The sequence below is a fragment of the Xenopus laevis genome, chromosome 9_10S (assembly GCF_017654675.1).
Source record: "Xenopus laevis strain J_2021 chromosome 9_10S, Xenopus_laevis_v10.1, whole genome shotgun sequence".
NCBI lineage: Eukaryota > Metazoa > Chordata > Amphibia > Anura > Pipidae > Xenopus > Xenopus laevis.
In genome coordinates, this window is record NC_054388.1 from 34,347,790 (window position 1) to 34,413,320 (window position 65,531).

Here is a 65,531-nt window from a genome sequence, read left to right on the forward strand (position 1 = left end):
TTGCACTGTATGATTTCCCTGTGTAAAGTCAGAGCTGTAATTCACTATCCACATTCTTTTGTGCATCTGGGGAAGGACAGTTGGGACACCTCAATTGGTAGACATGGACCATAAAGTTGTATGGAGGGCCCCAATATAGATGTACATAAAAATGTTCATCTTTTTTGGGGCCCTCCATACAACTTTATGGTCCATGTCTACCAGTTGAGGTGTCCCAACTGTCCTTTATTCATTTTTATTTTTTCATTAAGGTAACAATAATTGTAACCCAAATTAGAATTAGGCAATATACATTGTTTATCACTGCCTACATAACAATGCTATACACCCCCTTTCTAAAGATTTGCATTAAACATAGCCTGTTTGTATGAAATTTTGTATGAAATTATTGGAGCAATATCTGCTCTTTTGATAAACAAGTGAAGCCGTTCCCTTGACTAAATGAGAGATTTTTGGATGCTGAAAGTAAGCCTTATGACAATTAAATATACAATTCAACTTAGGTTAAATTAAGAGTAACAACTGTATGATACTCATTACATGAAAGCAAATGCTCTTAGTGCTGATGCCTTTCAGTTCATAATTCTCTTCGATCCATTACTGAGACAAACCCTGAGCCCATTAAAGAAGTCATTCTGGCTTGATGTGGGACTACCTTGAACCAATTAAAGACATGCCACTTTCAAAAGGTCACAGTAATCCTACAAAGAACTGACGTGCTGTCCTTTAAATATGTTCCTTTAAATGCATTCCATTGGCTCTACTACAAAAATCAATTCTCTATACATAGGCATGCTTTTGCAAAGTTCCATTCCATTTAAAATAAAAATGATAGACAAAAATATGTATCTGTAAAGCAAGAAAAATGAGATCCATATATCGCACCATATTATTTTTTTCTGTGGGACAGCGCAGAGTTATCTTTATGCAAATATTCAACATCTGAAGTGTCTTCATGTTTATGAATGCTGCTGCATCTCTATGAAAAGATATTAAAATTATAATGTGCATCTGCCTTTCTGTTTTGTAGCTCATGGGACGGACCTTTAACCCATTTATGGACCTTTCTGTTGCTGCCCCCAGTGGGGGACAAAACTATATCCACGTATATCTGTTTATTTAAAGTTTCTGAAACAATCAAGTTCATTTTCACATCTTCATTCTCAGCATCTGTTTATTCTTCTTCTTTGCAGAAGCTGGGTGTCAGATTTTGATTGACAGTTAGATCCTATATATATTTTAGGGCAAACTCCTTTTCTAGCTGATGTCAGATCATACTCAAAGAATGGACAAACAAAATTACTGATTTTGGCATGAATCCTGCATGTAGAGTGGGAGTATTTCTGGGGATTTTTAAAGAGTGAGCTCCACTATATCGACTAGGCAACAGGAGCCCCCCACCCAAAAGAGTCAGATACACAACTCCTGCAAGAAAAGAATGAAAAGGAGAGAGAAGATTAATTTGATTATTTCAGAAATGGGACAGCAGTTGTAACTGACTACATTTAGAGAATTGTTTTATTAATTATTTTAGTATGATGAAGCATATTACATTTTCATTTTCATGATTTCCTCTTGGTTGGATTCAGGCTGACGTAACGCCCTGTAACTTTGCTCTACAACATTTCCCCATCATCATTTATATGCCTGATGTCACCAGCACAAGTGTATAAATAAGGGAGGCCTCATACTGGTGTATAAATGATGAAGGCAGTCTGGCTTGGATCAGGTAATGGGTAAGTTTGGGTGGGTTATAATTGGTGTGGGTCAAACACTTGCTGACCCATTCTTCACCATTACATTGGAAATACCCTATTTATAGGAATGTCCCAAGACAAGCACAGACCTAGTGAAATGCCTGGATGCTCATAAATAAAAGTTTAAAATGATAACACGCAACTGGTCTACAGCAGACAGCAGTGTTTTATCAGTAGAAAGGAAGTGACCAAAACATTGGGCTACTAATAAAATAATATATTATAATTATTGACTGGCTGAGACTTTCTATACACATAAGGGTAGGACTTGATGAAGAGATTGGAGCTGACACGTCGCAATGCGACTAAACGCATGCGACGTGTCGGATGTTCTAATTTTTTATTGTTTTTTTCATTAGAACATCCGACACGTTGCATGTGTTTAGTCGCATTGTGACGTGTCGGCTCCAACCGATTCATCAAGTCCTACCCTAACAGAAGAACCCAGTTTTTGCACTTGGGTCTGCATGGCTTGTAAATGATCCCTTTTTGGTTACTAGACTGAATGGTTCAGTGCATATCACTTGCCAAATTTGATAGGTACATGGTTCTTATGTATCTGGGTCGGCAGCCCTTCCATTCGCTGTTAGTTGAACAATTTTTCAAAAGCACCAATATAGGTTCACAATAAAGACGATTTTCAACCAACCAACTGCAACTTTGTATGTCAAGGAGCAGACTTTATTGGATACCCATTTTACTTTGGTGAATAACCTTTCAAACCCTTAGGTCTATAACTGTTCTTAAACTACTTCTCCCAGAATCCCCCAACAGCCACCAGCTATCAATGCATACTAAACAGCACGGGCTGAGGATCCCCGGACTAAACCTGAATAGCAGACACTCGAAGGCTGGAACTGAATAATATATATATACCCTACACATTGATATTTCTTTGAAACAAACGGGAGGGCTTCAAATTCTTGCTTCATAACTTCTACTCTTTTATCTCCCAGGTGCCACAAAACACCAATTAAAAATAAATCGCAGCTACTGAAATGTATTTGGCTTTGATGTTTCCATGTAAGAGGATTAAAGCTGCTCCCTGTGAGAGCTGATCTAACCGCCGGACCTCGTTACACTCATTTCAGATTAATGAGGCATTTCTTAAAATCTCATTGCCATTGGAGACACCTCCATAACCCATTCCTGCAAATGAATTTAGAAAAACAAATACAAGGCGTAGTTCTAAGACACTGAAAATAAATAATCTCTAGCCCTTCATGTGAGAACAATTTGGCAACTGGAAGAAAACAAAACAATCAATATCCAATAATGAACGTATTTGTGGAACCTGTTATCAGTGAAGTGTGGACTGCATGCCAGAGTCTGATTGGACTTTACAGCATACAAGGGGTTAATAATGCAAGAGGTTACCATATGGAGACAGGGGTGAGAATGAAAAACTCACAAGTAGAAAAATGTGCAAAATTACCTAGGAGAGAGAGACTTGACATCAATACAGAGCCACAATGGCAAAGCCGCAGAGTCTGAGAATTCAAGAAAGAAAGAAACGAGATGAGGAAGGGAGTCATTTGAAAAAGAAGAATGAACAAGAAATAAAAAGAAAGGAAGGAGAAGCATTAGCTTAAAGAGGATCATTTTTACGGAAAAAGAACAAGTGAAAAGAGACGGATTGGAGACAGTGACAGAGTGGGAAGAGATGAAAGTATAAAAGGCAGAATGGAGGAAGTTAAGAGAATGCAGAAAGCAGAGAAGCTGCACGAATATAGATAAACAGGGACATGCGAAGGGGGGTTAGTGGCGGAGGAGAATGGATTTGAACAAGTGACAATGACAGATAGGTACCTAGAGATGAGAAGAAGAGAGAGGAGAGTGACTGTGAGAAAGATGATGAGTAGATTGGATGCAGTGTCCTGATGGCAGGATTAAATGTGCTGATAAATGCCTGTCTGGCACAGAGATGTGACATGCATTCTGTTTATAAACTACTGCCCATAAAGTGACCTTCAAACCTCTGGCGCTGACCTCGAGATGTCTCAGTGCAATTCTGCTGCTGCCTGTGATGGGGAGGGGCCCCGCTGCGTAGCCTGCATCTGGGCCCCACACCTGGTAGTTCCGTTACTGGGTTTCTACCATATCATTCAATCTCCATGTAGCAGTCTGATAGACAAGACTGAGATTAAAGATGCCAACTATAAAGTGGTCTGGGGGCTAGGGCCTCGTCTTCCACTGAAAGGAAGGACATGGGTCAATCCCACACATTATCTGTCTAATTGGAATGTTGGCTGGACGTCATATGAAGGGCCACACATGCCACAGGCCTCCTTAAAGGGGTGGTTCCCCTTTAAGATAACTTTTATTATGCCACAGAATGGCCAATGCTGAGCAACTTTTCAATTGGTCTTCTTCTTTTGACTCTTGCCTGCGTCTTTCTATTTAGACCGTCTCCTATTCTGCTTTGAAGAAATCTCTAAAAAAGCACTTCTTTTGAGAAGCTTCCCCTCACTCTGCCTTACTACCAAACACAACACCACATACAGTACCACATTTCTCACCCACTTCATTCAATCTTGCCCACTCCCACACTTTGTGTATTACTCCCTTCCCTATAGAGTGTAAGCTCTTTCTGCATAGGGCCTTCCTCGCCTTTTGTACCGGTATTGATTGTGATGTATGGAACTCCATCTGTTCTTTGTATAGAATTCATGTGATTTAGTTGTATAATCACATTTACTTTACAGTGCTACGCAATATGTTGGCGCTATATAAAAACATGTTAATAATAATATTCATATTCCAGTCTCATATTCAAATCAACGCATGATTGCTAAGGTAATTTGGACCCTAGCAACCAGGTGGCTGAAATTGCAAACTGGAGAGCTGTTGAATAAAAAGACGAAATAACTCAAAAACAACAAATAATTAAAACCAAATGCAAAATGTCTTAGAATATCGCTCTTTAAAAGTTAATATAAAGGTGAACAACCCATTTAAAGGAGAAGGAAAGGACTAATGTTAGGCACCCCCAGCGATTATAATCAATTACCTGAGACCCTGGCTGGAGCTTTTGTTAACTGAAAACTGCACCAGCCCATCATAGTACTGTAGGAGCACCAATTTACCATTGTCTTTCTGGATTCTCTCTACAGCCTGGTTTAGATGCACATGCAAATACCCAAAAAGCAAAGATTGCAGAGTGGTGCTCCAACAGTTGTGCCCCAGCACAGTCAGTGTTCAGCGAGAACAGAAGCCACAGCCTTGTGTCTCAGGTAAGCAATTATTATCTATGATTACGTCCCCCTCAAATTTTATAGGCCACATTGGAGCTCCCCTTAGATCTGCTATGGCCCTTTTCCATGTTTAAAAGTAAGAGGGGAATAGTCAGTCACAAACCTGCAGTGGCAAAAGCAAAGACAGGCTTTAGTTCCCTATCAGGTCAGCCTAGCTGTTGATTGGTTCCTATTAAACAGTGAAGTGGGTTAAGTGCCTCCCCTACACAGTCTGGGAGAGGAGGCTGCAGGAAGTGAAACAGGGACTAGTAGAGTTTTTGCAGAAATGATCAATAAATCAGCCTGAAACACTACTTTTTTTCGGGACATTCCTTTTGTAAATAAAATGATATAATGCACTGGCACATTCTTGTTTTTTTGCACAATATTTTTGCTTTCATTGCAACGTGGGGCCTTTTTCCCAGACCACTTTACACATGTCCTTCAAGCAGGTCGCTTTCTCCTGACATCTCCCAATCAGACTTATTTGTCAGACTGCTACATGGTGATTGAATGATTGATTCTAGAGAAAGCATTGGCTTTGGAAAGGAATATATACCTGTATATTAGAAGAAGCCCTGTTAAAATCGGGTTTTCACTGGTCTGTTGTTCCTTAGAGGCTCTGCTGTGATACACTGCATGCTTTCTCATCAGAAGCTCAGAGCTGCCATTTTCATTGCTGCATTTACAGTATCATTTGCTTCTGTTTGGGAGAGGACATGTAACATTATACAGCTCTCTTCTACAATACACAAATATTCAGGGACAAAGTTTGCTCTACTCATGTTTGTAGGGTTTCCGCCAAATGATCTGGTTTCATCCCACACTTCAAAAAACACCTAACCGGTGTCTGATAAAACAGACCCTAGTGTAAGTTGTCATTTATGTTGGAACAAGGACTGCTGCAAATGACAGAAACGTTCTGTAAATAGCTGTGCAATGTTTTTATAAACTAACTATATAAATTAAAGGGATTAGGCCATGATTTGTATGGTGCAGTTTGTAATATTGGTGTTGGCAGCCAGCTCAGGTTATTTTGTCTGGTAATGTGCTTTCAGAAAGAGCCAGCACTTCAGGATGGAACTGTTTTCATACAGGCTTTTGTTTATCAGAGCACAAGTCACATAACTGGGGGCACCTGGTAAACTGACAATATGTCTATCCCCATGTCAGATTTCAAAATTAAATATTAAAAAAAATCAGATGAGAAAATCAGATTTCAGTGCAGAAGACTGCTGGATGCATTTTGAAAAAAAACATGACAGTATCACTTTAAAGAATAACAGACGACCTTACAGGACCTATACTGGCCAATTTTGCTTATTTTGCATAGTCTACTACATCAAATAAAATGAAAACAACCATTTTATTGTTGTGGTGCCATTTAGACCCTATGTGAGTAAAGTAGCCCATTATATGAGCTTAGTCCCCATGGATTGGGCTAGACAGCTTGACAAGCAGACTGTAAACTGGGAGAGCATTAGAGGGACTGGAGAGATTATGGGTGTGTATTGGGACATTGGGGCATTGCTGTTGGGAATCGGGAGGGGGAGATGTTTTATTTGGAGATCTATTTGAGGACCAAGATGCAGCGGCAATCTCTGCAACTATACCCTTGGTGAGGTGAAGGAGAACTATCATAAAAATTTAATATAAGCTTCATCGTACTGAAATAAGAAACTTTGTAAATACAATCAATTAAATGTTCTGCATTGTTTCTGAAATAATCAAGTTTATCTTCAGTATCCCTCTCTCAGCATCTGTTTCTCTATAACTGCCTTTTGCACAAATTCTGCATGTAGAGAGACAGGATTTCTGGTGATTTTAATAGAGTGAGCTCTAATACATCTTCTTGGCAAAAGGAGCCCCCGTATAAGATATACAGTGGTGTGAAAAACTATTTGCCCCCTTCCTGATTTCTTATTCTTTTGCATGTTTGTCACACTTAAATGTTTCTGCTCATCAAAAACCGTTAACTATTAGTCAAAGATAACATAATTGAACACAAAATGCAGTTTTTAAATGAAGGTTTACGTTATTAAGGGAGAAAAAAAATCCAAATCTACATGGGCCTGTGTGAAAAAGTGATTGCCCCCCTTGTTAAAAAATAACTTAACTGTGGTTTATCACACCTGAGTTCAATTTCAAAGGTTATAAAGCCATTTCTAAAGCTTTGGGACTCCAGCGAACCACAGTGAGAGCCATTATCCACAAATGGAAAAAACATGGAACAGTGGTGAACCTTCCCAGGAGTGGCCGGCCGACCAAAATTACCCCAAGAGCGCAGAGACAACTCATCCGAGATGCCACAAAAGACCCCAGGACAACATCTAAAGAACTGCAGGCCTCACTTGCCTCAATTAAGGTCAGTGTTCAAGACTCCACCATAAGAAAGAGACTGGGCAAAAACGGCCTGCATGGCAGATTTCCAAGGCGCAAACCACTTTTAAGCAAAAAGAACATTAAGGCTTGTCTCAATTTTGCTAAAAAAACATCTCAATGATTGCCAAGACTTTTGGGAAAATACCTTGTGGACCGACGAGACAAAAGTTGAACTTTTTGGAAGGTGCGCGTCCCGTTACATCTGGCGTAAAAGTAACACAACATTTCAGAAAAAGAACATCATACCAACAGTAAAATATGGTGGTGGTAGTGTGATGGTCTGGGGTTGTTTTGCTGCTTCAGGACCTGGAAGACTTGCTGTGATAGATGGAACCATGAATTCTACTGTCTACCAAAAAATCCTGAAGGAGAATGTCCGGCCATCTGTTCGTCAACTCAAGCTGAAGCGATCTTGGGTGCTGCAGCAGGACAATGACCCAAAACACACCAGCAAATCCACCTCTGAATGGCTGAAGAAAAACAAAATGAAGACTTTGGAGTGGCCTAGTCAAAGTCCTGACCTGAATCCTATTGAGATGTTGTGGCATGACCTTAAAAAGGCGGTTCATGCTAGAAAACCCTCAAATAAAGCTGAATTACAACAATTCTGCAAAGATGAGTGGGCCAAAATTCCTCCAGAGCGATGTAAAAGACTCGTTGCAAGTTATCGCAAACGCTTGATTGCAGTTATTGCTGCTAAGGGTGGCCCAACCAGTTATTAGGTTCAGGGGGCAATTACTTTTTCACACAGGTTTGGATTTCTTTTCTCCCTAAATAATAAAAACCCTCATTTAAAAACCGCATTTTGTGTTTACTTGTGTTATCTTTGACTAATAGTTAAATGTGTTTGATAACCGTGGGTTGCGTATATTCATCATACTACATATTCCACTTATGCTAGGGGCACCTCGGTCCTGGTTAGGAAAGGTTTCCCATTTGATCTTATGGAGGTGCGTTCGGACAGATCGGGCAGATATCAAATTTTGGCGTGTGCTATAGCTGGGTTTCCCATCCTCATAGCTAACATTTACATTCCTCCCCCCTTCGCAGACACAATACTTCATGACCTATATCAAACATTGATGCAATTGCCCCCTGCCCCGGTATGTATCATGGGGGACTTTAACAACTGTTGTAACCCTCTGTTGGATAGACTGTCCGCTCCTACAGTAACTACCTCTAAACTTGCTGATTGGGCCCGGGCATACAATTTGGTGGATGTATGGCGCTGGAAGTACCCCGAGCGCAGGCAATTCTCCTGTTATTCTTCTACCTATCAGTCATTCTCTCGAATAGATCTTGCACTGCTTTCTTCGGACCTCCTCCCTAAAGTTGGAGAGGTTGGATATCTGCCACGGGGAATCTCAGATCATGCCCCTTTGCTTCTTTCGTTAGACCTTCTCTCTGACCCCTCACATAGAACTTGGAGGCTAAGTCCATACTGGTTGAAGGTCCCTAGTGTGGTCGGGGAATCCGCTGATTCTGTCACACAATATTGGAGTGTGAATTATGGCTCTGCGGATCCCTCAACTACCTGGGAGGCTTTTAAGGCAGTCTCCCGAGGTTCCCTAATGGCTGCAGTGGCCAGAGCTAGGAACACTTCTAAGGAAACCCTACACCACCTTGAAATGGCAGCTACCCAATTTGAAACGGAATATATTGGCAATCCCACGCCACAGACGCATGGGGAATTCACTGCTGCTCTTAGGCGCCTCAGTTTGCATAGGTTAGAGCTGACTAAAAAGCAACTTTTACACGCCACCAGCACTACGTTTGCATATGGTGATAAAAATGGTAAGCCTTTAGCTTTCCTAGCCAATCCTCCTAATGGTACTTCTGCTGTCCCCAGGATACTCTCCTCAACGGGGGATATGCTGACCTCCCCGTCTGAGATAGCCTTAGAATTCAGTAAATTTTACTCCTCTCTTTACACTTCTACTGCGCACTACTCTAATGCTGACCTTCACGAGTATCTTAATGCGATTCCCATCCCGAATATCTCACCTCAGCAAGCAAAGTACATGGATTCCCCGATTTCCCCTCTTGAGATTGCCGAAGCCATACTTTCCTTCCCTTCCGGCAAATCCCCGGGCCCGGATGGCTTTGTTATAGAATGGTACCGTATTCACTTACGCGAGATAGTCCCCAAATTGCATGAAACCCTGATGTATGCCTTTGAAAATTTCTCTCTCCCTAAAACGTTCTCAGATGCGACGATTGTGGTCATCCCCAAACTAGGGAAGGACCTCACACTGTGCTCCTCCTATAGGCCGATTTCATTACTCAATATGGAAATTAAAATTCTTGCAAAAATTTTAGCTAAGCGTCTTGTCAAAGTTGTGTCTACAGTGGTGGAACCTGATCAGTCTGGCTTTATGCCTTCTAAATCAACCAGCTTTAATCTGAGAAGACTGTTCCTTAATTTACAACTGAAACACGAAAATATGGGTTCCAGGCTGGTGGTTTCATTGGACACGGCTAAGGCATTTGACTCGGTGGAGTGGCCTTACTTATGGGAGGTAGTAACTAGAATGGGTTTCGGCCCTTCCTTCACAAAGTGGCTTCGGCTGATGTACAGTGAACCCAAGGCATCCATCCGGGTTAATGGCATTACTTCCGTACCATTTCGCCTGTCAAGAGGTACTCGCCAAGGGTGCCCTCTCTCTCCGCTCCTATTTGCGTTGGCAATTGAACCTATGGCCATAGCAATTCGGCAATCTCGGGGGGTACGGGGATTCCTCTACAAGACAATTGAGGAGAAGGTCTCATTGTATGCAGATGATACGCTCCTATACTTAGCGGACCCACATGAATCGCTCACCTCTGTACTTGGGATTGTCAAACAATTTGGTACATTCTCCGGCCTTCAAATTAATTGGGACAAGTCCATACTATTTCCCCTTGATGGACAGCTTCCAACTGGGGTGGCCGCAAACTGTAACCTAAAGGTGGCGGACAATTTTAAGTATCTAGGGATAACGGTGCACAAAGATCCGACATTATTTTTGCAGCATAATTTGCACACCTTACTCCGTAAATTTAAAGAAACACTTGCACACTGGACCAAACTCCCTCTCACGCTAATAGGCAGAATAAATATATGCAAAATGATTTTTCTTCCTAAATTTCTTTATGTACTGAGTAATACCCCCTGCCACATACCCAAGAAAGCCTTGCAAGATTTAGACCGAACACAATCTGAATTTATTTGGGGGAACAAAACACCCACTCTGTCCAGAGCCACTCTCAATGCTCCTCACGGTCAGCTGGGACTGACCTCTCCCAATTATGAGCTCTATTATCTTGCCTCCCAGGCCTCACACGCGGCCGGTTGGAAAGTGTTTGACGCTGACAACCCGGCATCCATAATAGAGGCACTCTATCTTACTTCTGTGGAAAGCCTACACAACGCTTTATATAGAACTCGAAGGGATCTTGGCCCTTTGTTACCTGTAATGGATGCCACTAAGAGAGCCTGGGATGCAATTGTGCAAATCACTAAAGCAGATACCAGTCTTTCTCCAGATTCACCTTTATGGGGTAATAGTAATTATCCACACTTAGCCACATTCTCAGAGGTGGGAACCTGGACTAAATTTGGTCTAAAGCGGCTGTCACAAGTATACGCTGATGGAACTCTTCGCACGCTGCCTGACTTTCGCCAGACCCTCTCTCTGCCTGATCTGTCCGAATTCCGTTATAACCAGATTCGCCACCTCTGCTCCGCGCAATTCCCAACCCCTCCTCAGCACCTGCAATACACAGGGATGGAAACTTTGATTTCTCAACCCGCCAAGATCAAGCTCCTATCCACTACATATAGGCACTTAATTTCCAATAGATATGATCCTCGACCCAGGGTGAAGTATAAGTGGGAGAGTAGTGGGGTTCATGTCGACCCAGATGATTGGGAAGAAATTATAGACAACCTCTATATCCCATTAGTAAGTGTAAGAGACAAGCTCATACAGTTTAAGATAGTACATCAAACATACCTCACCCCTCAGAAACTATTTACTATGGGAAAAGTAGCCTCACCCAGCTGTCTGAGATGTGGTGCTCCTGTAGCTACTTTCATACATTTAATGTGGGATTGCCCAGTGATATTCAGATTTTGGAAGGCAATTTTGAACTTCATGGCTACCGAACTGGAACTCCCCAGATACTTAACCCTGCTACTTGTCTTCTGGGTCTCCTTGACTCCGTGATACCTAGAGTAAACACTAGATGCCTGATGAGGTTGCTCCTCTTTTACGCAAAGAAGGTCGTTGCCCTGCACTGGATGGGCCCATCGCCACCATCTCTGAGTAGATGGATTGGACTGGTTAATTCGCAACTGGAACTGTACAAGCTCACGTACTTAGCACGTGGATGCCCAAAGAAGTTTGAGAATATTTGGAACCCTTGGCTCGAGTCGCCAGCCACCTCGAACAACTATTGATAGATACCTTTTCAGCCGTATCCCCTTCTCCCCACTTTCCCCTTCTTTCTTTCCTTTCTAACTTGCTTTTCTTCCTTCTAATTTTCTGTTGTTAAAATTCAATAAAAATTAACCTTTAAAAAAAAAAATGTGTTTGATGATCAGAAACATTTTGTGTGACAAACATGCAAAAGAATAAGAAATCAGGAAGGGGGCAAATAGTTTTTCACACCACTGTATTGGATTTAACTGTCGATGAATATCTGACACCCAACTGCTGCATGAAGACAGAATGAAGAGAACCCTCTACCTGTAATCTACAGAAAAGGGATGATTATAAAATGAAATATACCCTTAACCTCTTTTGATAATAGGCAGTTAGAACGAAAGTCTAAGGCAAATTAGTAAATCGTGCCATTTTTAGGGCCCTGTCACAGGGGGAGCTTTATTACCCAGGCAATTTCTCCTCTTCCACAGATGCTGAAGCATCCGACAATACCTGCCCCTTTAAATTCGTGCAATTGATGAATATTAAACACATTACAGGTGGGCACCCTGGGCAATCGCCCAAAAAAAGCAGAGAAAGTATTTTTAAGCTATTGTCAAATGTAATGGATCAGTGCTGTAAATGGGATACAGACCCTATCAGAGCCTCTGGTCATGACCTGCAGTGAAGAGGTGACACTATTAGAGGACAGTGGTCCCAAAATGTAAAGCGACACACTCAAAAATCATTTACAACATAGTTCTGGTTTTCTGGTATCCTCTATTCCTTAAATTGCATTGGCCAGATACCCAGTTCTATCTGAGCCGGCCTTGATCATGTTTGAGCAGAATCATAAGATCTCAAAAAAAGAATATTATGCAACAATAACCTAACCCCATCTCTTTCAAGGCACCGTCTTAAGTTATTAGTGCCCTGTTAATAAAGTCACACTGCCTCCTGGTGGCACCATCAAGAATTTTCTTTATATATATCATTGTAGAGAGTTTTCTTTCTAGCAAGAAGTGGAAATAGCGCCGGCTATGTAAATCCGGCCCTGGCCCTGGGCCCCCCAGTCCGACGATGGTTATACCTTCACTAAACCCTAGTCTGCTGCTATTTGCACAGAATATTCATTCTCTGCTTATCCTCATTTATAGAAAATCAAAATTCATATGCTCATGCATTTAAGTTAAGAATCTGAATTTATTATTACATTTTTGTTATTTATTTATTTTTTTTGTAATGAAAATTTTTATTCAATTTTAATTGCCAGAAAAAAAGAATATTGTCAACACATGGAATGAAGGAATAACTTGCTAGAGAGAACATACAATACTGTAATCTAATTGTATCATTAGTCAGAAGCATAACATATTATCCAAACATTTCTATCCATGAATGCTAGAATGAGACATCTCTTGTCTTAATATTCCAGATTTAGCACACTGTGCTGCATTGTTTCTTTGGGGGGGGGGGGGAAGGTTAGGTATAGGGGAGGACAGTCGTAGAGAGAAAAAGAAAGAAAAGGGGAGAAAGATGGAAAATTATCAGATTCTAGTTATATTAAATGATGGAACATCTTGCATTCAGCAAATGGTCTGCAGGTCATCCAAGTACTGGGCCCACGGATGCCACTCCAACTCCCCTTCATAGCTTCTATCCTGAAGTCTGTTCAGTATGGATTCCATTGCTCTGATACAGTTTATCTTTGATATTAACGCTGGACGCCCTGGAATATTTGGTTGTTTCCAATTTGCTGCTAATAGAGATCTTGCTGCTGTAAGAATGTGTGTGGCTAATTTGCGAGATTGTGGAAAGTGTATAGCTTTGATCTTCATCCCTAACAAGAATGTTTGTGGTGTTGCTTGTATAGTGCAATGCAGAACCTCAGAGAGCAGAGTCGCTACCATTTTCCAGAATGCTTGAGCTATTGTACAAGTCCACCAGGTGTGCAAGAAGGATCCTTTATCCCCACACCCTCTAAAGCAGTTGGAGTGATCCGGGTTGCCACTTAATTTGCTAAACCGTGTTGGAGTATAGTACCAGTGGAATATGATTTTATAAGCTCTTTCACTAGAGACTGCACATATGGATGTTTTTTTAGCAGTATTCCAAATTGCTGTCCAAGTCTTTTCAGAGATTGTGAAATCTAAGTCCTCTTCCCACTGGCTGGTGTATGTCTATATTATCTGAGGCAAGGTGCATGTATAGTAATGAGATCAGATGGGTTGGGTATGATTTATTATGACACATTTTTCCAAAGTAGGAAAGGGCTCGGTTTGTTTGAGTTTTAAACGAGGATTCTATATAGTGTCTTATTTGTAAATACCGGAAAAATTGTGTATGTGGTATATTATATTCTTCCCTGTGTTGTTGGAATGACTTAACTGTCTGGTCAGATATAAAGTCAAGTAGGGTCAATAGATTAGCTGCTCTCCATGGTCGGAATTCTGTAGGTGTACATCCTGGGGGGAAAATTTTTGTTACAGAAGATGGTATTATATCTAGTGGTGGGTGTGGAAACTGTGGATATCTGACGGTGTGTCTCTAGACGTTTTAGGAATCCAGAAAAGGTGAGCTAATCGTAACGGAGCTGTGAAATGGTCTTCAATTTCTTTCCAGGATTCCTCTGTTGGGGCGTGTATGTGAACCATGACTTCTAGTCTGCTGGCCAGATAATATCTGTATAGATGGGGTACTCCCATTCCTCCTAATGATTTTGGTTTAGTCATAATAACCGTCTTAATTCTGGGTTTTTTCCCTCCCCATATGAAGTTTGATATATTTTTTTGGATCGAAGAGGCTATTGTCTCTGGGAAATGTATTGGCAACATTCGAAATAAATAAACAGTTGTGGTAAAATTGTCATTTTGACAGCTGCTATATTCTACCAAACCATGAAAGGTGATAAGATTGTCATTTGACTAGATCCTTTTTCAACTTGTCAATTAATGTTGGCTAATTAGCCTTGTATAAAGTGTCATATGAGGAGGTGAGGTGTTCCCAGATATGCTAGGGAATCTTTTTCCCACTTATAATCAAAATTGAGTTGCAACAGTTTTAATTCCGATGTGGTCATTTTTAATGGTAAGGCATGCGACTTTGTGGGGTTTATCTTGTATCCCGATATAAGTTGAAATCTTTCTAGGGTCTGCAAGAGGTTCGGTAATGTGGTTTGAGGGGACGTCAATGTAAGGAGAATATCATCTGCGAAAAGATTAATTTTATATTCTTTCTCCCCTACTGGAAATCCTTTAATGTTGGAGTTCTTTCTAATAGCATTAGCTAACGGTTCTAAAGATAGAGCAAAAATTAGAGGGGACATGGGGCATCCTTGTCGTGTCCCTCCTTTTATTTCAATAGTTTTAGAAAGGAAACCCATACTGAATATCTTTATTATTACATATTAAAATCCATTAGACCCCACAAAAAAGACTAACGCGTTTCATGCTTACCCAGAACTTTATCATAGGAGTCTCAGGAGCAAAAGAAAAAGTTCACATACTTATACACGCTCAATAAACCCTCCCACATTAAAAAACCAATCAGAATAACACAACTCATCTGTTACATAACTGGCTAATAAACATAACATCCTAATAGCCATTCAGTGGTGATTTTATACACTAATCACATTCTGGGGAGCATTAAATCAATCTATCTCTGTATCACGTATAATCATTCTTACACTGTTTATGAATCATATCTGTAAAGTTATCTGAAATCCATATTAAACAATCATATCAAACATGTTACATCAATAGTAAAATTCATGTAAGCCCGTGCAAATAAAAAATCCAATAGACTTCTCATCTGTGTAGAAGAATTAACATACAGTATCACCTCCCCTGATATTTGCTTTTACCTGTTCAATTTCCAATGCAGAAGAGGATTTTAAATCACTGCCATTGGTCTGAGCAAAGTGTCTGGTGACATTTGTCTTTTCCCGGTATTTGGTATTGCAAATCTGATTAATATATTCTATGTTTAGAGGTCTCATGGTACAACCTACATATTGTTTCCGACAGTTCCTGCACGTAATTAGATAAACCACTCCTAAACTATTACAATTAACAAACTGTTTTAACATTATATTTCTTGTCCGTAACTGTGGATTGAAACTCCCGTGAGACTGTTAGAAGTTTAAGTAATACACTGGCGCCTGCCACATTTAAAACACCCTTTTGGAACTCAAAAAATTAGGCTTTTTCCTCAATTAACTAACATACAAACTGACTTTACTAGCAAACCAAAATGGGAGCTTTTCTGTGGGTATTATCCATTTAGAAAACTAAAGGTGTCCATTGACGTAACAATTACGATCTTTCTTGGAAAAGATCTTTCAATACACACGTGTAGAGCTGAATCGCCGGATATACAGGTAGATATACGGGAAGAAACAATAGAATTCTACCTGTATCTGACGATTCAGCACTAACAATGGCCGATGTTTAGGTGCCTTCAAAGGCACCCAATTAAAATTTTCCGTCCAGCCTGATTGATTAGCTGACTGATATCATCATCATTTATTTATATAGCGCTGTCAAGATACGCAGATATCCAAGTCTTCTGCTGATCTCGGTCGGCTCTTTTCCCACCATACACGCACCGAATATCGTATGAAAATTGGTTTTGTACAATGTTATCTGTGCGTCTATGGCCACCTAAAGTACAAGCTAAATCCCTACTTATAAATAAATCGACCCTCTATGTAGCACAGCCAGTGGAAGCTTTTTCAGCAGTGATGTGTGAGTGCCTCTGTGTGATGAATAACTGTATTGCAGTACTATAAAGTAATTCCTGGATTATCATTGAGGAACATAAACTACCCAGTGTAATTGGTTACAGCGTTATATTAGGGGCATTTTTTAGGCTTCTCTTAAACGGGTCACCTTTCAACACATTTTTTCAGTTAGTTGGCTTCAGACAGTTCACCAGAAATAAAGACTTTTTTCAACTACTCTCTATTTGTGACTGTTTTTCTAATATTGAAGTTTAAAGTTTCATATTTTACTGTCTTATGGGGGTCGCAGACGCTGTAACTGTTCAAAATTGATACATTATTTGATACATTTCTTTGGATCTGCTGAGCAGATTCATTGAGATTCATTAAAGGCAGCTGTCAACATAGAGGCCCAAACAGCTCCCACCAGCCCACTAAATAGTGACTTTCTATGGGACCTTACAGCAGCCCCTCTGGCATTTGCCAGAACCCACAGATTGCCAGTCCGGGCCTGGGTACGATAGTTGCTGATATTCCACAAATGCTACAAAGAAATGTATCAACTGATGCAGCAAATTGTAACAGTTCAGAAAGCTCCTGGATCACTGAGCTGCCAGACTGAAACACTAGAGACACAAACATTCAACTTTAAACTTGGATTTTGGAAAAACTATCAATTTGAAAACAGTTGCACTGAAAAATGTATTTGGAAGGCGAACAAACGCTTTAAAGGCGTTGTTCACCTTTATATTAACTTATATAGTATCATGTAGAGAGTGATATTCTAAGACAATTGGCATTTGGTTTTTATTATATATTGTTTTGAGTTATTTGGCTTTTTATTCAGCATCTCTCCAGTTTGCAATTTCAGGCATCTGGTTGCTAGGGTCCAAATTACCTTAGCAATCATGAATTGATTTGAATATGAGACTGGAATATGAATGGGAGACGGTCTGAATAGATAGACGAGTAATAAAAAGAAGCAGTAACAATATACATGTAGTCTTACAGAGCGTTTGTATTAAGGAAAGAGTCAGAAATATTTCAAAATCTATATAAAATAAACAATGAAGACCAATTGAAAAGTTGTTCAGCGTTGGCCATTCTGTAGCATAATAAAAGTGAAGCTTGTGAAGGGGTCTTGGGTTGTTATCCATTTGGGTTTAGTGGAAGTTTCCAGATTTTTCAGGGTCCCTGTAGCTGCAACCCGACATGACTGTTGAGACTTATTTATGTGAAATTTACTTGTGACTGTGCAGTTGCTCCCTATTTGTGCAGTCAGATTAGAAATGTCTGCAAGAAAAAAACAGCGCTCACTCCCTTTCCTTCTAGTAGACTTCTCCTTCTATTCTGCTGTGTATCTGACCTTCTCAGCCCTACCATTATGTGGACATGAACAATAGCATGAGATTATTTTAAAGGGGAAGCTCACCTTTAAATGGACTTTCAGTATGTTACAGAAAAACCCATACTGAGTAATTTTCACTGGTATTAATTATTTCTTTAATTATTATATTTTTTTTTTTAGAAAATGTAACATTTTCATATTTCCCACATGCAACAGATAAAGCTGTCTTGTCATTGGGGTCACGGACTTGCACAAAAAAAAAAAAATTCAAAATAATCATCCCAGTTAGGGTTCATTTTTATTATCATTATTATCTTGTATTATTTCTAACAGCTCCTGGTGCTGTTAGAAAAAATACAATGGGCCAATGCAGGAAAAAATGGATGACAGTCTTCGGGACAAGACAAAAACTTACAGAAGCCTCCCCCTTCTTTTTGGAGGTTAACGGTCAAGTAAAGGTTCCACTTAATAGTTACAAATTGAATAGGGATGGAGTGCTACTTTACATTGCCGACAGCCTACTACCTGTTTAAGCTGCAGCCCTGCACCAGCACTTCCTTGTGCACAGCCCTCCTCCTGTTCTTCTACAACTTCTCAATGCAGCACCTCCATTAACTATGTCACCACTAATGATGGCTCCATCCCAGTTCTCACAAATGTTCACTCCTACATACCAACAGCTCCCAGTAACCTTGCTTAGGGAAAGCCACCCAGTGAGAAACACGGTCCAATCCAGTCATAGTCCCTCACACAAAGCAAAGAGAACTGTGGTTTTGCTTAGATACTATAGTGGAGTTTGGCAGCTTTGACATTAGAGTAGCATCTACTGAAACAGGGATAAATGAATTCAGTATTGGATTACATTTTTTTTATTTATTGGGCAATAGATAATTATAGACCTAGATTGGCAAAGATATAAACATTAATGTTGCTGGATAAATCTCCTTTCTTGGTCACCTGGGTCCCTTTGTAGGGACGGGATGTTCAACCAAAGAGGTTCTTCATGGCAGGTTAGGTAGAGGGGCAGGTATGATGGATCTCTTTGGCTTAGCATTTAATCCCAGCTACAGAGACGGGTGTGGGTATCCTTGGCAACCTTAGCAATGTAATTGTCCAAATGTGTATGTATGTATAACTTTATATGTAAAGTGCTTTTAAGGAGCCAAAGTGCCATACAATATATAAAAGTACTCAATAAATACAATAAATATACACTATACACAGAGCTTTTATAAGGACACAGAGCTTAAGTGCTATTTGTAACCAAAATAGTGGGAAGGAGGTTCCTGCCCTTTAGAACTTACAGTCTAAGTGGGTTGGAGGGGGACAAGTGCACAAAGTAAAAGCATTATCCAATAGGTACCCGGACTAGACTTAAATGATTTAGTCTTGTTTGTTATTTTTAATGATCATTGTAGATCAGGATAAATCCCCCCTAAATAACACTCAGTTAACATTTTTTATAATATACTGGATAAATAAATGATTATGATATTCCTTTTAAAAATAGTCTGGCTGGTATTTTACTGGCACAATCATTAAAAATCTTACTTATTAGCCCCTGTTAATAGGGAATGAATTTATAGAAGGCTGAACAGTGAAACAGCTGATGTCACATTGATACAATAAAGTTGCCTACAATGCCCTGCTTTCATATTTGTGTAATGGGGGAAGCAATGCGTATAGCTTATTAGTAACCAAAAACTGGAAGGGGCACAGGTTATGAGATTTCAAGGTCTGGTCACAGTGGGGATTTTCTTCCACAAATCATGGCCTCATGCTCCAGCAGCTGAGAAGGTGGTGGTGGAATATCATTCTCAGTGCAGGCACAACTAAGCCCAAAAAAAGCTTTTTGTGTGCCAGAAATAAAAGCTTTCCAGAATCAGCAATATTATCTAATTAACATAATATCTAATATAATCGAATTGAATATAATCAATAAACATTTAGGAAAAATAGTAATGCTGTGTACATTTTAAGGAATATTATGAACTATACATACAACACTGTTCTAACATCTGTACCCCGCAGGTTTCAGAACACTTCAAACATCTTCACTTTTTCACAAGTAACACACTTTCACAAGTAACACCACAGGACACATTGGATAATCCTATCACAGTAACTCCGCAGAATCTACACCTCTGTGAGTTTTAAGTGTCACCTCCCTGAAGAGTTACAATGTGCCTTTGTGATTGGATTAGTGGAAGAGTTTATATACTGAGAACTTCCCACACCAGTCATCTGAACTAAAGAAGCTGCTCGGATGAGTAGTGAAACATCTTCAATGATTACTCAGCAAGTCCAGATGTTATAGAATTACTTATAGTAGATATACCATGACCTGGATGAATGAAAATCATCATAGTCACTATGAACTATATTTGAAAGCACCCAAGCATCAGGCCTACACAAAGCAATTAAATAAGGCATTGCTTCAGTAGCTTTGGAAACCCAAATTAAGGCTTGGACTTTAATTAATGCAGGGGATGGAGTGCTGCTACCAGTGTTACCTGTTTGGTATCAGGTGCCTCCAGGTGTATGGCCCCAACATTGCCAAGGGCCCAAAAATAGTATACACGAACAAAAACACCAATGGCACATCCGATGCTGTTTAAACCAGTTGTGAGTTGTTTCATTTAGGATTTTGATCTACAATGAACACCCTGAGTATCGGTACCTATTGGGGAGTACACTGAAGCGTCTCAGATGAAGTACTGAGTGCTGTATGTTTCTATGGCACCAAGAAATGTCTCAGAATTGATAGATCAATTCTCTCTTGGCTACAACTTAAGCATTGGATAACACATACTGTATCAAAATGCTGTATTGTATCTTTTCACACTTATAAGTTTTTATGTTACAATTACAATTTTGAAAATCTAACTAGAGAGTTTTTGCCACTTGGATACATTGTCACATATTCAGATTAGTTGCCATGGACTTGTTGGCTTTTTTTGATTTTAAAACAATGAACACAATGGACTTGATTGAGGGGTGGGCACTGGGAGGGACTAAGTCTCTTTTTCACTATTTAAATGTATCGCACGTAGTGCACCATTAGGCTTGATAAAGGGTCTTGTATAGGTCAGAAACGTTGCCACTATTATGAGCTAATAAATAGTGATGGGCGAATAATTTGAATTTCTGTGTTTCGATGCGGGTCAATACATTTTTTTGACGCTCGTCTGAAACGTCGCTAGCATAAAAATGGGCATGCGTCAACACTATTGGGACGCCCATTAAATTTAACGACCGCGTCAGCTTGGATTTTCACAATTTTTTTGTGAAAATGTCCGATTTTCAATTTTTTTTTGTGAAAATGTCCGAATTTCACAATTTTTTCGTGAAACTTTCCGATTTCACGATTTTTCCGCAAGTTTTCCGCCGTTTTGTGAATTTCACAAATTTTTCGGGAAATTCACAAATTATTGAAAATGTCCGATTTTCAAATTTTTTTGTGAAAATGTCCCAATTTCACAATTTTTTCGTGAAATTTTCAGATTTCACGATTTTTCCGCAAGTTTTATGCCGTTTTGCGAATTTGACAAATTTTTCAGGAAAATTCAAAAATTATTGCCAAATCATAGAAGTGTAAGGAGCATGTTTGCACCCAAGTACCTTCTAGTAATGGGATTAATTCACAAACAGTTTTGTGTCCCCTTCCTATCTCTAGCGCATTTATGCTTTGTAAATGAACCTTAATATATTAATGGAAATCTAAAGTAAAAATGACTGAGATGTGCCAGTTTGTTAAACCAAAGCTTTCAGTATGTTGATTTATTCACATCAGTACTGGGCTGCCACCAAAAAGTCACACATTTGACATATTTATCATTGTGTTTTAAGGGCCCAAGAAAAAATGAGGCCCCTTCACTTGTGCCACATGTATCCCACTGAGGTCTTGCCCTGCATTAGTGCTATACTTCAGAGAAAGCTTTGGAGTAGGAAGCCTCAGTTGGAGAATATTTCCATTTATTTTTGTGTCTAATGTGCCATCTAGTGTCACTTAGCAGAAATACATTTTGTAACAGTTCTACCAGCTCCAGTTGTTTTTGTTTATCTCTAACTCTCACTTTGCTGGTGATGGGAGATGTAGCTCCAGAATTGCTTGGAGATTTCAGAAAATCTAGCATATTAATTACTATTTTTATATTTGTGTCCATATTCTGTATTCAAAACACTTTGGCATTGTTCAAACCAGACACATTTATTCCACATTCTTAAGGGCTGGCATCAGGAAAATGCCACAGACTGCATCAGTTTCTGTGTAGCCCTGCAGTATGCATCTGGCCAGTTTTAAAGGTACAAGATGTGAAACCCCAGGCTTTGAATAGCAGCAGAATTAAGTGCATGCGTGTGCCCTAACATATCAACTGCACAGATTGTTTCCTTCCAGTGTGGGTGACATTAAGCGTTTCTTCATACTATTGTTTCTCTATTACTACAGTTAGGTCCATAAATATTTGGACAGAGATTTTGGTTCTGTAAATCACCCCAATGAATTTTAAATGAAACAACTCAGATGCAGTTGAACTGCAGACTTTCATCTTTAATTCAGTGGGTTGTACAAAAAGATTACATAAAAATGTGAGGAACTAAAGACTTTTTTTAACGCAATCACTTCATTTCAGGGTCTCAAAAACAAATGGACAATTGAGTCAAATGCTATTTCATAGGCAAGTTTGGCAATTCCTTCATTATTTCATTATCAATGAAGCAGATAAAAGCCCTGGAGTTGATTTGAGGGGGGGGTGATTTTATGTGGAAGATTTTGCTGTGAACAGACAACATGTGGTCAAAAGAGCTCTCCATGCAGGTGAAACAAGCCATCCTTAAGCTGCAAAAACAGAAAAAAAATCAGAGAAATTGCTACAATATTAGGAGTGGCAAAATATACAGTTCGGTACATCCTGAGAAAGAAAGAAAGCACTGGTGAACTCAGCAACGCAAAAAAACCTGGACGTCCACGGAAGACAACAGTGGTGGATGATCACAGAATCATTTCCATGGGAAAGGGAAACCCCTTCACAACAGCCAAACAACTGAACAACACTCTCTAGGAGGTAGGCGTATCGATATACACGTCTACCATAAAGAGAAGACTGCATGAAAGTAAATACAGAAGGTGCACTGCAAGGTGCAAGACACTCATGAGCCTCAAGAATAGAAAGGCTAGATTGGACTTTGCTAAAATAAAAAAAAAAAAAACATCTATAAAAGAAAGCACAGTTCTGGAAAAACATTCTTTGGACAGATGAAACCAAGATAAAGTATGGAGAAGGCGTGGAACAGCTCATGATCCAAAGCATATCACATCATCTATAAAACATGGCAGAGGCAGTGTGATGGCTTGGGCGTGCATGGCTGCCAGGACAGAAGCAGCCAAATGTTCAGAGACACTGTCTGCTCAAATCCAGCTAAATGCAGTCAAATTGATTGGGAGGTGTTTAATAATACAGATGGACAATGACCCAAAACATACAGCCAAAGCAACCCAGGAGTTTATTAAAGCAAAGAAGTGAAATATTCTTCAATGGCCAAGTCAGTCACCTGATCTGAACCCAATTGAGCTGCATTTCACTTGTTGAAGACTAAACGTCGGACAGAAAGTCCCACAAACAAACAGCAACTGAAAGCCGCTGCAGTAAAGGCCTGGCGGACCATTAAAAAGGAGGTAAAGCAGAATCTGGTGATGTCCATGAGTTCAAGACTTCAGGCTGTCATTGCCAGCAAACGGACCTTCTGACATAATTTAAGCCATGTGCAGCGAGGCATACACAAAGTATCATGTACTTAGCTGCTTTTCAATTAGTCTGACCTGATCACCCGATTAACCAGAGACACTAGTGATGGGCGAATTTATTTGCCAGGCGCGAATTTGTGGTGAAAACTGAATTTTTCGCTGTTTTGCGAATTTCGCAGGAAATTCACGAATTTCTCAGCGAAGCGCCCCAAATTCGCCCATCACTTATAGACACCTACTAAGGTATTCTTTTAAGTTATTCTTTCTGATTGTCCCTTTTATTCTTTGCACATAATTTGCATTAGGTGTGTGCCCTTAGTCTACTGTGAAGCACAGAGTTTGTATTTACAGTAATTGCTTTACACTTTACTGTGACCTCTTGATGGATATTTAGGCAGGGGAAGTGGCTTTAATATCAAGTGGAATTTTACCTGTGTGACTTAGATTTGAGGCCCTTATATTGTATATGAGTTTTTTCCCGGGGGGCATACCCTGAAAGACTGTCAGGGTGAGAATTAGGGTTCCATTGGATTCACCTGTAAGCCAAGCTTGCAGATTGGTTTGGGGTGAAAATGCAATGTCCTAGATACAGTAATGTTTCTTAAATCTGTTACCATGTTATGAGCTAAGGGTGCCCTTACCAAAGTATGATCCTTCACACATGACATCAGGAGAATACCCAATAACACTGATCCCCCTCCAAAAAAAAAAAATCCAAATGCAGAATCCTCCAATAAACCCCTAAAAATGTTTAGCTAAATTGCATTCCAGAGTTATATGGATATACCTGCCCAACATTCAGGGATCAAGTTCACAGTGCAGAAACTAGGGGTGATTTTCTGAAATGGCCATTTAAAGGAGAACTAACCCTAAAATGTAAATTGTTAAAAATTCCATATTCTACATACTGAAATTATTGTACCAGCCTAAAGTTTCAGCTTGTCAATAGCAGCAATGATCCAGGACTACAAACTTGTCAAAGGGGGTCACCATCTTGGAAAGTGTCTGCGACACTCACATGCTCAGTGGGCTCTGAGCAGCTGTTGAGAAGCTAAGCTTAGGGATCGTCACAAATTATCAGGCAGAGCATGAGGTTGGTCTGTAATATAAACTGATGCTACAGGGCTGATTATTAAATTCTGATGCTAATTGCACTGGTTTCCGTGCTGCCATATAGTAATTATCTGTATTAATTACCAATCAGCCTTATATTGTGACATTTCTATTCTATGTGTACTGTATATTGTGAGTGGGTCCCTAAGCTCAGTAAGTGACGGCAGCAAAGAGCATGTGCAGTGAATCAGCAGAAAAGAAGATGGGGAGCTACTGGGGCATCTTTAGGGGCATGTATCTATCCTGCTAAAGGGCTGTGATTGCCTTCTGCTGGTACAGAAGCATAAAACATAATGCACAGCATTTCTAGTTACTTCTTTAGTTATGCTTTAGTTCTCCTTTAAAGGGGTTGTTCACCACCAAAAAACTTTTTTCAGTTCGGTTGTTTTTAGATTGTTCACCATAAACAAAATCTTTTTTCAATTGCTTTCCATTTTTTATTTTCATTCAAAACTGGAAGGCAGTGTGCAAAGTGCAAAAGGTGGCTGTAGAGATTTCTTTGTTCTCTTACCTACCGGCACATCTCCCCCCGGCTTCTGGGGCACAGGCCCGCGCTTCCAGCAACTCCACGTGTTCCGGTCGTGGGCAAGTGATGCTGGTGTCAGTTTGTTTGCATTTGGCGCGAGTGTTGTGATGCTCGCGTTTTGACGCTGAACATCATTACGACATTTTTTGTGGTGCAGGATACGAATTTTTAGCATCAATTCTCTTGTAAAAAGGCCTTCCTCCATTTTAACAGTGCCCAAGCTGGCTTCTGTTTACAGACCCTGCTGAAGCGTTATTTTGCTATTGGACTTTCCTAGTTTTTGACTTCTGCCTGTTCTTGACTTTGATTTCTGCTGCCTGCCTTGACCCTTTGCCTGTTTTGTGACTGCAATTTCCTAGATCCTTGCCGGTACCTCTTTTACAGACTTTCTACTACCAAATGCACCAAGTCCTTGTTGGTTCCGCAGCAGAAAGACTGGCGCCAAAAAGGGCGACGGTGAACACCAGAATCCGCAGCGTTCTCCTTGCACATCTGGGAGTACCAGCTGCCTTCAAGGTTCCTGATTGACGAGTACATTACAGTGGCGGATATGCACATTGCATTTCTGCTTGTAAATGACCCCTTATTTTAATGAGCTGCAAGCCTCCAGTTTGAGAACACACTGCTCTTTATTTTAGGAGGTGGGTCTGGAAGTTTTAATCTTAACAGGGTTGTTCACCTTCCAAACACTTTTTTTCAGTTGAGTTGTTTTCAGATTGTTCACCATAAACAAAGATTTTTTTCAATTACTTTCCATCTTTTATTTTTTACGGTTTTCCCAAAATTTTGGATTAAAGTTGTATGTTTCTATCTCCTGTGTCTCAGTCTGGCAGCTCAGAGATCCAGGAGCATCTGAACTGTTACAATTTGCTCAGCAGCATCTGTGGATTATTAGCAACTATTGTATCAATTCTAACAGCTGCCTTTAAATGGGTTGTTCACCTTCCAAACACTTTTTTCGATTCAGTTGTTTTTAGATTGTTCCCCAGAAATAAAGACTTTTTCCAATTACTTTCCATTATTTATTTTTTACTGTTTTTTCCAAAATCTACGTTTAAAGTTGAATGTTCCTGTCTCTGGTGTTTGAGTCTGGCACCTCAGTAATTCAGGTGCAGAGTCTGAACTGTTACAATTTTGCAGAATTTAGTTGATACATTTGTCAGCAGCATCTCTGGAGTATTAGCAACTATTGTAGCAATTCTAACAGCTGCCTTTAATAAAACCCAGAGATTCTGCTCAGCAGGGTCAAAAATAAGAAATGTATCAACTAAATGTATCCATTTAGAACAGTTTACAGGGTCGGCGACCTCCCCTCCCAGGGCTGCTTCAGAAGGTGAAAAAAGACACTTGACACTTCAATATTAGAAAAAACGGCCACACACAGAAAATAGAAAGTAATTAGAAAAAGTCATTATTTTCGGTGATCTATCTGAAAACAACTAGTTGTTTGAAGGTGAACCACCCCTTTAATGAAACACCAGGGATTCTGCTCAGCAGGGACACAGATAACAAATTCATCAACTAAATGTATCAATTTAGGACAGTTAAAGAGTCGGCGACCCCCCTCCCAGAGCTGGTTTAGAAAAATGAAACATTACACTTCAATATTATAATACAAATAGAAAATAGAAAGTAATTGAAAAAAAAGTATTTTTTTCGTGATCTATCTGAAATCAACTGAACTGAAAAAATGTGTCTGAAGGTGAACAACTTCTTGAGTGGGGGGGCTGAATGCACTCTTGAATGAATACATAGGATCAGTGTGGTTCTAGGTACAGCTTTTAGGAGAATAGTGATGTACTATGTGTCCAGAAAGGTAACATCTAGGCTGCAAATGTCCCTTTTTTGTCCTCATTCTATGGATGCACCAAATCCAGGATTCAGATTCGGCTGAATCAAAGTGCCTGGCCAAATGGAATCCGAATCCTTAAAATAATGTGACTTTTAACCACCCCATATGTGCATGGTTCTCCTTAACCCTTCCTATCCCTAATTTGCATGTGCAAATTTGGTTAGGATTTGGTTAGGAATTCAACCAAATTTTTCGGGAGTCATCTGAATCCCAAAATAGTGGATTTGGTGCATCCCTACCTCATATTAATAGTGTACTTTTCCCATTCACTTGGATAACTAATGTAAATTTGACAAAAGACTTCAGGACAGCACCAACGAATTCTTTTATATTAAAACGCCTTTATTCGTGCTTCACAGGGGCATCACGGCAACGTTTCAGGCCACATGGCCTTTTGTCCAGGGTTGGTCAACAAGCTTTTCCTGGGTTCCCAAGACTAAAGCATGTGTGAGAAGTAACATCCTAAACTTAGCATAGAGATAACATAGCATAGAGATAACTGGCTTCATACAGGTGGGAACATATACTAATATAGTGAGATTCTATATTGCAGAGCTAAGCACAGGGCTTCCCTGCTATACCAAAATGACTTTGCACTCACACTGTGTTCACAAAGGAGCCTTTATAGCAATATGGCTTTCCAGTAGTTTGACCCTATAGCACAGTGTCTCTCTACTGATCTGAGCCAATCTCTAGTTATTTGCCTCTCTAAGAGTTTTATGGACAATTTGTATTGACTGTGTCACCATATTACCACTCACAACCACTCCTGTTGCCTGTATCTCCTCTTATTGCTCTACATACACCTCGTCCATATCTCCTCATACATGAGCTTTATCACACACCCATTAAATTCATTCAAAACTGGGTGCTGCTGCAGATATGCGCATATCTATAAGATCGTGTTTATAAGCAGCACACACCAGATTTATTCACATACTTTTAAAAGTGTAAGGATGTCAATCCTTATACTTTTAAAATTATCTGAATAAAGAAGTGATCCTTTTAAATCTGGTGTGTGCTGCTTATAAACATGGTTTTATATATATTTTTTTTAATTATTTTTTCTAGGGGGGGAGGTTCCTCAATATTCTGAAATGATTTCTTCGTCCTCTTGTTGAACCATCTGGAAGAAAAGAGAACAGTATTAGGAATTTAAATAACACAACTACTATAGAACAATTAACTGTCTTTGAGGCCTCAGTTAGCCAATGTCTGTCCATCCTCATGTCCAAATCTACAGTAATCTGGCCTTGATTAATTAGTCACTGGGATTTATCCTGTATTGTCAATGTGTGTGGCCTTGACTTCTTTATGCCACAGCACACTCTGGCTCCTAATTTGATGTCACTGCTCAGTCAGGGGGGATCAGCACTCTCCAAATAAAATATAGCAATCAGGTGACTAACACAACAAGGCAATGCAGGGTTTCCATTGTGTTTTTGTTATTTTGTTGTATATTACTGCATAAACACATAGAGATCCCCTCAATGCATTGCTTTATTGTGTCACTCATCTGTTTGCCTTGTCTACTCACTCTGTGCCTCTGTCCCTGTCTTGTTAGTGTTTGTTACTGACCCTGTCTAGTGTCCCACCACATCGGCCTTCCGAATGCATCCCTTCGATAGTAAATGTACTTTATAATTACTTACCATTGTGCTGCACTCTGTTCACTGCTCCATGTGGGAATCACCTTAAAATGATGACTCTGCTATCTTTGAGGTCTGAGATGCCTTTCCATCAAGATACTGCATTGTAATGACCAGCTAATTATGCCTAAAGCTGCTCTGCACTCTTATTGTGTTACCTTTATAAACAAGCTAGGTGTATACGTACGACATGCACCCATGTTCCTGTGAGTGTTCCCAATAGGACTCATCTCAGGGGCAAATGCCTTGGTTGGATGGATCTGTTGTGCTGCAGTAGGGGGGTCAACTGTCTAACCCAAAAGGTCTGCAGAGCTCAGCTGTGCCAAGTTTCAAGGAACACTAACAGAGGTTAGATAACTAAAATATATGTTGTGTTAAGATATGTTTCCTTTTGTTATTGCACCCAACTCACCCTGATCCCTTCTGTAAGCCTAGAGGTATGTGGCATTAATAAAGTGCCCCTCATATGATCATTATTGTTTCTTGATCTGCATTGTGAAGTTATAGTCGTCTGCAAAACAATCAGTAAACAATCAGATGTACATGACAGCTAACTATATATAGTCACCCACGGATTTAATCAGTGTCGGACTGGGGGTCTACCTCTGCCAAGCCGAAACCCCCCTCTAGCCCCTATCCCAGCCACAACCCCCCTCTGGCCTCCCATCCCAGCCACAACCCCCCTCTGGCCCCCCGCTCTTACCTATTCCTTCCTGTGGCAGCGACAGGGGCCAGGGAGGGAGGAAGGTCGGGGCACCATCTGAGCCATGAAGAGAGGTAGGGAGAGCCCAGTACAGTGCTAAAAGTAGGGATCGGGTCTGGGCCGGCCCAGTCCGACCCTGGATTTAATCTTGGCATGCAATCTGCCATATGCTATGAGTGGAGGACAACTCATACAGCTTTCCAAGCTTTAGCACTTCTGTACAGTAATACTGTGTATCCACTTACACTTATTGAAGCAATACAAAACATGCTAAGTAGCTGCACAGTGCTGCATTTTTACAGATTCAGATAACAATTATGACAGATATGACTATTCTTACCAGTTAGGACAGCTATGGCTTTGTGTAGGTTAATGGAGCCAATGGTGGGAAGATATTTAATAGCCTCATTCACATGGATATGGCTGTGATAACATGTGATGCAGAAACTGAGGATGTCATATTTTCTGGGGGGGGGGCCCTAGCAGACCCCTGAGAACACACATCAGTGTACACCTGACTCCCTCTAACTATTTTAGAGCACAAACTGACCATCTCTCATGAGTGCTGTCCATCCTATTCCTTTATATATAGTGGTCTGATTATTATGAAGTGATATAAAAAAGTCTCTGGGACAGACTAGGGGCCATAAAAGACATTTGGACAAGTTGGACATCCCTGATATACACAATCTATTGCAAAACTGAAAATAAATGTGTCAACTATCAGAGTTTCAGGTTTAGCTGGGTAAGGTGAGCATTCAAGACACATAGCCATCACAAGAATCTCTCTGTTTATTGTTGTATAGTAAGGTACCACAATAAAGTTTTAGGATATACATTTGTCTGTGAGCACAGTTACATCACGCACACACACACACTCACGGGTATTACACCTTGCACTTTGGAAAAGAAAACTGCACACAATGACTTTCCAGCCCTGTGCAAATCCCTGGTGTGCGCTTGTTCCTCTTCCTATGTTCATAGGATGGTTCCATAAAAGTAACCACTGCAATTTTAGGCATCGCTCACACTGGACATTTTGGCTGAAACTTAGGCAACCACCTATGTGAACACCCCCAAATAGTTGAAGTCATGTAAACCATGTCTAAAGGTAGAGACATACTGTCTGATTTTTGTTAGGACAAAACATCTTCCCTTTCTAGAGACGGCTATTGAGAGCCACACACCAGATATAAGCATTTATCTCAGCCTCTTTCTTGACTAATCTTTTTAGAAGAGCTTGAGATAGACGAAAAAGGACACAAAAAAGCTCCCTTTAGCTTGTGGTACTTGTATATCCTTGTGGTTTGCTCGATGCGCTGGTTTAAAGAATGTCCGATGAGTTAAAAAAAAACATGCAAACCAGCTTTCCTTTGAGAGAACCTCCCAATTTCCCTTGCAATCAGTAAAGCTGTTCTCCTATATATTTTTATTTCCACTATAATTTATCCATCATTAAATAAATATAACAAAAATAAATTATCTCCCTTCAATTCATATACTGTTAGATCTTTATGTCAGCTGTCATTTCAATAAGTTAAACGAAAAATGAAGCTCATGATTCCCTACACTGCAAGACTGGCTGAAAACACATTGCAAAGATTTGTGGTATCGGCCACCCCGTCAGCTGAGGGGTTTTATTTGTGAATAAGTAAAATGAGAATGTCAGTAGAAACTGATGCATAATTGTTTGCAATGTAGAGGGCCGCCTACCCATCTAAGAATTAATCTTCTATATTATAAGCATAGGCTTCTATTAGCCCCTCTAGAGAGTGCACAAAGCCAGAAACGCTACAGATGGAACCAATGACGAAGATGGAGACATCAAAGAAGACTTGGTGCCACAGTAGCTGTCTCCACATCAACTTGAGGTGGAAGAGACTTGGAAGGAGGAAGCAAAGACCAGCTCCCGTGAGGCTGCCAGTGAGACCCATTAACAGGGCGAAATGGGGCACATAAATGGCCATAAGTAGAGTGAAAACTACTAGGGCACATCTAAGGGTAAGACCCCAAGATTTCAGTCTACCATCACCCCCATAGCAGTTTGGAAAGAAGGCCCTTGCGCCTTCTTGAAAGAGTGACTTCTCCAAGACCTCAACAGCTGCAAAGAAAGGCAGTGGATAGGACAACAGGGCTTTGGATACGAGAAATAAGTTGACCACTGCCCTGATGGTTGATGGTAAGTTGTCTGTAATGACTTCCTTGGTTTCATCTGCCCAGGTTAGGTAAGCCACAAGGGCAAAGAGTCCCTTGAGGATACAGGCTGCAATATGAGTCCAGTTCATCATACAGTGGAATTCCCTTGGGCTCTGCATGTTCCCTTCCAGAGACGGCAGGAAGATCTGAGAGGTATAGCTGAAGACAATGATGCCAATTGAGATTGGGAACTTCTTAACATCAATGTAGAACTTCACTTTGTCCCAAGCCCAGTCTCTTGCTCTGGACAGACAGTAGGCAATCACCAGGATGTTAATGACAAAATGCGCTACGGTGCAGAGCAAGCTGAACTTCGACACAGCTTTAAGGTTCTTGAGAAATGCACAAGGCAGGAGCACAGCAGTGGCCATGATGGACCAAGACTTCTGGGATATGGGCAGGTTTGGAAAGCTGTTGTACATTAAGTTGCCACTAACCACTACATAGAGAATGCAGGTCATCACCAGTTCAATAATCTGGGCCACATTAACAACTCTTCCCCCGAGCTTAGGGAACCTTGGAGCACAGCAAGCATTGGCAATGTCCACATAGGAGTCTCTCACTCTCACTGTTTCACCATCTTCGTTCTCTTCGTAGAGGCAAGCAATAAGAATCTTCCCAGTGTAGCAACAAACAACAGCTGCAAATATAATGAGAAACAGTCCCAGATATCCACCATGAAGAATTGCATATGGTAAACCCAAAACGAACATACCCTGCAAAACACAAACACATAGTAGGTGAGATCTCCTGCAACATCAGCATTGACTTGTACAATCAGTCTGGCAATGTTACTCAAAGGAAAACTATACCCCCAAAATTAATACTTACACAACAGATAGTTTATATCAAATTAAGTGGCATATTAAAGGGGTGGTTCACCTTCAAACAACTAGTTGTTATCAGATAGATCACCAGAAATAACAACTTTTTCCAATGACTTTCTATTTTCTAAGTTCTAAAATTGAAGTGTAAAGTGTCATTTTTTACCTTCTGAAACAGCCCTGGGAGGGGGTTCGCTGACCCTGTAAACGGTTCTAAATTGATACATTTAGTTGATAAATTTGTTATCTTTGTCCCTGCTGAGCAGAATCCCTGGGTTTCATTACAGGCAGCTGTTAGAATTGATACAATAGTTGCTAATACTCCAGAGATGCTGCTGAGAAATGGATCAACTCAATGTTGCAAAATTGTAACTGTTCAGAGTCTGCGCCTGAATTACTAAACTGTCAGAATGAAACACCAGAGACAGGGACATTCAAATTTAAACTTAGATTTTGGAAAAACAGTAAAAAATAAATAATGGAAAATAATTAAAAAAATTCTTTATTTCTGTGGAAAAATCTAAAAGCAATTGAATTGAAAAAAGTGTTTGGAAGATGAACAACTCCTTTAAAGAATCTTACTTTAGGGTAAAGTAATTAAGTAATATTAAGTAAATATTGCCCTTTTACCTTGAGCCCCCTTTTTATGATCACCTGACCAGCTCTAACTGTAACAGGAAGAAATGTGGAAGCACAAGACTTTGCCCATGTGACCTAACATATGGTTTGTTTGGTTTGTTGGTGCCCAACAGAAATTCTAGGATCCCTTCATTTTTAAAATGGCAGTTTTCTATTTATGATTACCCAATGGCACGTACTACAAAAAAAGCATATTATTATTTATTTAAATGAAGCAGGGTTTCACATATGAGTTGTTTTATGCAATATATTTTTTTATAGAGACCGACATTGTTCTGGGGGCATAGTTTTCCTTTATTTGTCTTATTGTTGTCATATGATTTGGCATTTACTGCACATTCTCTCAAACAATAGGTAGATATAGGGGAGGGTTCACAAAAGTCAAGAAATTATTTTTTTTTGCATAAAATTGGTGTTAAATCCAGTGTAACTACAATTTCCATATCCACAAAAAGAAGTCTGCCAAAATTCAGACACAACAGCCGCTTAATTTTTTTGGTGAAAGGCTGTTTACAGAGACTTTCGTGAATTTGCTTAAAACGAAAAAACGGAGGAGATATCTTTAAATGGTTTAAAGCTCGTTGACTCTGCATTGCTTCCGTTAATCTCCATTCCCCTCTATTTCAGTGGAAGCATTAGCATATTGATGGTAAAAGGGGATGAGAGATTTGTGCACATTACATAACAAAACTATTTTTTTTGCCCCTTTAGGGCAGAGACACACGATCAGATTGAGGGAGATTAGTCACCGACGACAAATCTCCTCTTCTTCGGGGCGATTAATCTCCCTGAACTGCCTCCTGCCGGCTTGAATGTAAATTGCCGGTGTGATAGAACTTGGAGGATTATTTCTTTCTGAGTAATTTTCAGCGTGAGTCATCGTTTAATGACTAAGTGCAAGTAAAAGCAATGTGCTCCCACGTATTTCCCTTCTAGCCCAATGGGAGCAGCTGATGCTATGAGTAACGGAACTTGTATCTTTTGCTCCCTTAAAGCAATCAAAACACCCTTAAGCTACACTAACAATAATCCGATTGTGTCTTTTTTTTAATATTGTCATAATTTATAGCAGTTTTAGTTCAGTTAAATATATTTGTGTTTTTGTATGTTCCTGGTTTTTTGGCCTCAGCATTCACAGAAGTTGGGTCTATGAATACTGTGCAATAACCACTGAAGGATTGCAGGTTGGGCAACACATACAAATAGCTACTATTGCAATGATTCACCACTTACAACTTCTCTCAAGGGGCCTCAGAGCTGTGGTTACTGTGGAACCCCCTAAAGACAACAATGAGCAATGCTGAGTAACTTAAGGCCTAAATAACCTCATCAGGTATATATTATTTTATCTTCCTTCTTTACTACATTTGAGATTGTAATGATTTTGAGCTAAGTCCCCGCAAATAAGAGTATTGATCTTTGTGCATGGTGCACATTAATGTGGGAATGCTGTGGCCTGAGCATTAACATGTAGGTTTTGGGCAGGAACCACATAGCATGCAGTTACTAATGCATCCACTGGGTGGCTACAGGCTCTACAGAAAAATTACTTTCTTAATTAGCTAGATTCAGAATCATGGCTGAAAAGAATTACCAATATTTAACATGAATTGCTTCAAAAATGTGGATATTCATCTTATAGTTAGCATTGCTGAAACCAAAATTATATCTTTTTACTGCAGCGCTGTGCCATTTTTTTTTACTGAATGTGTGCAGCGCCATCTTCTTGATGGTGCCATCTTCAAGGAGACATTGTATACATTAATACAAAATACATAATATAAAGAAGATCTTGAAAATTGCAGGAAAGAGAAGGAGAAAGGGGGTATACATGCATGTTTTATGTAAAATGGGTTAAATCTCATAAATGGTGTGTTTGCCTTTTGTACATTTTGAAATAGATTCAATGGGATATAATGAGGCTGGCATGATGCTGGTTAGGAAGAGAGAAGAGGACAGAGACAATTTAATGAGAAAGAGATGGATGCATGTCTACATCATGTTGGTCTTTGAGGGAATGGGTTGTGCAGGGATGGGTAGATGGGGTGGGTTGTGCAGGGATGGGTAGGTAGATGGGGTTGGTTGTGCATGCATGGGTAGAAGGGGTGGGTTGTGCAAGGATGGGTAGGTAAATGGGGTGGGTTGTGCAGGTATGGGTAGGTAGATGGGGTGGGTTGTGCAGGGATGGGTAGATGGGTGGGTTGTGCAGGGATGGGTAGGTAAATGGGGTGGGTTGTGCAGGGATGGGTAGATGGGGTAGGGTGAGGTGTAGATAAGGATAAAGAATTGAATAGGTACAAGCAGATGAAGTTCAATTCATGAAGGACAGACGGCGGCAAATAGATGAAGATGGAGCAAAGAATAAACAGATGAATAGAATGAAGGTAAATTTTGAGACAGATGAGTAAGTGGATGGGAGTTAAAATAAGGGGAATTTGTTGATGGAGAGATGAATGGTTAGGGGATAAGGGGATAAGGGATAGGTTCAGAGGGCTGAAAGGTGGAATGCTGTGGTATGTATAGGTGCAGATGAAGGGATTAGTAAGTGGATGAATGGAAGGTCACATGGTGTAGAAGAAGGGATTGATGAGTACGTAGGAGAATGGGGAAGTATGGACTCACTGGTGCCTGTATGAGGGGATAGGAGTATGGAGTGGTGGGTTAGTGCAGGTAGGTGGCAATATAGCTGGGTATGTGCGATTGAATGGATTATGGATGAGTGGGTAGGTGTTCATGGTTAAGAAAATATCAGTAATGTAAAGGGTATGGTATATGGGAAACTGTGGGTGGATGGGCAGGTTACAGGTAAGAGAATGGGAAATGATGAGGGTCTTAAGTAGAAACTAGAATGAACAGATAGGTTTGCGAGTGTGAATACAGACAGAGTGCGTCATTATGTGTAAGAGCTTATGAGAAAACGTTGTGTGGAGCTCTCAATAAACCAAGAATATTAAGCACATTTTGCAGTGGTGAGTGCCATTTGCTTTTCTTTATAAATTTGCGTCATTGTGTGCCTGAGAGTGCACACTGTGTGAGAGCATTCAGACATAGAAAGGCAGATTGAATGTGGGCAGCCGTGAGACAGTTGTAAATATGTGAGTGTCTATGAGAGGGAGCCATACAGATATAGACAGTCAGGAATATTCTATATTAGCGACACAGTCTGAACTGCTATATGAGCCACTGTTTGGATAACTAGGCAGAGAAATGCGCAAATAATCAGCTCTGCCAATTAGATGAATGGGATCTAGATTATATCTATACACACATAAATCCTAATCGCATTTTATATTAAACCATTCCATCACTGTGCTGCACCCTATCGAAATACACCCAGAATAGTGTCCTGCTTCATCTGACTGGGGATCTCTTCCTTATAAAGAGATATTACAGTAAAGATTTGCTGGAATTATTAAAATCACAATATGATTGAAAGCAATTATATTTGCGGGTTCGTTTCACCAATTCTTTCATTTAAAGCTGCGCCCTCAGCAATATCCCATGTAATCCAAATGACTAGTCATCAGTATATATATGGCAATAATCCCAAATAACATTCATTTAACACATCCTACATATACAAATGTTTAGGAACATGGATGTGCATGTCTTACATAGCTAAGGGACAATGATTATAATTCGGGATATATATAGATGTATATATATATATATATATATATATAAAACTTATTAACACAAGTTACACATTCTTTACGCAAAGTAATTCCAAAAGAGCATCGTGTTTATTTCGTTTGGGAACGGATTTAGGGGTTTATATGTTATACTGCTATAAGAGTAAGAGTAAGCTTGGGAATTGCGTGTTTCTACATCACATATCGCCTGGACCAGGTTTAAATAATATAAGTACGTTTGAAGGTGACATAATGCGCAACTGTCACATTGTGGAGACAAGGTGCGCGCAACCAGAATTGCAAAAAAAAAAAATAATGAATTTCCAGCGGAAGAAAATGATCCAATCTGGTTGTTAATGCACAACAAACGCTATAGGATGTTCCCCAAAATCAAATCCTTGATGACTGTGTTTCTGAGATTGTAGGAGAAGATATAAGAGGCAGAAGAAATGATTGACCTTGGAGACTTGACCTCGGCCGATCGTGTCTCAGAACTTGTGCGTTTTGAGGGGTGACAGGGATGAGGGGGAGGGGCAGGGTGAGACAGTGCAAGGATTAACAGAGAGTGCTAGTGCCACGTCTATCCTATGCCCAAAGGAGCTCGTTACCTGTAGAAGAAAGAGGACTTACCTGGATGGCGTTGGTGACATTCCAACCGGCTTCCCAGGCTGTGATTTGGGGTTTCTCAGAGGAAGAAAGCTCAGAGCACAATCCTTCATCTTTAGAGGCGGAAGGAGGGAGTCCTGTGCCATCTCTTTGGTAGTGGATGTCACCCTCGGGTGGGGCATCTCCAGTTGGGACTTCTGTCTTCAGGATGTCCATCTGAAGCCCCTGCCTGTGCTCCGTGTCCAGGTCATCACAATGAGCAAAGCCAAGCGCTTCTTCATCAGTGGCAGCCTGGAATCCCATCCTCGCAAACATCCCACTAACCTTGGCCTGGGACTTGTTAGAAACCGAGGTGGCTACATTAGATAGTTTGCTCCTAATCAGGGTAGCCATGGTGGCTTGTCTCAAGATCCTGCTTCAATACAAATACAATGCACGGAATCCGTCTTGGTATGTTGGTGAAAACTGTTACCTCCACTCGCTCAGACTGGCTCTTTTCCACCCTTGAGCCTCCCTGAGCATGACACCTTCTGCAGAGGTAATTAGGATCTACTGGCCATTTCCATGATATCCACTTCTATGTTCTTTTCTTGAATACAGAGTCGTGGGGAAATGGTATTGTCCTTGTCTCCTATTGACTATGCCCTTCCCTCAGTGGCACGACGGTCCAATGCAGAGGATCCTAGAGATGGGTGGGGGGTAAGGTAGAGGGGAGGGGGAGCAGAGAATGTTAGTCTTTTGCTGAATACCAACTAAGTCTGTCTAATACTGGAACAGTGATCAATCACGATGAAACTGGGAAGTTTTTTTTTAAAGGGGGTGGTGGGTGGGGGGTTATGAGGGTGTCTGCATGATTGCTGCATATCTGGGGGAGTGTCTAAATCCTCACCACCCCATTCTGTCACCAATTGCAGTTCCTAAACCCATCCCACCACCAACACCACCATCACCGTCCATTCCACCGCCCTCTCAAGATCCCCTGTACTAGTCAGGTCCATGCCAACAATAGATCCAACTCAATCACACCATCTCACTCCAACCAACCCATAAACACCCCAATGCACATACACACCACCACCCTAATGTACATAGGTCACCCTTCCCATTCAGTTTCCCTATCACCAAGCATATCCAAAGCCCACCTTGTTACACCTTCTCCAGACTGGCCAACCTTCAAGGGACAATCCCTCCCTTAGCAATGCTACTTCAGCTGTCTGTAGAATGCTGAGAGTTCTAATTCCGCCACATCTGGAGGACCTTACTCTCTCTTTCCCTGCCACACTGTGCCCAATCATGCCACCCCTTTGCTATTTCTGCCAACCCACATTCATCTTGTATTGGCTTTCCGCCTCTAAATTAAATAAAGACTATTTCTTATTTCCTAAAGGACCAGCGCTTTCAATTTAGAAGGAAACCCAAAGCTATTTATCTGCATTCTCTTAAGAAATCACTTGCAATTTACCCCAATGACTTAATTGCCCGGGGTCTTTAGTTAGTATTGCGTCAAGATCCTATAAATACTCGCCAATCCCTTACGATTTACACGATCTGCATTGTAAATTCGGCGATGGACATAATTATATACTGTGCGGCTGGAAACATTATTTTGCTCTTCTAATTATCATTATCAAAAGAGCATGCCTGCTCAGGAATGAGGGGGATAATTCGAATACGTTTATTAGAAAGAATATTAAATATAAGAATATTGAATATTAAATATAAGAATATTAAATATAAGAATATTGAATATTAAATATAAGAATATTACATATAATATATATACGAATATATATAATATATATATGTTTAATCCACGATAAATGTGACCCAGGAGCAGTTTTCGAAACCTCATAAAACAAAAGAACAAAGCAAATCACAAAGCGTTTTTAAACGGAGATCGAAAAGTCGGAATTCTTTTTTTGATGTGAACCTATGAATAGAAGCAATTTATTGCAACGACTATCCCATAGATGATATTTAGCATCACGTGCTCCCTACCAGACTATAGACTAGAATAAAATGTGTGTTTGAAATACAGATATTGTGTTCAGATGCTATTCGTGTTGAATAATATTTCGTTATCTATTTTATATATATATAAATATATATACATTTTTAATATATTTTATTTTTCATTTATTTTTTGTTTTTATTTCTTAAATTTCGTTCAGAGTGTGATGCTTTATGGTGGAATTGGATGTATTATTCGTTGGAAGGAGCAGGGTTTAACATGATATGACAAGCTGGGTTCCTCTTTTAGAAAACAGATCTTTACAAGCCATTGCACAAATAGGTCAAACATTTGGCTGAAATGTTCAGAATTTTTTTTTTGCAGTTGCTGAATGATCACAGACTATTGGAACGCTTTTTATTCAAAGGAATAAGCCATGTCGCATGATAAAAAAAACAGATAATAGAAACGAATATGCGCGGATAATGGAGAAGTGTATTATTCCAGTAAGGCAAGAGAAGGGGGGTTCTTATTATTCAAAGACTTAAATCAATAGGTTCATTTTGATATTTTGTCCTCCTGACCTGGATCTCAAATCTATTACAGGGAACAATCCTCGGAGGAGGGAAGCGATATCATGGTACAGATACATTCAATCACAACCCCAGGGTAGAGATACGAATAATCGCAGGGCCAGAGTGTAGATACATTATAGCAGAACCCCAGAGGATAGTTACATTTGTATCAGAGCCTCAGAACACTCAATGACGAAGATTGGGCACATTTGCCCTGATGCAGAAATTAGCAATCATTCTAATGGAATACTGCCATTTTTTATTGGTTGCTATGGGGGTTAATCACTGCATTTGGGCAAATATGCCCATGTCAGAATCTGCGCTTTTTTTTAGACCCCTTGAAAATAATGCTTTAAAGGGAGGTTATAAAATAGCCAATTCTATGCAACTTTTCAATTAGTCTTCATTGTTTATTTTTTTTTTATCATTTTTGAATTATTTGCTGCCTTCTTCTGGCTTTTTCTAACCCCATCTTAAAAACAAATGCTCTGTAAGGCTACTTATGTATTGATGTTGCTTCTTTTTATTATTATTATTTATTATCTGTCTGTTCTGGCCTCTCCGATTCATATTCCAGTCTCTTATTCCGATCCATGCATGGTTGCTAGGGTAATTTGTAGGGATGCACCGAATCCGCTATTTTGGATTCAGCCGAACCCTCGAATCCTTTGCGAATTATCGAACCGAATCTGAATCATAATTTGCATATGCAAATTTGGATTCGGTTCGGCCGGGCAGAAGAATTTGGCCGAATCCTGCTGAAGAAGGCCGAATCCTGAACCGAATCCTGGATTCAGTGCATCCCTAGTAATTTGAGCCCTACCAACCAGACTGCTGAAAATGCAAACTGCACAGCTGCAGGATAAAAAGTTAAACAACTCAAAAACCACAAAAATACTTGCTTATTGTCTCAGAATATCCCTCTCTGCATCCTACTAAAAGTTAATTTAAAGGTGGACATCCCCTTTATTTCAGAAGCCTGGAGCACAAGGATATTGTTTTAAAACCCTAGAGAATAAAAACATTGCATCAATGATCCAGAGCACAAATTTATTACAAAGAACAACTCCCTAGGGAGGGAAGATTGTTGGAGCGAAAGGGGTAAAGGTACATTGGACCACAGTACAGATACAGTGTATCAGAACCCCTGCGCATACATAACCCTATATTAGAATCCCAGAGCACAAACACATTGCATTACAATCCAAAAGCAAACTACATTGCATTTGATCCCCAGAATTAGAAGCTCAGAGAACAGAATCAATGACTCTGAGCCCCATTATATACATTGTTTCAGAACCCCAGTGAATTGACAAACATGGGCTCAGTTACCAACACAGAGCAACCAAACAATAATCAGCTTTTCTCAGCACAGACAGAAGACTGAAAGCCAAAAAAATAAGTAAAAAGGATTTGTTGCCACAGGTTATTAACCAGGTGCAATTGTTACTGGTGTAAAGGAGTCTGACTGTATCGGAACCCCAGAATATAAATTACATTGTATCAGAAGCTATTATGAAATGTGATTTATTCAATTTATTCATTTAGATGCCTGCGGTACATAGGAATGTGGTAGGTTAACACAAATCCAGTCAAGTATTTGATAGAAATAAACACATGTAATATACAATTTGGCTTGAGATAGTGGGGTCCTAATACCCTGTCCTATAAGGGGGTTCAGGTGACCCATTTGCTTTAGGAAACAGAAGGGCCATGGACCCCCAATAAATATAATAACGGTTATTTTTTTTCTTGAGATCACTAGATGGGAGGCAATGTAAAATATAGTGGCACTTTATTGAGACTGTTGTGGGCCGTGAAGCATTGTATTATGGCAGTGTGGGAAGTGTATTAGCAAGCTTGAGAGGCAATTTAGGCATGTGGGATAAGGGTAGGGTATATAGGAACATTATCATCTCATGTGAAAATTGAGCAGTGGGGTACTTTATTTTAGGAAATTATGAAATTCCAATTGGATTGTGAAGCTCCAGTTCCATTAGTGATTCAGTCATCATGGGGACCGACCCATATTTTTAATTAAAACAGGATTTATATCTGTCTATCTATCTATCTATCATCTATCTATCTCTTTCTATATTCTCTCTCTCTCTCTCTCTCTCCCTCTCTCTCTCTCTCTCTCTCTCTCTCTCTCTCTCTCTCTCTCTCTTTCTCTCTATATATATATATCTGTGTAAGAAAGGATTTGACTCACATTCCTCCAGGCTGTTATTGAAGGCTTGATAGTGCACAGTGGTATTAAGAGCAAGATTAGTGCAAGCTTTGTATCTCCCCTGGGGCAGCTGGGCCATTAGTAACCACTACTCTTACACAAACATACACACACTGTCATAGTAAGGCATACACACATGCACATACTGTAACAGACACACAATCTGTTTCAAATATTATGCTGTATTGTATTGTATGATGTATATTATGTACACTCATTTCTAATTACAAGTCACACCCAAGAATGATAACACACACACACACTGTAAAATGAATTGCTTAGTATCACTTATGCACATGCTAAAGCACTCCTGGCCACACAGGCACACACATACTAAGTAATACACATTTACCCAAGAAATGTTGTTCAAACACAGCCATACATACACAAGTATTGTCACACACACTCATATAAACACAGTTATAGACACACACAGACACTCTCTCTCTCTCTCTCTCTCTCTCTCTCTCTCTCTCTCTCTCTCTCTCAAACACTTTACTGGCCATTGCACAGTCTCTCTCACACAATTTTTAAAGCTAACACAAGCTGACACAAGCATAATCATATATATATATATATATATATATATAGAGAGAGAGAGAGAGAGAGAGAGAGAGAGAGAGAGAGAATATAGAAAGAGATAGATAGATAGATAGATAGATAGATAGAGAGTCCCCATGCCCAGCCGTTAACATTATGATTTACCAATCCCTACAGGCACAGCTGATTTACACATTCAGATCTACATGTAGCTTTAAAATGTGGTGATGGTTGGAATTGAAAAATTCTGCAACGTTTTGACTGCATCTGTATTCAGCTCTAGCCTATTAGCCCATTACTGGGACAGCCATAAATTAGCTCAGGTGCACACAGCCAGACATGTATTGCAACGGAATGGTCTATCTGTGAGTAACAGTGATTCCTGTGATTTCAGGATAAATAACCATGATTCTGTACAGTATCTCAATGAATTGCAGGCAAGTATTTGAGAATTATGACCAGGGAGCTTCCAGAATTAATAAGGAATAGATTGGCTGACTGGCACAGATCAGGGGAAGGTTATAAGAATAGTTCAGAGGCAATGGATACCCCTTGATACCCTTTTGGGTACTGGGAAGTCAGTCATTAAGAAATGGAAGTTGAATCCAACCATGCAGACCCAATTAATTACATTATACCCAATGAGTCACCGACTCTGAAAGGCACATGGACAATTTCCCTGTTATTTTACAAAGCTGGTCTGTATAGGACAATTGCCAGATTGAAGCTTTTATAAGGGGAAAAGTCTCCGATCACACTGACAGTATGTGGATTCTTCATAAAATAAAATTACATTTATGTTAGAAATCTTAAAGTTACATGTGGCCAGTCAGCATCAATACTACAGTCAAGTGTGGTGGGGGGCCTCAATAAATAAGGGAACAGCATCTCATAATACAGGAGTTAGTCAAGGATGAGGATATCTGGTAACCCCTGCCAAAGTACCTCCTACTAAGTCAGGGGTCTATAATATCTAGGAATCAAAACTTCTTGAAGTTGGATTAACCATTGAAGGTTTGCTATTTTACTGTATTTTAGTAGTGCGTATAAAACTATAAAAATAATTTTAAAATATGTGTGGAATTCATTTGTAATATTTTTGGTAGCAGAGGCAAACACCATATAATTCCCTCCACAAATCAATCTTCTTTCTTTCTTTCTTTCTTTCTTTCTTTCTTTCTTTCTTTCTTTCTTTCTTTCTTTCTTTCTTTCTTTCTTTCTTTCTTTCTTTCTTTCTTTCTTTCTTTCTTTCTTTCTTTCTTTCTTTCTTTCTTTCTTTCTTCTCTCACAATTATTATTTCCTGTTTCAATGTTCTCTTTCTTTGACAGTTTCTGTATCTGTTTATTGTATATCTCTTTCGTCCAGCAATCTTTTTCATTTATCCATTTGTCTATCTCTGCTATTCTTTCTCTTTTAGAACCTTTCAGTAGATGCAATGGTACCGTACATACCAATAAATGGAGAAGTTTTTGTGAGAACAAATATTAATAAAGGGTAGGGAGAATGGAAGAAGGGGAACTTTGTAGACAAAGATAAGATGAAAGAATGACATAAGCAGAAGAAGAAATGATTAGGGTAGGAAGGGAGAATATATATGAAACACAAATTAGTTGTTGAGTGAAGAAAGGAAGCAGCAGAGAAGGAAAGAAAAGAAGGAGGTTGGAAAGAGTACAAGGTGAAAGAAAAAAGGAGAATGAAAGGACAATCAAAGGAAAGGTAGAGCAAGTAAGGGAAGTAGAAAACAATAAATCTGCTGAGTGAGGAAAGAAACGGCATATCATAATTATGGCATAAAAAGCCTGTCACAGAGAACATATCACATTCACAAGAGAGTCAAATATGAGAGAGTAAGAAAACTGAACAATAGATAGTCAATAAGGGGTTCAGAGTTAGAGAGGTTAAAAGTGAGTGAGAGAGCATGTATTTTAGAAACCAGGAGTGGGGAAGAGAGTGTCAGTAATGGGGTCAGAGAGTGTAAAACATTAAGCAATAGAGTTTGAGACATACAGTATAAGGAGATGGATAGACTGAACAAATAGAGTGGCACAAAAGAAATTAGAGAGAGGGTAGTGAGTCTAAAAAGACAATGGGAAAGTCAGACAGACAGAGGGACAGTGCATTACCTAGCTGCTCTCCTTCCCATTTTTTGCATACAGCAGCCTGCTCCTTTCCACACTGTAGACCCACAGTCTGCTCACACCGCTTCCCTTACTGGGGAAAGACTCCATTCTCACTTTGTACAAACATTTCCCTGTTCCTGTGTGCCAGGCTGCTCTCCCTTCTGTATATATACACCCAGGGCAGGTGCAGTGTGAGCACAGAAGCAGCACCACCCCTCCCTCAGCCCTTCTCCAACCAAAGCATCCACGTCCAAATATGGAATGACAGGGGGAGATCCTAGATGGGATCTGTGCCATTGATACAAACATCACCTTCAAAATAATACAAATAACACCTCTATCAGCTAGTGCCTGAATATTAACCCTTCACGGGAAAACCCACTGTTACCACTGCTTTCAGATATTCCTGATAATGGAAAGTAACCAACCAACCAAGCCTGTTTTCTCTATTATCCACTATCACTATCTGAGTCAAATTCATATTTACAGAGCCTCATCATGAATATTGCAGACCTACAACTTTAAATAAGACAATGGGTGCTGAGAGTGGTAGTTTTGCAGCCAAGACATGCTGAGATCCAGTTTAGTGTTTTCTATCTCAGAGCAAAGCTGTCCCTGCAGAGCATGGAGTCCTGTGCAAACACTTATATCCGTATATAAATATACGAATCCAGACAGGCAGCTTAGACTGGCACGGAGTTTACTTGGGTTCGGCCAGAGCTTTATTGTCCTGGCTGAAATGTGACACTGTGCAGCTGCCTGGGTATGAATACAGCATATAATGAGGTTGGCTAAGCGAGCTTTAGATAACCTACTATTGGATCTCATGAAGGAGTATTATATTAACCAGAGAAGAAGAGGAAAATGTAAGATGTATCCCTCTATACCTTCTTTCTCTGTCTCACCTCTGGTCTCTCACTTTATCTTGCACATTGCAGGCTGTCCTCTCTTTAACATTATATTTCCCTTTCCATCTCTCCTTTTCTATCTCTCCCTTTTCATTCTCTCTTTTCTTTTTCTCTCCATCTCTCTCTCTACTTTCGCGACCTGAACATCATTTCCATCTATTTTTCCCTCTTCCAACCCCTTTCAATTCTCCCCACCCCCCACCCGCTGTGTCACCCTCCATCTCTTTGCCGTCTCACGGGAGAGATATGACAGGGTAATAAAGAGTTGCACAATACACTATTAAAAGGCAATTAGTTGAATTGCTGGAATGGGACCAGGCTCTGAGTGATGGGGGTTAATGGCTGGGAATGGTCCCTGGGAAAGAAGCTGAAGCTCAGCAAGTCCACAGGCATTTGTGAGATAAATGCTGGTGATCTGTCCAGGGCCTTGAAAAAAATGCCCATTTGTAACTATGACCCTTGCTGGTTCTAAACAATTATCAGCGCTCCAAAATATGCTGGCACTATATAAATACATGTTAATAATAATAATAATAATAATTATTATTATTAATCCTACCCCCACCATGATCAGCATGTAATATGCACCATGTAAAGCAAGGATCTGTCCTTGGTCCTGATCGCTAAGGAAATGCTGTATAAACGAAAGTCCTGCTCTGTGAATAAACACTTACCCAATAATACAGGATCTGTCCAAGGTGCTGATTCATGTAAAGGCAACTAAGCAGGGATCTGTCCACTAAAGTCCTGACCTGTATTGAAATACCAGCTGCACAAATTTATGATCTACCCCCAGTCCTGATCTGTACATATAAATATGTGATCTTATGCATCTCTACCAAAGGGTAAAAAGCACAAGTATCTAGGAATCTACCCATGGTCCTAATGTATTTTCTTTACATGAAGGATTCAGTGCTAGTTTTGCACACTAATAGTGCAGAAGTAATAGTGCATTAGTATCTTCCTGCAGTGACATTTCCAATGTCAATGGATCAAAGGAAATGTTACCAGTGCAGTTTAAATGCTCTAGACATTCCTTTGTTGGCAAGAGATGATCTAGTTATTCAAATGCATATTACTTCATAAAAATATATTTTTTGCTAGCTACTGATCTTACCAAGAGTTCCTCTAGGGATGATCCAGAAGTCCAGTATCCTGACTGAGCTTTCACATCCAGGAACATTGGCTGAGCCAACGTCTGTCTTGATTGATCCATAAATTCTTATGACTAAACCCAATTGTGATTCTCCAGGGCTCATTTCCCCTATGCCAAATCAGACATACTTCTCCAATCAGATGTGCTAGTCAGTTCACCTAGAAGTTACTGTAGAACAAATCTAGCTTAAAATCTATTGAGTCTGTTGCTAATAATAGAGCCCAAAGGTCTCTTTCTGAAACTGAAGAATATATATGTTCCAAGGATCTACCTACCTCCCTTTAGCTGGGCTTCTTAGTCCTAAATGCCAGTTAGGGGTCTTGCATGATTCCCATTGATCTGAGCCAGTTTTCCATGCCATCGAAGAGCCCCGTTGCATGCCCTGCTGTGTCCTCCCTGATCTGATCCATTCTGCCTGAACAATAGTAAAAACCAGCTTTCCTTAACTGAGGACTTTGCATATTGCTGTAATGGACCAAAACTTCATTCTTTCATGTTCTCGGAATCTCAGCACACACAGAAATGAGCTTAAAAAGTGCCTTTGCAAACAGCAAAAGAAGCTTAATATACACACAAATATTTATACAGATGCTGACCTTCTGATAGTAAATATCAAAGCTGTGCTCTATCTCTAAGGGGCAAGATCATGTGACTGAACTAGCAGGGTAAATAGTAAAAGGAATGAGTGTGAATCGAAAGACAGGCAATGCAGTGAGCCAGAGAAAAACATAGGGCACAGAGGGGAGATAGTGTAAGGAGTCTGAATTATAACCCCCATGGTAATTTCACACAGTGATACAGTAATATAAGTAGCAGAAAGGTAAATGTTTTTAATGACAGCGGTGTAAGTATTGAGGGGGTAGGGGGTAAGACTGCACCAAGGCCTGCCAGGATGACATCGGCTCAGGCGCAAGGATGCATGCAGCTTTTAAGGAGAAGGGAGGGTGCAGTGCAACTTGGGTGGGACGTGACCAAGGACCATGAGCACAAATTAGTTCCTTTAAGGGGAATTATATTTTTTATATAACTCTAAAACAATAAAAACATTTAGGATATCCCTATTACTAAGAGCAACACAAGCATGAATCAGTTCCTGGGGGTGCCAAATAAGGGCTACAATTGACTTTTTGGTAGCACCAGTGTGGGCTGGTAGCCTACAGGAGCCATAAACCAGATTTTTATGAAACCAAAACTTGCCTCTAAGCCAGGAGATAAAAAATAAGCACCTAATTTGAGACCACTCAGAACATCCACGGGGTTGGTGAGCAACATGTTGCTCATGAGCCACTAGTTGGGGACCACTGTATTAGAGTATATATTCTGTGCAATATATTGTAAAATTGTATTTAATAACATGAAAAATTGCTTACATACTGGTTGTTTAGTTGGGTGCACAGTCATAAGTGTCATTTACAAGGTGGAAGGCAGTGAGTCAAAGTGCAATAAACAGGCACAAAATGCAATATTTTTGCACTCACCCTGCCTTCAATGCTAAATGTATCTGTCTCAGTGTTAGATTTTGGAGCACACCCTCTACCCCCCCCCATGAATAAAGTGCTGACTGCATTTGGGAAGGCGACACATAGGTGTCCCCCCTTCCTGACACCTACAAGTCCCCTAATTTGAATGTCAGGGCCTGTGCCCACTGACTTTGCACTCTGTGGCTGGTGCTGAGTGCAGCTAGACCCATACAGAAGTGCTCACTGAGTGCTAGGGGACCTGCTTTTGTGCCCCTTATTTCTCTTGCTTGCTCTACTGCAACAGTGCCTCCAGTAAGCCAACTAAGTAAATATAGTAAAGGGCTTGTTTTAGAGCTTCAATAATGTATATAATGCAGCATTAAATGTCATATGCTGTATTCCAAATATGTTTTGATCATGTTTAAAAATGAAACTTTTCTTAGGTATTGGTGAAAATATACTAAAGGCATTGTAGATCTAGCAGTGGCTAGAGAATGACTTTAGGTGAGAGAATCCCAAACCACAATATGTATTCACAGGGCAGCCATCAGGGGGGGACGGGGGGAGAGTTCTAGGGGGCCCGGAGGGAAAGGGGGGCCTCGGCCACGCCACACTTACACGATTATCCGGGCCCCCCATCTTTCTGAGAGCTGCTGACTTCGGGAAGGCATGGACGTTTAAGGGGCCCTGGCCACCAATTTTCTTATAATGTGGAGGGGGGGCCCTGGCCACCAATTTTCTTTTCTCATGTGGGGTCCTAGCCACCAATATTTTTGGGGGGGCCCTGGCCACAAATGTTTTTTTATGGGCGGCCCTGACCACCAATATCTCCTAGCCACCAATATTTTTTTAGTTTTTTTAGTGTGTGGTGGGGGGCGGACCTGTGAGGTGGGGAGGGCGGACCTGTAGGTGGGGCTTATGGTGGGTGCAGCCCAGGGGGCCCAGGAAATTTTGTCGTATGGGGCCCTGCGATTTCTGATGGCGGTCCTGTGTATTCACAGAGGGACTTTAGGAACCTAATTGTGGGCATGGTGGTTTAACCTGTGATTTGGATTCCACATTGATATATTGTCCTGGATATCCCTAAGTTACTATATGACAATGTTATATATTTCTGAGCTTTTTGGGGGTTTAGAAAAAGAAGTCCTAACCATAAATGCACATCTAAGTAGAATATGAACCACAAAAAATCTGAAATCACATGGGATTCAGCCAAATCTTTCAGAAAGGATTTGGCAGAATTATAACCATAATTAGCAAATGCAAATTAAGGAACAGACTGTAGAGAGAAAGTCTGCATATGTCATCACATGGAAAATATTTTAGATCTTTTTTGCTCTGTTATTCAGCCAAATCCAAAGCCTGGTGAAAAAGGTTCTGAATTGCAGGAACCATGAACCACCCACCCTAGTGAAATAACAAAGATGCTGAAGATCCATTACTGAATAACCCAGTTTTTGTTGAGAATGAGGGGTTTGTGGTATTTACACCTCTCCGTTTGCTATTTTTGTCAGTGTTTGTGTGCAGAGACCTTTGGTTGCAGACCGTCCTCTTGTTGATATGATGAGAGCAGGCAGGATCATAATGAAGCCATTTCACAGTTAATCTGCTGGACTCACATGGGTATCAAACAACAGTGGTGTCACCGCAGCAGAAACTCCTTTTATGATGTTGTGGATTTCCCAGCCTGGTCATGCGTGTAATGGGAAATCAGAGAGAGGCAGACGTGTTCTAGGATGAAAGAAACAAAGGGGATGAATTTGGCAGAGGCATAAAAACCTGAAGCTTTCTAACAAATGTGCAGATTAGCCATTTTACTTCCAGGGCAGGAGAATTGTAGTCATTGCTGTAGTAAGAATTGTGGTTTCATGACTTGAGAATTGAGAGACTTAACATTCCTTCTCTTTATTAATCATTTGTCTCAGTTCTCATACTGTGGCTTCCAATTTCCTCAGAACAAACCCCAGACATATACTGTAAGGGGCACATTTACTTAGGGTCCAATATTGAGGGTTAATTAACCCTCGATATTCGACGATCGAAGTTAAATTTAAAGTTAGATTTAGCGCTATTCATTGGATCGAACGTTCGAAGGAATAATCAATCGTTCGATCGAACGAACGATTAAATCCTTCGAATCGAACGTTTCGAAGGATTTTAATCCATCGATCGAACGATTTTCCTTCGACCTTCCCCATAGGCTAACATTGATGTTCGGTAGGTTTTAGGTGGTGAAGTAGGGGGTCGAAGTTTTTTTTAAAGAGACAGTACTTCGACTATCGAATGGACGAATAGTCGAACGATTTTTAGTTCGAATCGAAGTCGTAGACGAAGGTCAAAGTAGCCAAAAAAATACTTCGAAATTCGAAGTATTTTTTATTCTATTCCTTCACTCGAGCTAAGTAAATGTGCCCCTAAGTATAGGTGAGGCAAAGGCAGTTTCTGTGGTTTAATTATCAAATTATTTTGCCCAGACATCCACTGAATTACTCCCTAATCAATCATAAACGCTAAAAACTCATCACTGGCAATAAGGTGGCCCATTACCACAGGGGCAGAACGTCTATTATTGGGCACAAGGGTTGAAATTGGATTTGGCTCTGGGGCATCTATAGCTAGGGCAAAGATCTCATTGGGGCACCACTATGTCCATGTTATGGCAGGATTTCCCTTAAGTGGCTTAAAATGTGGGGTCTACCATTTGTGGAGGATGCTTCATTTAAAAGTTACAGCAGATGAAATAACTAATGGTGGGCCCCAAATGCTCCCTTTACCCATTTATTCAAATGTTCTATTGACCACTGCACTAATGTGGCATAAAAAGGCCATTCCCGTTCTGCAGTCACTCCGCATGAATGAATGAAAATCCCAAGAGATCAAGTGAACAAGTTTGTGGGCATCACAAATAATTATAGCCACTTAGATTTTAGTAGCACAAGGACTCGTCAGATTAAAAAATGTATATATAGTGATGACCAGGATACCCCCTACCCCCACCATCAACAAGGTCTTAATGGTATCAATAATTCAGTGTGGGAAATCGAACTATTTTTAATTATACAGTTGGGGAACTCATCTAATGCTGAAGAAAATGATTGCTTGAGTAGGAAATTCCTGTGAGATTCCCACCTAAGGGTAAGGGCACACAGGCAGATTTGGTGAGATTAGTCGCCCAAACTGCCTTCCCCTACCTTCCCGCTGCCTATAATGAAAAATCGCGAGCGGGATGGCACTCGCGGCGCTTCGTTTTCCGAAGTCGTCTGAAGTTTCCTCGTGAGGCATTTTTTCATTATAGCCAGCGGGAAGTTAGGGGAAGGCAGTTCCGGGAGATTGTCGTCCCGAAGAAGAGGCGGTTTGTCACAGAGGCGACTAATCTCCCCGAATCTGCCCGTGTATCCTTACCCTAAATATCTACATTCAAAACCATGTGCACAATGAGCAATAGTACCACTCAAGAAACTATCTGCTTCCCCTTATACATGATGAATACAAGGAATATCGAGTTACAACTAGGTGTGTAACAGTAGGGGAGGCAAACACCGTAATTGTGGATGTCCTAGTGGAGCCCTGACTAATGTGCAGTTTTAATGGTTGGTAGAATTAGTCATCTTAAAGGGATACTGTCATGGGAAAAAAAAAATTCTTCAAAATGCAACAGTTAATAATGCTGCTCCAGCAGAATTCTGCACTGAAATCCATTTCTCAAAAGAGCAAACAGATTTTTTTATATTCAATTTTGAAATCTGACATGGGGCTAGACATATTGTCAATTTCCCAGCTGCCCCAAGTCATGTGACTTGTGCTCGGATAAACTTCCATCACTCTTTACTGCTGTACTGCAAGTTGGAGTGATATCACCCCCTCCCTTTACCCCCCCCCAGCAGCCAAACAAAAGAACAATGGGAAGGTAACCAGATAGCAGCTCCCTAACACAAGATAACAGCTGCCTGGTAGATCTAAGAACAACACTCAATAGTAAAAACCCATGTCCCACTGAGACACATTCAGTTACATTGAGAAGGAAAAACAGCAGCCTGCCAGAAAGCATTTCTCTCCTAAAATGCAGGCACAAGTCGCATGACCAGGGGCAGCTGGGAAATTGACAAAATGTCTAGCCCCATGTCAGAATTCAAAACTGAATATAAAAAAATCTGTTTGCTCTTTTGAGAAATGGATTTCAGTGCAGAATTCTGCTGTAGTAGCACTATTAACTGATGTATTTTGAAAAAAACATTTTTTCCGATGACAGGATCCCTTTAACAAAGATTTTGGTTCCCTAAAAAAATTTGGCTATGGGGTTTAGCAACTCCTAGTTACACCACTCATTGTAGCTGAGGAGGATAAGATATGGAACAAATGTATGGGCCACCTATACCTGTCCACCTAATCATCCATTATTCTATTTGACTACTATTATATTTATTCATATTATTAACATGTATTTATAAAACAACAACATATTCTGCAGCACTGTACAATTGGGAAAACTTCCGGTGGGCCCAGGTGTCAGTGGGTCCTCATGCTGCTAAACATTTGGTCTATTTCATGGCCATTCCCTATTTCTATGAGAACAAAGAGGCTAAATAGATGGAATAATAGTTTAAAGTATGTAAAGAAAAGAGACTAGGAGAATACAGGTTGAGTGAGGAGAGGGAGAATAATAGTACTGAGGGGTTTATTGTGAAAACCAAATAAAATATTTCAAACATCAAAAGAAAAAAAAAAAATAGTACCGAGAGTGGGCCCCTGGCCTAATGTTTTTGGGTGGGCCCTTGGTGTCCCAGTCCAACACTGGATGCATATACTGAACATACATATTACATACAGAATACTTGTACAGCTGATAGAAGAGGCAAGGAGGGCCCTGCTCAGTAGAGCTTACAATCTATTCTGCTGAATCAATACATGCAAGCCATAAGACATACAAGGATGACTTCTTATTCTTATAAAGTACTTGTTACAGGCTCCACCCACTTACCCAGCATTCTACTTGAATGTGTCACATGGTATTAGTAAAGGCAAAATATAGTGTTTGTAATTCGGGACTGGAATGAACTTGCAGAGGAATCTGGATCTAAAACATAAAGCATATAGTGAATTTAGTGACTAGTGATGCTCCTTCCAGAAACCTATTACAGACACTGTGCATAGATCCCTTTTCCCCAAAGGGAAGGAATGTAATTACCTTGGTGAGTCAGATTCGGTATTTATTTATTGTCCTGTAGAAGGACCCTGTTATCTGCTTGAGCAACCGCGCGTTAAATGCGGCCAGTGATCTTGGAGCTCGGGAGAAATGAACAGCCGCCTTATTCACTTTCCTTTTGTATGACCTGTTTTAATTAACTTCTTGCCTGCGCTCAGGGCAAGTCAATGTATCCACTGCACCTACCGGGGGAACACAATAGGACTTACTGTGCCCAGCACTGAGGTAAAGCAGTAATTGTATATGTTTCAGATACCATCAAGGCAGTTTGCTTATCAAAAGTCAAAATAATTCCACTGTTAGTTGGGCAGAATATGGGAACCAATCTGCAATTAACTAGCATCAATCTAGTTAAGTTAGACTGTTAAAAGCAAATATCTGATTGGCTGCTGTGGGTTTGTGAACCAGTGTAAATGTCTGCCTTTGTCACTGCATAACCACAGACATGTTAGAGTATTCTCTCTGTAATGGGTGCTACGCTGTGTAAGAGTGCCACGGCAAATAGGAGATATACTGTAACTTTATAACTTTATTCTGTAACATATAATAAATCCTAGTCCTCTGCATGCACCCAAGCTAAAGATTGGTGGCTCTGGTTTATAATGCCACGTCTGAGAACACCACCCCCAGGCCCCTAAACAGATTGGCATCCCAAGCAGGAGAGAAATAGGTACAGAGACACCAGAGGGCACAGTGGCAAGAACACAGTGACAATGAGATAGGCATACCAAGAGACAGCCAGACACATATATCATAGATAGAAGATAGATAGATAAATGATAGATATAATGGATAGATAGACAGATATACAAACAGGCATACAAAGAGAAAAATGTAGAGGGATTGAGAGAGGGACACACAGAAGGCTGCAATACACAGGGCAGATAGAGAGACAGGACTAAGGGGAAGAGACACACAGCATTAATGCCCTTCCCTTCAGATAAATAAGACTACATTTGTCTGCTCTTAGAATTAGTATTTAAAAGCTTCCCCCTGCTTCCACTGTAATTGTTTATTACTCATTAAGGCTAAATGGACTTTTCATTAGCAGCCTTTGCCTGTCTATTGGAGCGTTGCTGGCTACATTAAACCCCCCCCCCCCAACCCTTGCAATATTTGAATTCTTCATCTATTTGCCTCTTCTCTCTATATGTGATGGAGGGCATCTACTAAGACACTTTAAACTCAAGTTCTCTACAGTCAATACTATCCTGCTAGAACTCTCTTACATTTGCCCCAGCACTTCCATTGTTTACACCATACCTCCTTTCCCCTATAACCTATAACTATTTTATTTCATTGGTGTCTGATTCTTTTCAAGCCCAGTGTCGGACTGGGATGCCAGGGGCCCACCAGAAAACCTTAGACTGTGGCCCCACTTTCCAAACTATTATTCCTTCTCTCCTCACTCAACTTCTTTATTCTCATAATCTTTTATCTGTACAAACAATTCTCAATTCTTTCATTATTACACCTCTTAAAGAAATAGGGAATGACCATGAAATAGGCCAAATGATTAGAAGCAAGAGGGGCCACTGACATGTAGGCCCACCGGGAGTTTTCCTGGTATCCCAGTGGGCCAGTCCGACACTGTTCAAGCCTGTCTGATGCACTGAAGTTGGCTTGGTCCTACAGCATTTTGAAACATGTTTAATAGATATCAGGTCCTTCTAAGGGACTCAGTCCAGATGGGCTGAAGTTGGCAACTTTTATTGGTCCATGTACTGCTACCTTTTTATAAGAGTTTATCTCATCAAATCTCCTTGCTTGCATTTATTATATTTTTGCAACAAGCTATGCCTTATTAATGAGGTACAGTAAAAAGCAAAAAACATTTAATATACATATACATTTCTTTCAAGGGTTTTAAGGATATTTTGGGGACCCACCTAGTACTAAGAAGGAGAATATTTTGGTGGCAGCACAATGCTCGTTATATTTCAGTTTATTTTTTTATTTCCAATTTTCTAGCATTATTCAATCTAGGCCTATAATTTGTAACACTGGGGGGGAGGGTTCGGTCATTAACAGAGGGGATAGGTCTGGTTAGAATATGTTTTTTTTTCAGTAACATGGTGGAATAGCTCCAATAAGAGGAGGATTTGTAGTAAGGGGGATCAATCAGTAACTCATGGTGTCAATAAGAAATACATGGGAATCAGTCAATAACATTGGGGGTATCAGCTAGTAACTTGGGGGATCAGTCAGTAACATTGAGGGGGATAAGTCAGTAACATTGAGGGGGATCAGTCAGTAACATTGGGGGATAAGTCTGTAACACTGAGGGGGATCAGTCAGTAAAATTGAGGGGGATCAGTCAATAATATTGAGGGGGGGTCAGTCAGTAACACAGGGGGGTCAGTCAGTAACACAGGGGGATCAGTCAGGAACATTGAGAGGGATCGGTCAGTAACATTGAGAGGGATCGGTCAGTAACATTGAGGGGGATCAGTCAGTAACACATGGGGATCAGTCAGTAACATTGAGGGGGATCAGTCAGTAACACATGGGGATCAGTCAGTAACATTGAGGGGGATCAGTCAGTAACATTGAGGGGGATCGTTCAGTAACATTAAGGGGGATCGGTAAGTAACATTGAGGGGGATCAGTCAATAACATTGAGGGGGATCAGTCAGTAACATTGAGGGGGATGGGTCAGTAACATTGAGGGGCATCAGCCAGTAACATGGGGGATCAGTCAATAACATTCGGGGGATCAATTAGAAACATGGGGGGTATCAGTCAAATGCCAATGTTATGAGTATTAATGAGGTTGAGGTACAGTAAAAAACAAAATGCATATTTACTGTGCCTGTACATTGCATTAAAGGACATTTTAGTGACCAAACCAGAAAAAGGGAGAATATTAGGCAGCTTTGTGTTTTTACATTTAAGTTAATTTCTATTCCCAATTTGGTAGCCTTAGTAAATATGGGCCCATAATGTGTGCCTCTCCCTGAACCCTTCTTTATCTATATTTCCTTTTAGCTCCAATTCTCTCCTATTTCTAGTCATGTACTATCCCTGCTTGTATGTTGGTTTAGCTTACCCTTTACCTGTTCTGTCTGGGCCCCTCAGCCCCCTCCACTCCCACACAGAGGCAGCAGTTTATCTGCTCTCGGCAAGCCCTCCCCCAGGGACACTAGAACATAATTGCCTCGTTTTCTGTGTCAGAGCTGATAAGAGAGTGATTACATCCCCTCCGCCCTCTGCAGCCGCCTGCACCTCTCCTTCCTTCTATAGCGAGATTGTCAGATAAAATGGCGGGAAATTATTGGCTTTTCTTTAAAATGCGTCACTTTATTAATGCAGAAGGCTAAGTCATTTGTTTAAAAAAAGACAGGAAATTCTACTGCCAGAAGGGCATTATATATGGAGTATGTAATGTCTACTGTTTTAAATGTACGGTCTTAAGCGAATTATATGGATGCATCCTGAGCAGCATTACTAGGAGCTTTAAATCATGTCATGTGGTATAACTAGGGTGCAGTCATCTAAAGTCAAGGGAAAAACCCGACCCTCATCACTAATATAGGGAGATTTATAAGAGCAATAGGAGGAGTTATAGGAAGGGTTATAAGAGCAATAGGAGGAGTTATAGGGAGGGTTATATGGAGCAATAGGAGGAGTTATAGGGAGGGTTATATGGAGCAATAGGAGGAGTTATAGGAAGGGTTAAATGGAGCAATAGGAGGAGTTATAGGGAGGATTATATGGAGCAATAGGAGGAGTTATAGGGAAGGTTATATGGAGCAATAGGAGGAGTTATAGGGAGGGTTAAATGGAGCAATAGAAGGAGTTATAGGGAGGATTATATGGAGCAATAGGAGGAGTTATAAGGAGGGTTATATGAAGCAATGGCAGGAGTTATAGGGAGGGTTATATGGAGCAATAGGAGGAGTTATAGGGAGGGTTATATGGAGAAATAGGAGGAGTTATAGGGAGGGTTATATGGAACAATAGGAGGAGTTATAGGGAGGGTTATATGGAGCAATAGGAGGAGTTATAGGGAGGGTTATATGGAGCAATAGGAGGAGTTATAGGGAGGGTTATATGGAGCAATAGGAGGAGTTATAGGGAGGGTTATATGGAGCGATAGGAGGAGTTATAGGGAGGGTTATATGGGGCGATAGGAGGAGTTATAGGGAGGGTTATATGGAGCAATAGGAGGAGTTATAGGGAGGGTTATATGGAGCAATAGGAGGAGTTATAGGGAGGGTTTTATGGAGCAATAGAAGGAGTTATAGGGAGGGTTATATGGAGCAATAGGATGAGTTATAGGGAGGGTTATATGGAGCAATAAGAGGATTTATAGGGAGGGTTATATGGAGCAATAGGAGGAGTTATAGGGAGGGTTATATGGGGCGATATGAGGAGTTATAGGGAGGGTTATATGGAGCAATAGGAGGAGTTATAGGGAGGGTTATATGGAGCAATAGGAGGAGTTAAAGGGAAGGACATATGTAACAAAAAGGGTGAATTATAGGGACAGTTCTATTTTGCTATTGCTACATTATTATATATGCAATATGCTATTACTCAACAACTTGAGTAATAGCATATTGTAAATGAAGGAATAATTAGTGCTCCATAAAAATATATCTGTATTATTTATTCCCCATGCATAGCCTGCGCCAGAAGGTAATGGTTTATGTATATAAAGAGTAGATATGCTCCATTTATTTGCAACATAACAGGCAGAATAAATAGCTAAAGAGCTGCCTGTATAGCAGTGCAGGTATTACTGGTCTATTCTGGGAGAGCACTCAGACCCACTCCACTAGATTATTATGGTCAGAAATGCAACATTTCCATATTCATTTCCTCCCCTGCCTAATAATCACTTGGCCGCAGATGAGCAGCGAGGCTTGAGGCAGTTTGCATTGTGCTTGGGTTACCTAATTTGTTGGTTTAGCACATAACCATTTCATACCCAGCAACTATTTCAGCAGGAAGAGAAATAATGCTTAGGGGAGACCACTCTGTCTTTCTAAGAAAATGCTAAAAACCTCTTAATATATAGCAGGGTGACATTTATACCCCAAGGTGTGTGTGTGTGTATGTATATATATATATATATATATATATATATATATATATATATATATATATATATATATATATATATATATATATATATATATATATATATATATATATATATATATATATATATATCTGTAACCTTGTCACAAGCTAAGGGGCACATCCTGAATGCCAATTAGGGTGAGATTTGAGGTGAGTACTTATTTGTGCCTGGGGTTCTCCTGGAATCATAGCAGGGTAATTGTTACCCCAATGTTTCTATAAATATCTAACCTTGTTATGAGCTAAGGGGGCTTAGCCTGAAGCATAGATAGGAAGAGATTTTGGGTGAATGCTTGTTGTACTGGATACCCAGCACTGGGCCAAGCCGACCGGGCGTCCTAAAATAGGTCAATCCATAACGTATTAAATGTTTATCCAAAGCTGAACTGAATCTTTATGGTTTTATAACCATTTGCCTTGTTTTAATATTATTTTATTTTGTAGCAAGAAACATCACATTAGTAAAGGGATCAAGAACTACTAAACATTGTATAAGGACCTATTTTTTGGGAATCCCTGAGTTAAAGGGCTCCTATTACTACAGTGGGGAGGCAAACAGTATCTACATTACAGACTGGGCAGCAGCAGTCGTTTCTGAAGAATAACTCACCATCATGTGCTGTGCCCACTACTCCTGCTGCAGGCAGATATGCTGAGGAACATTCATGCATAGTGAACAAGTGTCAAGGCTCAAAATTCATGTGTATGACATGTAAATTGTCTGATGCTTTGGTATATATTGAGCAATAGGGATGTAGCGAACGTCGGAAAAAAAGTTCGCGAACATATTCGCGAACTTGCGCAAAAATGCGAGCGGTTCGCGAACGGTTCGCGAACCCCATAGACTTCAATGGGAAGGCGAACTTTAACATCTAGAAAAGACATTTCTGGCCAGAAAAATGATTTTAAAGTTGTTTAAAGGGTGCAACGACCTGGACAGTGGCATGCCAGAGGGGGATCATGGGCAAAAATGTTTCTAAAAAATCCATTGTTGACACAGCGCTGCGTTTTGTGCTGTAAAGGGCAGAAATCACACTACATTTCTAAACCTGTGTAATAAAATGCTTTAAAACGTCCGGCGTCTACATGCCAATCAAGTCGTGTAAAAGTTACAGCCTGTTCACACGCAAAGACGAAACGCGGTGCTTACTGCAACGCAAAAAGACGCAAAGAGCTTTAATGAATGATACCGTCAAGTGAGCAAATAATAGTTTTTAATTACTAGTTGCTTGTCACCTCCAGGATGTTCGTCCTGTTGGTGGCAATATTTCTGTAGTGGTGTGTTTAGCAGTCACCGTGCTTGTGCGCACGTGCACGGTCAGGCAGAGGTAATTCAATGTACAGTGAAGTGAACCAAAAAACACAGATTCTGCAGTGTGGGCCCAGTTTTGGTCTACTTTATTGATCACCTGCGGTGACCATAAAAGATGCGATTTTGCCACTGTTGCAGAACCCTGAAAAATTAGGCATGTGTACTTTCCTGAAAAATTATGTTTTTTTTGTCGCAGCCACTGAACCAGAAGTCCAGAAACAATATGCCATATAAATGCTGAAAATATTAATTTTTTTTTGTGGCAGCCACTGCAGCACAGAGGCCAGAAAAAATATGCCATATAAATGCAAACAATATTAATTTTTTTTTGTCGCAGCCACTGCAGCACAGAGGCCAGAAAAAATATGCCATATAAATGCAAACAATATTATTTTTTTTTTGTCGCAGCCACTGCAGCACAGAGGCCAGGAAAAATATGCCATATAAATGCTAACAATATACATTTTTTTTGTCGCAGACACTGAAGCACAGAGGCCATAAAAAATATGCCATATAAATGCAGAAAATATGCATTTTTTTGGTCGCAGCCACTGAAGCACAGTTGACAGAAAAATTATGCCATATAAATGCAGAAAATATAAATTTTTTTGGTTGCAGCCACTGAAGCACAGAGGCCAGAAAAATTATGTCATATAAATGCAGAAAATATGCATTTTTTTGGTCGCAGCCACTGAAGCACAGTTGACAGAAAAATTATGCCATATAAATGCAGAAAATATAAATTTTTTTGGTTGCAGCCACTGAAGCACAGTTGCCAGAAAAAATATGCCATATAAATGCAGAAAATATAAATTTTTTTGGTTGCAGCCACTGAAGCACAGTTGACAGAAAAATTATGTCATATAAATGCAGAAAATATGCATTTTTTTGGTCGCAGCCACTGAAGCACAGTTGACAGAAAAATTATGCCATATAAATGCAGAAAATATAAATTTTTTTGGTTGCAGCCACTGAAGCACAGAGGCCAGAAAAATTATGCCATATAAATGCAGAAAATATGCATTTTTTTGGTTGCAGCCACTGAAGCACAGAGGCCAGAAAAATTATGCCATATAAATGCAGAAAATATGCATTTTTTTGGACGCAGCCACTGAAGCACAGTTGCCAGAAAAAATATGCCATATAAATGCTGAAAATAGTCATTTTTCGCCATACGTTGACCTTGTAGACATTGTTTGCCCAGTTTTTTTGGTTGCAGCCACTGAAGCACAGAGGCCAGAAAAAATTAAACCAGTAGGGTTTGCACCCTAGTTTGTAACGGTGGCGGAGGGAGGAGGACGCTAAAGGACAGCTGTGTGTGGAGTCATGAGGCTTGAAGAGAAGGACAGCTGCATAGAAGTCAGAACAAGTCTTCCGGCGTGCAGTAACCCTCCGAGATCCACCCCTCATTCATTTTAATAAAGGTCAGGTAATCGACACTTTTGTGACCTAGGCGAGTTCTCTTCTCAGTTACAATCCCTCCTGCTGCACTGAAGGTCCTTTCTGAGAGCACACTTGAGGCTGGGCAAGACAAGAGGTTCATGGCAAATTGTGACAGCTCTGGCCACAGATCAAGCCTGCGCACCCAGTAGTCCAGGGGTTCATCGCTCCTCAGAGTGTCGATATCTGCAGTTAATGCCAGGTAGTCCGCTACCTGCCGGTCGAGGCGTTCTTTGAGGGTGGATCCAGAAGGGTTGTGGCGCTGCCTTGGACAGAAAAACATTTGCATGTCTGACGTTACAGACTGGCCAAAGGGCTTTGTCCTTGCAGGTGTGCTCGTGGCAGGATTACTGGCACCTCTGCCCCTGGAATGTTGATGAGTTCCTGAAGTGACATCACCCTTAAAAGCATTGTACAACATGTTTTGCAGGCTGGTTTGTAAATGCCGCATCTTTTCGGACTTGTGGTATGTTGGTAACATTTCTGACACTTTATGCTTGTACCGAGGGTCTAGTAGCGTTGCGACCCAGTACAGGTCCTTCTCCTTAAGCCTCTTGATACGGGGGTCCTTCAACAGGCATGACAGCATGAAAGACCCCATTCTCACAAGGTTGGATGCAGAGCTATCCATCTCCGCTTCCTCATTATCAAGGACTGCATCATCCACGGTCTCCTCCCCCCAGCCACGTACAAGACCAGGGGTCCCCAAAAGGTCACCACTAGCCCCCTGGGAAGCCTGCTCCTGTTGGTCCTCCTCCTCCTCCTCCACAAAGCCACCTTCCTCCTCTGACTCCACTTCTGGCACCTCTCCCTGCGTTGCAGCAGGTGCCTGGGTTCGTTCTGGTGATTCCGACCAGAAATCGTGCGCTTCCAGCTCCTCGTCACGCTGGTCTACAGCCTCATCTGTCACTCGTCGCACGGCACGCTCCAGGAATAAAGCGAAGGGTATTAGGTCGCTGATGGTGCCTTCGGTGCGACTGACCATATTTGTCACCTCTTCAAAAGGTCGCATGAGCCTGCAGGCATCGCGCATAAGCACCCAGTAACGGGGGAAAAAAATCCCCAGCTGTGCAGATCCAGTCCTACCACCCAGTTCAAAAAGGTACTCGTTGACGGCCCTTTGTTGTTGCAGCAGACGTTCCAACATAAGGAGCGTTGAATTCCAGCGAGTCTGGCTGTCAGAAATCAAACGCCTGACTGGCATGTTGTAGCGCTGCTGAATGTCAGCAAGGCGTGCCATGGCTGTGTAGGAACGCCTGAAATGGGCCGACACCTTTCTGGACTGGGTGAGAACGTCCTGGAATCCTGGGTACTTGGAGACAAAACGTTGGACTATTAAATTTAACACATGTGCCATGCAGGGCACATGTGTTAAATTGCCTAGTCTCAACGCTGCCAACAGATTGCTTCCATTGTCACACACCACTTTTCCGATCTGCAGTTGGTGTGGGGTCAGCCACCGATCGGCCTGTGACTGCAGAGATGACAGGAGTACAGATCCGGTATGGTTTTTGCTTTCCAGGCACGTCATCCCCAAGACAGCGTGACAACGGCGTACCTGGCACGTCGAATAGCCTAGGGGGAGCTGGGGGTGCACAGGTGTGGAGGAGGAGAAGGAGGACCCAGCAGCAGAGTAAGAAGAAGAAGAAGAAGACGAGGTAGAGAGCGATGGAGGAGTAGAGGTGGTGGCAGAACCGCGTGCAATCCGTGGCGGTGACACCAACTCCACTGTTGTTGTTGAGCTACCCATTCCCTGCTTCCCAGCCATTACCAAGTTCACCCAGTGGGCAGTGTAGGTGACATACCTGCCCTGACCATGCTTGGAGGACCATGCGTCAGTAGTCATATGGACCTTTGGCCCAACACTAAGTGACAGAGATGCGGTAACTTGGCTCTGCACATGTTGGTACAGGTGTGGTATTCCCTTTTTAGAAAAAAAATTGCGGCTGGGTACCTTCCACTGCGGTGTCCCAATTGCTACAAATTTGCGGAAGGCCTCAGAGTCCACCAGCTGGTATGGTAAAAGCTGGCGGGCTAAGAGTGCAGACAAGCCAGCTGTCAGACGCCGCGCAAGGGGGTGACAGTCAGACATTGGCTTCTTACGCTCAAACATGGCCTTCACAGAAACTTGGCTGGTGGCAGATGACTGGGAATGGGAACAGGTGGTCAAGGTGGAAGGCGGAGTGGAGGGTGGTTCAGACGGGTCAAGGAGAGCAGAGGTAGAGCAGTAAGATGCTGGACCAGAAGGAGTGTGGCTTTTAGTTTGCCTGTTGCCTTTGAGGTGTTGCTCCCAAAGTGCTTTGTGCTTGCCGCTCATGTGCCTTCGCATAGAAGTTGTACCTATGTGGCTGTTGGGCTTACCAAGGCTCAGTTTCTGACTGCACTCATTGCAAATTACAATGCTTTTGTCAGAGGCACACACATTAAAAAAATCCCACACTGCTGACTTTTTGGAAGTGTGCGATCTGGCGGTAACAGTAGAAGTTGGCGGAGTTGGCGGTATTGGCGGCAATGGCGGGTGCGTTGGCCGGCTGAACACAGGTGCCGATACATGTTGTTGCCCTACTGATCCCTGCGGGCTGTCCTCCCTGCTTCTTCTAGGTCTTATTCTCCTACTGCCTCTCTGACTCTCCGTCTCTCCATCTGAACTACCCTCCTCTTGCTCTCTTCTACTAGGCACCCACAAAACATCAATCTCCTCATCATCATTCTCCTCAGATGCATCAATTTCTTCTGACACATCACAGAAGGAAGCAGCAGCGGGGACCTCCTCCTCATCACTCATTATGTCCATCTCTATCGTGTTCTCTGCCAGAATTAAATCTGGTGTAAGGTCCTCATCTCCTTCATCTTCTTCTGGCAATAATGGTTGCGCATTACTCAGTTCAAGAAACTCATGGGAAAATAACTCCTCTGACCCCAGTGAAGAAGGGGCACCGGTGGTGGAGGAAGTGTTACGTGGGGTGGCCATAGCAGTGGAGGATGAGGAGGATGTTGTGGTAAAGTTAGAAACGGTAGAGGATGGGGTGTGCTGTGTAAGCCAGTCAACTACCTCTTCAGCATTTTGGGAGTTCAGGGTCATTGGCTTTTTAAAACTGGGCAATTTGCTAGGGCCACAGGATTGCATAGCAGCACGGCCCCTAGCACGGCCTCTGCGTGGCGGCCTGCCTTTGCCTGGCATTATTTTTAAAAAAACAACAACAACAAAAACTCAGTTGGTTTTTCTGGAAACGATAATACACACAGCTAGATGGCAGTTTGAAGAAAACAGTGTGCAAATAATGCCTACAAGGTCAACGTATACACAGCGGTGGATACGGATTACGTAAAATATATGAATGCTGCTTGAAAAAAAGTAACTCAAGTGGTTTTTCTAGAGACGATAATATTATCAATATTTAGACAAAATGTGAACAAGCTCACACAGCTAGATGGCGGTTTGAAGAAAACACTGTGCAAATAATGCCTACAAGGTCAACGTATACACAGCGGTGGATACGGATTACGTAAAATATAAGAATGCTGCTTGAAAAAAAGTCACTCCGGTGTTTTTTCTGGAGACGGTAATATTATGGATATTTAGACAGAATGTGAACACGGTCACACAGCTAGATAACAGTTGGTTGAATAACACACTGGGCAAAAAATGCCTACAGGGCAAATAATGCCTAAAAGGTCAACTTATACACTACTACAGCGATGGATACGGATTACGTAAAATTTATTATGGCTGCTTGAAAAAAGTCACTCCGGTGTTTTTTCTGGAGACGGTAATATTATGGATATTTAGACAGAATGTGAACACGGTCACACAGCTAGATAACAGTTGGTTGAATAACACACTGGGCAAAAAATGCCTACAGGGCAAATAATGCCTAAAAGGTCAACTTATACACTACTACAGCGATGGATACGGATTACGTAAAATTTATTATGGCTGCTTGAAAAAAGTCACTCCGGTGTTTTTTCTGGAGACGGTAATATTATGGATATTTAGACAGAATGTGAACACGGGCACACAGCTAGATAGCAGTTGGTTGAATAACACACTGGGCAAAAAATGCCTACAGGGCAAATAATGCCTAAAAGGTCAACTTATACACTACTACAGCGATGGATACGGATTACGTAAAATTTATTATGGCTGCTTGAAAAAAGTCACTCCGGTGTTTTTTCTGGAGACGGTAATATTATGGATATTTAGACAGAATG

At 40.8% G+C, this 65,531-nt stretch overlaps 1 protein-coding gene across 3 annotated transcripts; it reads right to left on the reverse strand.

The window, feature by feature from the left end:
- Positions 1-30,212: 30,212 nt before the first annotated feature.
- On the reverse strand, positions 30,213-47,164 carry slc32a1.S (solute carrier family 32 member 1 S homeolog). 3 transcript variants are annotated; one of them, XM_041577628.1, is made up of 3 exons: positions 47,092-47,164; positions 37,360-38,017; positions 30,213-32,350 (listed from the first exon to the last, which is right to left on the reverse strand). In XM_041577628.1, exons 2-3 carry the CDS (start codon positions 37,726-37,728, stop codon positions 31,163-31,165), a joined length of 1,557 nt encoding a protein of 518 aa, XP_041433562.1. In that variant the 5' UTR covers positions 37,729-38,017; positions 47,092-47,164; the 3' UTR covers positions 30,213-31,162.
- Between the last annotated feature and the right edge of the window lie 18,367 nt (positions 47,165-65,531).

What these genes read in the sequence shown, in the direction of transcription:
- slc32a1.S (XM_041577628.1), bottom strand. Translation starts at nt 37,728, where the DNA reads ATGGCTACCCTGATTAGGAGCAAACTATCTAATGTAGCCACCTCGGTT. An exon ending in ATGTCACCAACGCCATCCAG is followed by an intron (nt 32,351 to 37,359) that starts GTAAGTCCTCTT and finishes TGTGTTTTGCAG; the next exon opens with GGTATGTTCGTTTTGGGTTT.